Source organism: Tasmannia lanceolata, unplaced genomic scaffold (assembly GCF_043159265.1).
Source record: "Tasmannia lanceolata isolate RefF3 unplaced genomic scaffold, GAP_Taslan_0.1 ptg000023l, whole genome shotgun sequence".
Taxonomy (NCBI): domain Eukaryota; kingdom Viridiplantae; phylum Streptophyta; class Magnoliopsida; order Canellales; family Winteraceae; genus Tasmannia; species Tasmannia lanceolata.
Genome location: NW_027518700.1, coordinates 20,489,494 through 20,561,582, shown reverse-complemented (window position 1 = coordinate 20,561,582; position 72,089 = coordinate 20,489,494). Strand labels below are relative to the sequence as shown.

General features: G+C 37.4%; 1 protein-coding gene across 9 annotated transcripts; it reads right to left on the bottom strand.

Moving 5' to 3' along the window:
* Positions 1–25,468: 25,468 nt before the first annotated feature.
* LOC143856534 (uncharacterized) lies at positions 25,469–46,078 on the bottom strand. 9 transcript variants are annotated; one of them, XR_013238261.1, is made up of 11 exons: positions 45,813–46,078; positions 44,885–44,929; positions 37,448–44,510; positions 33,478–33,563; positions 33,294–33,386; positions 33,109–33,204; positions 32,752–33,015; positions 26,416–31,817; positions 26,237–26,309; positions 25,895–26,133; positions 25,469–25,788 (listed from the first exon to the last, which is right to left on the bottom strand). XR_013238261.1 is itself a non-coding variant. In XM_077366786.1 (10 exons), the coding sequence occupies exons 4-7, from the start codon at positions 33,294–33,296 to the stop codon at positions 31,671–31,673; spliced, it is 510 nt and encodes a 169-aa protein (XP_077222901.1). In that variant the 5' UTR covers positions 33,297–33,386; positions 33,478–33,563; positions 37,448–44,510; positions 45,813–46,071; the 3' UTR covers positions 25,469–25,788; positions 25,895–26,133; positions 26,237–26,309; positions 26,416–31,670. The 9 variants fall into 9 exon arrangements, 3 of the variants coding, with proteins under 3 accessions (XP_077222901.1, XP_077222903.1, XP_077222902.1); XR_013238262.1 differs by lacking the exon at positions 44,885–44,929 and having other exon boundaries at positions 45,794–46,078; XR_013238263.1 differs by lacking the exon at positions 44,885–44,929 and having other exon boundaries at positions 26,416–31,401.
* Between the last annotated feature and the right edge of the window lie 26,011 nt (positions 46,079–72,089).

The window sequence follows — 72,089 nt, the reverse complement described above, 5'->3', positions numbered from 1 at the left end:
GGCCCACTACGCAATTTTAGTCAAAATTTCAAATAAAATTCTCCGATTAAAGATTTTATTGGAGCGAGATTTTGACATTTTATTGGAGCTAGATTTTATACTGCAAGATTTGATTGCAACGAAATTTTATAGCAAGATTTTGAGATTTTAATGGAGCTAGATTTTATACGACAAGATTTGATTGCAACGAGATTTTATAGCGAGATTTTGAGATTTTATTAGAGCTAGATTTTACGAGATTTTATACGGCAAGATTTGATTGCAACAATATTACGGTGCACCCATGCAAAATAACAATACAAAAAATCTTTGTAATCCCTTCCACCCCCACCACTAAAACCATGTTCGTCCTTCCCCTTGTTGTAGCATTCTTTCCCTCTTCAACCATGTTCTTTCTTCACCTTGTTGTAGCCTTCTTTCTCTCTTCATCTTTTAGTTCCTTATCCCATTTTTCTCAATGGCTGAAAAGTCTCTCACAAAGAAAAACAAACAAGGCACTCCCCATTCCCGTGAGAAAAGGGATGGAGAAATCCCTATCCCTCTCCTTAAAAGTGAGACTGAAAAACAACAAGAGGGAAATAGTAGCAATACCTCTCAAGGTAACAGTTCTGCGGGCAAATTAAAACATGCCTAATGCCCCGCAAATCACCTAAAATCTCCAAATGTAGGATCACATGGGTCGCCACATGTAGAATCATAGTTTAGGGAGAGACTGGGAGATTAATTTTTTCTCGAAGCACATGCAGAAATTTCCTAAAATGGCTGAGTGCTTGCAAAATCCCCATCTTTTTTCAACATATGAAGGTTCACCCATGCAAAATAACACTACAAAAAATTCTTATAAACCCCTCCACCCCCCCTAAAACCCGGTTCTTTCTTCCCCTTATTTTAGCATTCTTTCCCGTCCACTACTAGCTATTTGTTATCAGATGATCCTAAGCCCTTGATCTGTCAAGGGTCCGGTTAATTTTGGGTAATTATCGGAAGAAGTCAAGAAGATCATGTGCGTTACCTTGTAGCAGATCCAATGGTCTTGATTGCATACATTTGTCTTATGTGGGACCCAAAACTGGTCTTATCCTTGACCGTTAGTGACTCTGCAATCGTCCAGTAGTCAAAAGGAGAATAAATAAGAACACAAACATAAACGCCATCTATTCTCGTCCTCCAAAAATAAGAGCATCGGCGATTGTGCCGGTGCCAGAGTTGGTGACGACAGTCATGGAGAAAAAAAGGGAGCTGAGAGAGTGTGTGGAGAAGGTGGGTTTGGTGGATGCCCACACTCATAACATCGTGGCCGTTGATTCAACCATCCCCTACCGTAGGAGATTTTTTGTGATCTGCGGGGCATTGGGCATATTTTAATTTGCCCACAGAACTGTTACCTTGAGAGATATTGCTACTATTTCCCTCTTGTTGTTTTTCAGCCTCACTTTTAAGGAGAGACTTAGGGATTTCTGCATCCTTTTTCTCACGAGAATGGGGAGTGGCACGTTTGTTTTTCTTTGTGAGGGACTTTTCAGCCATTGAGAAAAATGGGATAAGGAATTAAAAGATGAAGAGAGAAAGAAGGCTACAACAAGGGGAAGGAAAAACAAAAGGAAGAGGGAAAGAACGCTACAACAAGGGGAAGAAAGAACATGGTTTTAAGGGTGGGGGTGGAGGGGTTTATAAAGATTTTTTGTAGCATTATTTTGCATGGGTAAACTGTATTATGTGGAAAAAAAGATGTGGTTCTTCGCAAGCGCTCAGCCATTTTAGGAAATTTCTGCATGTGCTTCTAGAAAACGAGGGAGGAAAGAAAATAAAATAAAATAAAAAGTTGTGGAAATAGACCAATGGGGGCGCCCTTGAATCTAGTTTTTGCAAGGGCGCCCTTCATTCTATCATTCCTCAAAAAACAAATTTGAAATATTGAAATATTTCGTGTAACTTGTCTAAATATTACAACAACAAGAAAGCACAATTTATTTAAGGGTTTGAGAGAGCACCTTGCTTAGTGTTTCCTCTTGCCTGATAAATATGAAAATCTAGTTTTGTAAATATACTGGTAAATGCAATATAGAAATGGTTTTTTTCTTCTTGGGTTTCTAATGGGCAATGATAAATTCACACCCCCTTAGTATAATTCGCACCTGTTTAAAGGAGGGTAGTTGGTAGTCTTGCGATGAGCATGTTCAGTGTTGGTAACAGCATTACGAATTACATTCTCCTAGAAGATCTTCAAAACCCCTCTAGTCTATTCATAGATGAGACCACTGATCAAGGTTTTAAATTTCGACAGAAATCTGAAATATCGGTCCAGACCGAAACCGAAACCGAAACAACCGAAATCGAAACTGCCTTGACTCGAAATAGGAATTTATTTCGGCGAAATACACTAAACTTTCGCCAGTGTTTCGTGTATTTCACATGAAAATGACCAAATGGAGGTCCACTACCCAATTTTAGTTGAAATTTCAAAAAAAATCTCTACTAAAGATTTTATTGGAGCTAGATTTTATAAGGCAAGATTTGATTACAACAAAATTTAAAAGCAAGGTTTTGAGATTTTATTAGAGCTCGATTTTATATGGCAAGCTTTGATTGCAACGAGATTTTATAGCGAGATTTTGAGATTTTATTGGAGCTAGATTTTATACGGCAAGATTTGATTGCATCGAGATTTTATATGACAAGATTTGATTGCAGCGATATTACGATTCAGCCATGCAAAATAATGATGCCAAAATTCTTTATAAACCCCTCCACCCCCACCCCTAAAAGCATGTTCTTTCTTCCCCTTGTTGTAGCATTCCTTCCCACTTCTTGATGTTCTTCCTTTCCCTTGTTGTACCTTCTTTCTCTCTTCATCTTTTAATTCCTTATCCCATTTTTCTCAATGGCTGAAAAGTATCTCACAAAGAAAAGCCAACAAGCCACTCCTCATTCTCATGAGAAAAAGGATGGAGAAATCCCTAAGTCTCTCCTTGAAAGTTAGAGTTAAAAAAACAAGAGGGAAATAGTAGCAGTACTTCCATGAGCATCGACAACGGTGACGGTGACCGAGTTGGTGACGGTAGTCATGGAGAAATACAGGGACCTGAGAGAGTGTGTGGAGAAGGTGGGTTTGGTGGATGCCCACGCTCATAACATCGTGGCTGTTGATTCAACCGTCCCCTACATTAGAAGATTTTTGGTGATTTGTGAGGCATTGGGCATGTTTTAATATGCCCACAGAACTGTTCCCTTGAGAGGTATTGTAGGACCCGATCCCGCGAGAGGAGAATGGCCCGTGAGCCGCCTCCCTCTCTCTTGGTCTCTCGTACCCAGATGGTTGGCATGTGCCGTTTATTATTATTGATTTAATTCATGTTTTCCGTGAACTTGGGATCACTAAGGCAATCCGAATTCTACGCAAAAGAGAATGACAGAGTCGCCACCTAGATGAGGGATCTAAGACACATAAATAACCAGAAATCTAAACTCGTTACCTGGTTACGAGAATGGAAGGTATGGGGAGTTACCACCACATGCACCATCCTCGCCCGATAATACGGTCTTCGATTCCAAATGTTAACTCTCTTGAATTTCTTTTAAATGGCTCATTTAACTCTATTGAAGTGCGAACTATGTGACATGTGTCATAAAATCTAATTTTAATGTAATTCCTAAATGTGTATCTTGATTTTCTTAATTTGTTTGAATTCAATCTGAGTAAAAGTTCTCCTAAAATTCTAATTTCATGAAAAGTTCTAAGTGATTTAATTACTTTTAATTTAACGATTAACATACAAAATCCCACCACTTTTGTGTGAGCCGACTCGGGCTTGGTATGCCACTCAAGTATCCAAGTAGCCTACGTATCCCAGCCTCACTGGAATCAGAGTTGATTGTAGTTCGGTGCACCTAAACTAAGCTACTTAGCCTAACTCATCTAGGACACCGATCTAGACTGGAAGGACTGTTTCAACAGATTTCAAGTGATTATTTAATTCAAATTGAGTAGATTTTATTATCCTAAGACACCATCTAAGATGTTATATGGTCCTATCTAAGTGCAAGACATCCCTTAGACTAATGCAGGTTAACTTACATCCTAGGTAACTAGGCTTGTCCTATGGGAAAAGGGGTAACTAGTGTTACTAGATCTGTGACTCAATTGTTAATAATAGCAATTGGCCGTGATGAGGCTGGACACCCTAACTCTAGGACATCGTAAAACCTAGGAGGTGACGTAAGTGTTCCTAATTGGTTCTAAAGGTTCCTACGAGATTCCGAATCCAAAGCTCTCAGGCATTTCGAGTTCTTTCTATGTTTATTGAGTCTTTTAGAGTTTTCTTGAAGCTTTTAATTATCTTGAGGCCTTGAGTGTGTGTAGTGTCTTTTAAGTTGCTTGATTAAAAGTTTTCTGTTTCACTTGAGATTTTTAGTAGTCTTTTGGTTAATGGCTTTTAACGGATTTAGATCAATAGTTTTAAGGTGGGTGAATTTTAGATTTGTGACTTTTAGGTTGGGTATATTTTAGATTAGTGTCTTTTGATTTTTATTTGGAAAACGACGTTAACACAACCATGTTTTGACAATTAGGCAAATTCGACAAAACCTTGACTGTTTAAAAATCTAATGAACACAGCCCACTAAAACAGTCTTAACGTTTTAACCGCTAAGCAAAATTTAACGTACGAATATGCGTTGAAAAGATCTTTTAAAAGGGTACAACTTTATAGTTTACCATTTTCTGTGAATCTGTTGTTTGAATGTTCAAAATCTGTTCACACGATGGGCAGCCAGCACTATGGCGGGAATGCTAGTCGCACTACCATGTTTTAATAATTGCATGAACCAAGCTTGTATCTTCTTTTATAATTGACACGTGAGAGCTTTTTAGGAAATGTGATGACCTTTTGAAAGTCCTCAAATACTAAAAGTCAAGTAGCAAGGGTGAAAATGGCAAAACATGGTTATGCTCATATCATTTCCCCTGGAAATAAATATGGTAGTGTAGTCATCAGAACATGGATGTGTCTATGTCATTTCTTTGCTTACCTTTTTGTTACCTTTTTGTTTTCCTAGGAAAAGATGTATCCACCCCCTTTTGTCACCCAAATCACTCCCTCAATATAAAAAGAATAGTCATAGCTATTGTAGGAGAAGTGACCCAAGCCACAAAAGAGGTGGATAATTTTAACTTTTTCTTTTTTATTAGTTTCTTTTATTTAGTCTTTTTGCTCTATTTGAACTCGTTTTGAACTGGAACGAAAGGGCTTTTAAATTTTGGTTCTAAACAAGTCGGGCTTGCAAGGACTTGGGTTTTGGATTTTAGTTGATGTGGATTTCATGAGTGTACTGGTCTTGATGTAGGGCATTATTAAATCATTCGGTGTGAAAATCATTTGGGAAAGGGAGTGTGAATATCAACGGTGGATATTGGGTCTGCAATTATCAATTGAGAGTGGGTCTATGGGTGTCAATTGTAAAAGGGATTGCGAAATTGGGTTTCGGGTTAATTGAACAGGCTGCAAAATTGGGTTTAGAATCATTGAGTGGGTTGAAAAATTGGGATGGTTGCAAAGGTTGAGTGGGTTTTGTGACTGCAAGATTGGATTTTTGGGCTTGAATTCTTGGGTGTATATATATATATATATATATATATATATATATATTAAAAAAAAATAGTTTCGCCCAAAGAGCTTGGAAAATCCTTAGAGCTTTGAATTCAAGAAACCTAACTTTTCTAGTTAATAGTCCTAATTACATTCAAAATATAAACTTATTCAGAATATAAACTACAACTAGAACATGCCTAAAATCTCCATTAGAATATGTAATTATGCAATTAGAACATGAAATATTCTAGAATATAATTTCCATCATGCAAATTAGATCATAATATCACGAAAATTGAACCTACTTGTGGTAAAGCGCTGAACCACACTTGGAAGAGAAGAGAGATCCGATCAGGGGATTTGTCCACAGAAGGAATGAGAAAGCGTGATCAACCCCGCCAATAGAGAGAGGGCGTGAGGGCTGCATTCTAACCCGGATGAAAGAGGAGTTATTGGACGAGAATCCCAGAGAGAAAGAGAACTAGAGAAACTATTCCTTTATGCTATCCTTCTTCACTCAACAAAGAAAAGAAAGACCATATTTGTGTAAGAGAGATTGAGTAATAAAGAAGACGGAAGAGATTTTAATGAGCTGTAGCTTTTGCCCATCTCGAATTAGCACAAATTCAGGGAATCCTCTTTTGAACATCTATCCGAGTGATCCCCCGAGAGAATTGAAGGTTTGTTCAATATATCAACATGGGGTATGGTAGCTGTCGTAAAAAAAGGAAGAGGTCTCGTCCCCTTTTTTAGAAAGTGTAAAAAGGTATTGCCATTACCTCTATTGTATGGGATGGGAAAGACTTTTATATCAAAATTGATGAGATTTCTAGAATAGAACATATAAACTAATCTATCAAGCATATAAGATATAAGATAGAGTTGACATGAGCCAATTAAAATCAATTCAAATGAATTATCCTTTGAAATTTTAATAAACTTAGGTAATCCCTAGCAGAGACGCCAAAATGTGGGACCCGATCCCGCGAGAGGGGAATGGCCCGTGAGCCGCCTCCCTCTCTCTTGGTCTCTCGTACCCACGCGGTTGACGTGTGCCATTTATTATTATTGATTTAATTCATCTTTTTCGTGAACTTGGGATCGCTAAGGCAATCCGAATTCTACGCAAAAAAGAATGACAGAGTCGCCACCTAGATGGGGGATCTAGGACCCATAAATAACCAGAAATCTAGACTCGTTACCTGGTTACGAGAATGGAAGGTATGGGGAGTTACCACCACATGCACCATCCTCGCCCAATAATCCGGTCTTCGATTCCAAATGTTAACTCTCTTGAATTTCTTTAAATGGCTCATTTAACTCTATTGAAGTGCGACTACGTGACATGCATCCTAAAATCTAATTTTAATATAATTCCTAAATGTGTATCTTGATTTTCTTAATTTGTTTGAATTCAATCTGAGTAAAAGTTCTCCTAAAATTCTAATTTCATGCAAAGTTCTAAGTGATTTAATTACTTTTAATTTAAGAATTAATATACAAAACCCCACCACTTATGTGTGGAGCCGACTCGGGCTTGGTATCCCACTCAAGTATCCAAGTTGCCTACGTATCCCAGCCTCACTGGAATCAGTGTCGATCGTAGTTCGGTGCACCTAAACTAAGCTACTTATGCCTAACTCATCTAGGACACTGATCTAGACCGGAATGACTGTTTCAACAGTTTACAAGAGATTATTTAATTCAAATTGAGTAGATTTTATTATCCTAGGACTCCATCTAAGATGCTATATGGTCATATCTAAGTGCAAGACATCCCTTAGACTAATGCAGGTTAACCTACATCCTGCGTAACTAGGCTTGTCCTATGGGAAAAAGAGGTAACTAGTGTAACTAGATCTATGACTCAATTGCTAATAATAGCAATTCGTCGTGATGAGGCTGGACTCCCTAACTCTAGGATACCCTAAAACCTAGGAGGTGACGTAAGTGTACCTAATTGGTTCTAAAGGTTCCTACGAGGTTCCGAATCCAAAGCTCTCAGGAATTTCAAGTTCTTTCTGGGTTTATTGAGTCTTTAGAGTTTTCTTGAAGCTTTTAATTATCTTGAGGCCTTGAGTGTGTGCAGTGTCTTTTAAGTTGCTTGATTAAAAGTTTTCTGTTTCACTTGAGATTTTTAGTAGTTTTTTGGTTAATGGCTTTTAACGGATTTAGATCAATAGTTTTAAAGTGGGTGAATTTTAGATTTGGGACTTTTAGGTTGGGTATAGTTTAGATTAGTGTCTTTTGATTTTTATTTGGAAAACGACGTTAACACAACCATGTTTTGACAATTAGGAAAATTCGACAAAACCTTGACCGTTTAAAAATCTAATGAACACAGCCCACTAAAACAGTCATAACTTTTTAGCCGCATAGCAAAATTTAACGTACGAATATGGGTTGAAAAGATATTTTAAAAGGCTACAACATTCTAGTTTACCATTTTCTGTGAATCTGTTGTTTGAATGTTCAAAATCTGTTCACAAGATGGGCAGCCAGCCCTATAGCGGGACTGTTATTCGCACTACCATGTTTTAGTAATTGCATGAACCAAGCTTGTATCTTCTTTTATAATTGATACGTGAGAGCTTTTTAGGAAATGTGATGACCTTTTGAAACTCTTCACATACTAAAAGTGAAGTAGCAAGGGTGAAAATGGCAAAACATGATTATGCTTATATCATTTCTCCTGGAAATAAATATGGTAGTGCAGTCATCAGAACATGGATGTGTCTATGTCATTTCTTTGCTTACCTTTTTGTTTTCCTAGGAAAAGATGTATCCACCCCGTTTCGTCACCCAAATCACTCCCTCAATATAAAAAGAGTAGTCATAGCTATTGTAGGAGAAGTGACCCAAGCTACAAAAGAGGTGGATAATTTTAACTTTTCTTTTTTATTAGTTTCTTTTATTTAGTCTTTTTGCTCTATTTGAACTCGTTTTGAACTGGAACGAAAAGGGCTTTTAAATTTTGGTTCTAAACAAGTCGGGCTTGCAAGGACTTGGGTTTTGGATTTTAGTTGATGTGGATTTCATGAGTGTACTGGTCTTGATGTAGGGCATTATGAAATCATTGGGTGTGAAAATCATTTGGGAAAGGGAGTGTGAATATCAACGGTAGATATTGGGTCTGCAAATATCAATTGAGAGTGGGTCTATGGGTGTCAATTGTAAAAGGGATGGCGAAATTGGGTTTCGGGTTAATTGAACACGCTACAAAATTGGGTTTAGAATAATTTGAGTGGGCTGAAAAATTGGGATGGTTGCAAAGGTTGAGTGGGTTTTGTGACTGCATAATTGGATTTTTGAGCTTGAGTTCTTGGGTATATATATATATATATATATATATATATATATATATATATATATATATATATATATATATTTAAAAATATTAGTTTCGCCCAAAGAGCTTGGAAAATTCTTAGAGCTTTGAATTCAAGAAACCTAACTTTTCTAGTTAATTGTCCTAATTACATTCAAAATATAAAATTATTCAGAATAAAAACTACAACTAGAACATGCCTAAAATCTCCATTAGAATATGTAATTATGCAATTAGAACATGAAAGCTTATTCTAGAATATAATTTCCATCATGCAAATTAGATCATAATATCAGGAAAATTGAACCTACTTGTGGTAAAGCGCTGAACCACACTTGGAAGAGAAGAGAGATCTGATCAGGGGATTTGTCCACCGAAGGAATGAGAAAGCGTGTTCAACCCCGCCAATAGAGAGAGGGCGTGAGGGCTGCATTCTAACCCGGATGAAAGAGGAGCTATTGGACGAGAATCCCAGAGAGAAAGAGAACTAGAGAAACTATTCCTTTATGCTATCCTTCTTCACTCAACAAAGAAAAGAAAGACCATATTTGTGTAAGAGAGATTGAGTAATAAAGAAGACGAAAGAGATTTTAATCAGCTGCAGCTTTTGCCCATCTCGAATTAGCACAAATTCCGGGATTCCTCTTTTGCACATCTATCAGAGTGACCCCCCGAGAGAATTGAAGGTTTGTTCAATATATCAACATGGGGTATGGTAGCTGTTGTAAAAAAAGGAAGAGGCCTCGTCCCCTTTTTTAGAAAGTGTAAAAAGGTATTGCCATTACCCCCATTGTATGGGCTGGGAAAGACTTTTATTCCAAAATTGACGAGATTTCTAGAATAGAAAGTGTTGCCGAGATCTAGAAAGATGAGGAATGAGTTGCCCAATGTGATAACTTTACCAAAAATATGAGATTGCTGACTTGGAAAGTATCTGAGAAAGATTCTTGGAGTTGAATAATTCCTTCTTTCAAAAGTTAAAGAATCCAAAATTTTTAGAAGTCCATCCCCAATGTAACCGATGAGAGAGAGAGAGTGGTAATCTTTTTTTCCTTGTGGAAACGTCCACATATATAGAATAGAAGATGAATTGCTAATTTTTCCTTATCCTCAAGATGGACATGCTTGCCTCTTTAAATCACCCCAAGATCCAATGTAATCTGCCTTCTTTTAATGCATATCCAACATGACCTAATAACCTAATATAGGAGGAAACATCATTAACTTAGCAAGTCAGAATTGGAATAGGATTTTCCCACGTGCAGCCATACCCTCCAAATGGCAACTTTGCCTAAAACTCCTTTGACATGCAGAATAGTAACTCTTCCTTATAAACATTACCTTGATTATATGATATTTTTTATTTGGACAGCAATTGCTCTATTAAATAACCCCAAATATTAGAATGTCAAATAAATAGTAGCTTCCTTTTGGCTGGCCACAATCACAAGAAGGATGTCCATAGGTTGGTTAAGGTTTAAGACTCTAATAAGAAAATCCGAATGGACTTTGAGAATGGCCAATTACCAATTTGCCGAATTAAACCACAAGTGAGTCCCATTCCATATTAAATGAACATTATGTTTTGTGGGCTCTTTATAATTCCTCCAAAAAAAAAAAAATTCCTCTCACACTCCAATCTTTTTAACATAAAAGATGAATCCTTTAATAACCCTTGATCTCTATTCCACTGATTAGAACATTGATTGGAATATGACCATCTACCATTCATCCTACATAGCAAATATTTCCATACACTTTGTATCTCTTCATAAATGGCCCAGATCATCCTAATATGATAAACTCTAAAGGGCTAGTGGGCCCCATTACATGACTGAACACTCATGAAATAAAATTCGATCTTCAAAATGCGGGTGAGCCCACTCATTTTGGTCGAGAACCCTACATTGAAATTTGATTTAAAAATGGGCTGGCTCACATCTGTCCCCATTTTGAAATTCAAATATAAAAATGATATGTGTACTCTCCGACCAAATTCGGACCGTTCAATTTCCCATGGAAAAGTACAGCTGGAACAAAAATGGAAGGAAATGGGATGGATGAGAGATGGGAATTGATGGAAAGCGGTGAAAAATGATCCTAAAATGGAAATTTTCATTTGCTAAAGCGGAGCAAAATGGGGGTATCTATAGGTATTGCTACTATTTCCCTCTTGTTGTTTTTCTCTGTCACTTTTAAGGCGAGACTTAGGGCTTTCTCCATCCTTTTTCTTACGAGAATGAGGGGTGGATTGTTTGCTTTTCTTTGTGAGAGACTTTTCAGCTATTGAGAAAAATGAGAGAAGGAATTTAAAGATGAAGAGAGAAAGAAGGCTACAACAAGGAGAAGGAAGAACAACAAGAAGAGGGAAAGAATGCTACAACAAGGGGAAGAAAGAACATTGTTTTAAGGGTGGGGTGGAGGGGTTTATAAAGATTTTTTGTAGCGTTATTTTGCATGGGTGAACCGTATTATGTGGAAAAAAAGATGCGGTTCTTTGCAAGCGCTCAGCCATTTTAATAAATTTCTGCATGTGCTTCTAGAAAAAATTAATCTCGCAGTCTCTTGGATAGAAACGGGGGAAAGAAAAAAATAAAATAAAAACTTGTGGAAACAGACCAATGGGGGCGCTCTTGAAGCTGATTATTGCAAGGGCGCCCTTCTTTCTATCATTCCTCAAAAAAAAAATTGAAATATTGAAATATTTCATATTACTTGTCTAAATATTACAATAACAAGTAAGCACAATTTATTTAAGGGTTTGAGAGAGCACCTTGCTTAGTGTTTTCTCTTGCCTGATAAATATGAAAATCTAGTTTTGTAAATATACTGGTAAATGCAATATAGGAATGGTTTTTTTTTCTGGGGTTTCTAATGGGCAACGATAAATTCACACCCCCTCTGTATAATTCTCACCTGTTTAAAGGAGGGTATGTGGTAGTCTTGCGACGAGCATGTTCAGTGTAGGTAACAGCACTACGAATTACATTCTCCAGGACGATCTTCAAAACCCCTCTAGTCTCTTCATAGATGGGACCATTGATCAAGGTTTGAAATTTCTACTGAAATCGGAAATTTTGGTCTGAAATTTCGGATTTCTGTCCGGACCGAAACCGAAACAACCGAAATTGAAACTGCCTTGACTCGAAATAGGAATTTATTTCGGCGAAATACACTAAAATTTCGCCCGTGCTTCATGTATTTCGCACGAAATTGACCAAATGGAGGCCCTCTCTCCAATTTTAGTTGAAATTTTAAAAAAATTCTCAGATTAAAGATTTTATTGGCGCGAGATTTTGAGATATTATTGGAGCTAGGTTTTATACGGCAAGATTTGGTTGCAACGAAATTTTATAGCAAGATTTTGAGATTCTATTGGAGCTAGATTTTTGTGGGACCCGATCCCGCGAGAGGGGACGCGACCTGCCTCCCTCTCTTGGTCTCTCGTACCCATGCGATTGGCGTGTGCTTTTTATTATTGATTTAATTCATCTTTTTCGTGAACTTGAGATCACTAAAGTAATCCGAATTTCACGCAAAAGAGAATGACAGAATCGCCACCTAGATGAGAGATCTAGGACCCCATAAGTGACCAGAAATCTAGATTCGTTATCTGATTACGAGAATGGAAGGTATGGGGAGTTACCACCACATGCATCATTCTTGCCCATTAATCTGGTCTTTAATTCCAAAAAGTTAACTCTATTGAATTTCTTTTAAATGGCTCATTTATCTATATATTAATGTGCGAACTATGTGACATGCATCCTAAAATCTAATTTGAATGTAATTTCTAATGTGTATCTTGATTTTCTTAATTTGTTTGGATTCAATCTAAGTGAATGTTCTCCTAAAATTCTAATTTGTGAAAATTCCTATATTTTTTATTTAATTCAATTAAAAAACTAACCTACAAAATCCCACCATTTGTGGTGGACCGACTCGTGCTCGGTATGCCATCCAAGCATCCAAAGCTACCTACGTATCCAAGCCTCACTGGAATCAAAGTCAATCGTAGTTCGGTGCCTGAACTAAGGTACATGCCTAAGACATCTAGGACACCAATCTAGACTAGATTGACTGCTTCAACAGTTTTCAAGAGATTATTTAATTCAAGTTAAGTAGATTTTATCATCCTATGACTCCATCTAAGATGCTATATGGTCATATCTAAGTGCAAGACATCCCTCAGACTAATGCAGGTGAACCTACAGCCTAAGTAACTAGGCTTGTCCTATGAAAAAAAAAGGGTAACTAGTGTAACTAGATCTATGACTCAATTGCCAATAATAGCAATCGGTCGTGATGAGGCTGAACTTCCTAACTCTAGGACACCCTAAACCTAGAACGTGACGTAAGTGTTCCTAATTGGTTTCAAATGTTCCTACGAGGTGATACCGTTATCCAACGATTCTAAAAGTATAGATCAAATGAACTTAATTTGTTTAATTGTTGATTTTTAATTCTTTAAGGGTTCCTAATGTCTAAAATTTAGGGGAAACCTAAGGCTCTAAGGGCTGACATATTCTTATGCTTAGGTTGCCTTCATGGAAATGAATTGTACTTTCTACTCTTATACAATTTAGCACATAAATTATAACACCTGGTTGCCTGGCATGTTCTCAGGATTCCCATGGACAAAAACCTCGGAACCAACAACATGCTATGGTTTAGATGCTTAGACTGTATAAGATGGATGCAATTAATAAACGATTATGAATGCAACCTTTGCACCTAAAATAGCCTAGCACTTTAAATTACAAAGAAAACTACTAACATCTATGGTTTTTGTTTAAATAATTTAAGAATTACATTCTTACTGAAAATTTAAGATTTTCTGAAAGTTTTCATGGTTTTTGGAATTAAAATTGGTTTTTAAAGGATTTTATCAATTTAAGGCCAGATTGGTGATTTCCAAAGTAACACATAGAAAACCTATTCCAATTATGTTCAAATTTTTACAAACACTTCCTCATAACCATAGAAGGTTAGTGTAAAAGTTTCATGAATTTATGATGTGATTTACTATCTGAATCCGATTTAACAAAATTCAGTTCAGATTATAAGAATTACATAACAACCCATAGCAAATGAATTCCAAAATTTTCCAAAATTCTACAATAATATTAGGATCATGAATGAAAAATACTGTAAAACTTTCATAGATTTTCATCATGATTGGATATCAATTAATGATCTCACAAAATTAGGCTATTTTGAAAGAAAAACCAAAAACACATAATTACTGAAGTCCTCAAATTATGAAAAACTCACATATTATCTAATATGAAATATAACATTTTTTGTCAAAATTTCAAAACTTGAAAATTATTATTCCTCCAAAAACTCAATTTTTAAGAAAAAACTTAATTGTTTTCTTGAAATCCAAACTCGTTTTAACATAAAAAATTACAAACCCATATTAAATATTTATATAAACTCCTGAAACTTTCTCTCTACAATACCAATAACATATTTTACTGGTTTGTAGAGAAATATTTAGAAAATTATCAAGTTTAGTATAGAAAAGAATTATGGCACGCAAAACGAGGGCTTGTGTTGAAAACAATAAAGAAAACATATTTTTGAAAATGTTATTTCATAAGAAATTCTACTTATGTCTAAACCTGAGATCGGAAAATGTTTGTTAGTTTTTAAATCAGTTTGATATTTATTAAATATATGACAATATTTAAATAATTTCAAATAAGACCAAAATAATTCGAAACATTCTGAAATTTCTTGGGTAATCTATAAATATTAAAAAACCAATGGATACCAAATATCGGCCAGTTTTGACTTGATTTAATACAGTTTTTATTTTATTCATCGAGAAATTACCCTTTTCGGGGTTACCATTCGAAAAATAAAACCAAAAATCAAATAAGCCAACCATAGCTGAAAATTATGTTTTCCAGTAGTTTTTTAATCTATTTTAATCTCAAAAAATACTTATTTAAAAAAAAATTCAAAGATTTACATGACTTGCTTTGAAAACCTAATTTGAATCCAGATATAAGAAAATTCAAAGGAAAATCCAATTTTAATGGTGAAAAATTAATTTTCATGCAAAAATCTGGATTTAAAAAAATTATGATTCATATTATAACATACTGAAATTTCAATAACAAACTCATTCGGTTAGACCATATACGAAAATAAAAACCCTAAACATGCTTTTCTAAATCTAATATTTCAAAGATGAAGAAAACCTACCGTTGATCGCGCTCTTTGTCTCTAGGGTGCGTAGATCCGAGGTATACGCTTTGACGCACCCTTATAATCGCTAGAAAATCCCGTTGATTGATCCAAAGATCTCCAACATCACAAATATAGAAGAATGGAAGAGATTTAATGAATTTTTGGAGAACACAATATGAGAAGAAGATGAACAAGAGCTCTCCAAAAGGGGATGAATTTTTTAGAGTAGGAGACCAAGCTGGATGTTTTTTCAGCCCTTTTTCAAGGTTGAATTGATTTGCTTTATAAAAAAAGCTAGGGTTCACAAATAATAGGTAATTTCCTTTGGGGGGAGTCTCACATTAACTAGTTTCTTATTTCTCTTCCTTATCTTTTCTTCCTTTTAGTTTTAAAATCAACTTGAATTATAATTGTGATTACTTGCAAACCAAGGCATACAATTTTACATAAGGTAGATCTTTCAAGACTCTTCTAGAAGCTCTCACACAATGAAAACAACATATATATGAAAGATTCCCGTCCAAAAGGGACTACCCAACGTTAGAGCTCATTTTTTTTCCTATTTAGGGGCAGAATCAAGAAAAGTCGTAAACTAGAAAGTTGTAGATCTCTTCGAGCCGTTTAAAATAAGTATCATCAAAAAAAATTTAGAGGAGTAGGTAAAACCTTATAGTCATTTTACTAACCTGACCATACTAGCCCTTTCTAATTATAACTCTTCCTTCTTTTCATTCTTTTCCTGTTTTTTTTCAAAACACATCAAATATGACATCACCATCCCACCTCATCCATGTTGGGCGGCCACTTATGTGGCCGACCCACATGGGTGGGTCCACTTGGGCCCTTCCTATGTGGGCTTTGCCCAATGGGCCTTCTCACATGGGTTTTAGGTTTTTTTCATAAAAATTTAATAAAATTCATTTAAATTTAATGTTTTATGGATGGACCTAACCCATGTGACCTTTATGGTGCACCCCTAACATATGGTTGAGCCATCTCTCTTGGTAAAAACAAATTTTTGGACCAAAACGCTCTCATTTGACCAATACGCACCCGAAAAGGGACCAAAGTGCATTCAAATCAAGCTGCCCTTAAAGGAGGAGTTAAAAATAGAAAGTCTTCGTAGTCAAACTTCAAAAATAGAAACTTTTTAAGATGGCTCCATTTGATGGGTGATATCAAACATGATTACTTGGGATTCCCTGAAAATGCCCAAATGCCCTCGTTTCCCAATTCAAGTCAAACTCCTAAGAGTTTCTAAATTTAGCAGGTTTTCAAAAACCCATTAAATCATCTAAGACTCCTTAGACACACTCTAAAGGTCAAGTGAAACACATTGAAAATGACCAAATTACCCCCGAGGTACAAAAAGGGAAAACCCTGAGAAATTCCAAAAATGGGAGGTTTCTTCACTTGATTGGAAACTTAAATTCTCATCTTCCAGAAACCATTGGAACACCTTACAAACCTTTAGGATTACGACTCAACTTCAAAACACCTAAAATGAGATGAAATCTACCTTAAAAATGTATGGATGTCTAATCTAATATGGAATACGGACTTAAGACTTGACAATCCAACTAAATCCTTTGCTTTTTAAAGCGTAGCAAAATGGGGGTGTCTACAATTTTATACGGCAAGATTTGATGGCAATGAGATTTTATAGTGAAATTTTGAGATTTTATTGGAGCTAGATTTTATACTGCAAGGTTTGATTGCAACGATATTCCGGTTCACCCATGCAAAATAACGCTACAAAAAATCTTTATAGACCCCTCCACCCACACCCCTAAAACCATGTTCTTTCTTCCCCTTGTTGTAGCATTCTTTCCCTCTTCTTGTTGTTCTTCCACCCCTTTGTTGTAGCCTTCTTTCTCTCTTCATCTTTTAATCCCTTATCCCATTTTTCTCAATGGCTGAAAATTCTCTCACAAAGAAAAGCAAACAAGCCACTCCCCATTCTCATGAGAAAAAGGATGGAGAAATCCCTAAGTCTCTCCTTGGAAGTGAGAGTGAAAACAACACGAGGGAAATAGTAGTAGTAACTCTCAAGAGCATCGGCGACGGAGACGGTGACCGAGTTGGTGCCGACAGTCATGGAGAAATATAGGGAGCTGAGAGAGTATGTGGAGAAGGTGGGTTTGGTGGATGCCCACGCTCATAACATCGTGGCCGTTGATTCAACCGTCTCATACATTAGGAGATTTTTGGTGATCTGTGGGGCATTGGGCATGTTTTAATTTACCCACAGAACAGTTACATTGGGAGGTATTGCTACTATTTCCCTCTTGGTGTTTTTCACTCTCACTTTTAAGGAGAGACTTAGGGATTTCTCCATCCTTTTTCTGACGGGAATGGGGAGTGGCTTGTTTGCTTTTCTTTGTGAGAGACTTTTCAGCCATTGAGAAAAATGGGGGAAGGAATTAAAAGATGAAGAGAGAAAGAAGTCTACAACAAGGGGAAGGAAGAACAACAAGAAGACGGAAAGAATGGTACAACAACGGGAAGAAAGAAGATGGTTTTAGACGTGGGGTGGAGGGGTTTATAAAGATTTATTGTACCGTTGGTGAACCGTATTATGTGGAAAAAAAGGTGTAGTTTTTTGCAAGCGCTCAGCCATTTTAGGAAATTTCTTCTTGTGCTTCTAGAAAAAATTAATCTCGCAGTCTCTTAGATAGAAACGAGGGGGGAAAGAAAATACTAAAATAAAAACTTATGGAAACTGACCAATATGGGCGTCCTTGAAACTTGTTCTTGCAAGGGCGCCCTTCATTCTATCATTCCTCCATTTTTTTTTTTTGAAATATTGAAATAATTCATATAACTTGTCTAAATATTATAACAACATGTAAGTCCAATTTATTTAAAGGGTTTGAGAGAGCACCATTCTTAGTGTTTTCTCTTGCCTGATAAATATAAAAATCTAGTGTTGTAAATATACTAGTAAATGCAACGTAGAAATTGTTTTTCTTTTCTGGTCTAACGAGCGATTGTAGATTCACACCCCCTTAGGATAATTCGCACGAGTTTAAAGGAGGGTATGTGGTAGTGTTGCGGCAAGCATGTTCAGTGTAGTTAACAGCATCACGAATTACATTCTGTAAGAAGATCTTCAAAACCCCTCTAGTCTCTTCATAGATGAGACCATTGGTCAAGGTTTTAAATTTCGACTGAAATCTGAAATTTCAGTCCGAAATTTCGGTCAAGACCGAAACCGAAACTGCCTTTACTCGAAATAGAAATTTATTTCGCCGAAAACAGTGAAATTTGCCCGTGTTTCTTGTATTTCGCCCGAAATTGACGAAATGGAGGCCCACTACCCAATTTTAGTAGAAATTTCAAAAAAATTCAACGATTAAAGATTTTATTGTAGCGAGATTCTGATTTTATCGGAGCTAGATTTTATACGGCAAGATTTGATTGCGAAGAAATTTTATAGCAAGAGTTTGAGATTTTATTGGAGCTAGATTTTATACGGCAAGATTTGATTGCAACGAGATTTTATAGCCAGATTTTGAGATTTTATTGGAGCTAGATTTTATACGGCAAGATTTGATTGCATCTAGATTTTATACTGCAAGATTTGATTGCAACGATTTTACGGTTCACCCAGGAAAAATAACGCTACAAAAAATCTTTATAAACCCCTCCACACCCACGCCTAAAATCATGTCCTTTCTTCCCCTTGTTGTAGCATTCTTTCACTCTTCTTACTGTTCTTTCTTCCCCTTGTTGTTGCCTTCTTTCTCTCTTCATCTTTTAATTCCTTGTCCCATTTTTCTCAATGGCTGAAAAGTCTCTCACCAAGAAAAGCAAACAAGCCACTCCCCATTCTCATGAGAAAAAGGATGGAGAAATCCCTAAGTCTCTCCTTGAAAGTGAGAGTGAAAACAACACGAGGGAAATAGTACCTCTCAAGAGTTGTGACGACAGTCATGGAGAAATACAGCGAGCCGAGAGAGTGTGTGGAGAAGGTGGGTTTGGTGGATGCCCACGCTCATAACATCGTGGCCGTTGATTCAACCGTTCCATACATTAGGCGATTTTTGGTGATCTGTGGGGCATTGGGCATGTTTTAATTTGCCCACAGAACTATTACCATGAGAGGTATTGCTACTATTTTCCTCTTGGTGTTTTTCACTCTCACTTTTAAGGAGAGACTTAGGGATTTCTCCATCCTTTTTCTCACGAGAATGGGGAGTGCCTTGTTTGCTTTTCTTTGTGAGAGATTTTTCAGCCATTGAGAAAAATGGGAGATGGAATTAAAAGGTGAAGAGGGAAAGAAGGCTACAACAAGGGGAAGGAAGAACAACAAGAAGAGGGAAACAATGCTACAACATGGGGAAGAAAGAACATTGTTTTAGAGGTCGGGGTGGAGGGGTTTATAAAGATTTTTTGTAGCATTATTTTGCACGGGTGAACCGTATTATGTGGAAAAATGATGCTGTTTTTTACAAGCGCTCAACCATTTTAGGAAATTTCTACATGTGCTTCTAGAAAAAAATAATCTCGCAGTCTCTCGGATAGAAATGAGGGGGGAAAGAAAAAATTAAATAAAAACTCGTGGAAACTTACCAATGGGGGCACCCTTGAAACTAGTTTTTGCAAGGGTGCCCTTCACTCTATCATTCCTCAAAAAAAAAATTGAAAAATTGAAAAATTTCATATAACTTGTCTAAATATTAGAACAACAGGTAAGGAAAATTTATTTAAGGGTTTGAGAGAGCACCTTGCTTATTGTTTTCTCTTGCCTGATAAATATGAAAATTTAGTTTTTTAAATATACTAGTAAATGCAATATAGAAATGGTTTTTTTTCTAATGGGCAATGATAAATTCACACCCCCTTAGTATACTTCGCACCTGTTTAAAGGAGGGCATGTGGTGGTCTTGCGACGAGCATGTTTAGTGTAGGTAACAGCATTACGAATTACATTCTCCAAGAAGATCTTCAAAACCCCTCTATTCTCTTCATAGATGAGACCACTTATCATGGTTTTAAATTTCGACTGAAATATGAAATTTCGGATTTCAGCCTAGACCGAAACTGAAACGACCGAATTCAAAATTGCCTTCACTTGAAATAGAAATTTATTTCGGTGAAATACACTGAAATTTCGCCCGTGTTTCATGTATTTCGCATGAAATTGACCAAATGGAGGCCCATGACCTGTAGACACCCCATTTTGACTGAACCCTAAATCTATCTCTTTGAATAAAAACCCTGTCAAATTAGTGATTTAGAGCCCCAAATTCCGCCCTATCGTAGTAGGGTCCCGGCTAGATCCCTGTAAAATTTCATCGAAATCGGACGAAATTTGTCTAATAAGACGAGCAATGTAAGTATTCTGAAATGAAAAGGGGCGTGAATTTATCCTGGGAAGGGCCAGGAAAAGACACGATTCGGTCGTGCGCCCATCATTTTTTTGCGCAATAGTGCGCTCATCAAAATTGGTAGTGTAAATATCTACTCTCTTCTATTCTTATAAAATAGAGAAACTCGTCTGTTTTTGTGGGGGTGATTTCATTTTTCGTTTGGAAAATCTCAGAGCAGAGAGAGAGAGAGAGAGAGAGAGAGGCGATTTTGGAAACCCTAACACCTTCCTTCTTCTCGGCCAATCTGGCCAGATTCCGGCCATCTGGTGTGATCTTTATCAAGTAACTTTACTTCTCTTTCATTTTTTTACCTATTTGAAACTCTAGATCTATGCCTAAACCCTAGATTTACCCTATGTCTTTCATCTTTATCCTCCAAACTCTAGATCTTCGCCCTCTCTAACTTCTAAACCTTAGCTCGAGCTCTCTTAAAATCCAGACTCACTAACAAGAATCGAGGATCGACCATTTTACACAAGATCTGAGCTTGTCTATTGAATTTTTTTTGTGAGATTTTTAAGGCTGGAGTATCTTCGTGTACATGAAAGGTTTTGATAGCTCAAGTGTTTGTTTTTATCAGGTATGTTTTGAATTATCAATGATTTTCTAGATTCCATAACTTTTATTCTTTGTTAAGTCAAAATATGTGGTGAATCATGTGAAATTTCGTTAATTAGAGGTTTGATTTTGGCCTCCGTTGTCAATTAGTTAAGGAACAAGATGAAAAAAAAAGGAATTTATATGGTGCTGCGATGATGTGCTTTCTAAGTTGTGTAGGAATTCCTAAGTCCAAATGTAAAACAAATGATCGAATAGATCATGCTCAAGATAATGCTTGAATAGATATCATATGAGTCATAGTTTCCATGGAAATATTAAGGTTTATCCATGGCTTCTATCCTACCTGGTATTAGCACATTAGTATGTTGTTGCTGATTCTGATTCAGGTTGCAAGATGTGTGTTTTCTGCGTCCTTTATTTTAGTTTAATACTAAAACCGTACGCATCTTATAGGTAATGTGTGTACAACAATTTCTTTTATGATAACTTTATGATTGTACAATTTGAAAAGTTGTAAGTAAAAATCTCTAAAATATAAATAAGAGGCATAGATAGAGGGTTTGGAATTGACTTATATTATAATAGATAGCTGGGACTCTTCTTTGATCACATGTTTAAAGGGCTTGTGAGATGTTGACATAGAATTATTGTGTTTATATATTGTCCCAAGGAAGTTATTGAAAGGACTCAGTTTCGCATCAGAACATAGCTTATGTCTGGGGATGGGATTTAATTGCCAAATTTAGAAAATTTTGGGGATGGGTAATTATGTAGAATTACTTGTTCATAGTTGGACTTTATTTAGGGACCTGTTATAGTTCATGTGTTTTCCAAAATTTTAGGTTATAGAAGTTTATTTTAATTAGGACAATTTTATTGTGAATCTAATTTTATTGTGAATCTGTAGTTTCTTTGTTATTTGGTTCATAAATTGCTAACTAAATGTTTTGAATAATATGAATTATTGCCTATGTTTCAATGGACCTGTAGGTTTAATTAGTGTATCTAACAAGTTCATTAACTACGTGATAGTAACAATATTAGTTATTTTCACTTTTCAGTGTTACCATGTTAAACGTGATTTTTAGTTATCATTCGGTTTGGTCTTTGATTGTAATATGGCCTGAGAGTTAAAAGAATATGGATGTCAGTACTATTGTTCTTATCATTTCAGACCTTTTGGTTATCGGTATAATCTGATTACATTTTTCCCTTTGAATTTATCTAAGGGCATTAATAAAAAAAAAGATCATATTGATATCAGTTTGGTTTTTTGAATGCTAAGAGAATGAAATAGATTTGGGAAGTTAAAAATGAGAACATACATGTATAAATTTTCAAAGTGGAATATAGGGGCTAATGTTGATACCCTCTTATTTTTCATCAGGATATTTCCAGTATGGCTGCTTTGTATATCTTGACGTGATTGAAAGAAGTTTTGCTCATTCAAAAATGGCAAGGGGAATTTACATGTAACTTAGGGTATTAGCTTGTAATTTTCCTTCATGTTTAAGTGTTTAATTTTTGGAATGTCCAACTGAAATATTATTTTTTTATCTTTGATATTATAATTATATGATAATATAGTTGTTTAATTTTGATTTTGTCACCCATTCTTTATATTATTTTTTAAGAGAAATGAAAGAACAAATTCCAACTCATCTGTTTGATTTTAACTCTAAAGTTTCTCTTTTTATTATTTAAAGGTAAGTGGTGATTTAAGTGCACAAAATGGTTTATAGTGTGCTATTATATCAGTTGATTCAAATGTTGATTATTTCATCAGTTGAATAATTTTGAAATAGTTTTGCTTTGTATATCTTTTAGTTTTCCTTCAAAGTTACAGTTATGATAATGGGTCACAGAGTTTTTCATTGGCAAGTGTGTTTTACAAAGAGTGCCAAACACTATTTTAGCAAATTCATTGGTGATAATTTTTGGGTAAACAGTTACACTTGGTGGCTGTAGGAATTAGACAATAATAGCTTCATCATGTCCTATCATTTTATCCTAAATGGTGGGAGTTGTTTGATACACTCTTTGTTTTATGATTGTATGAGTGAGTTAAAGTTTAAAGTAGGATAATGTCTTTAGAGGTCTGTGGTTATTTTGATGGATAGTGAATAAACGAGTCATGTTTGTGTGTATACTACAAGTCAAAATGTTGTATCAGTCATAGTTTCAAGTTTTTATCTTGGGTTAATATGATAATGGTACAGTGTTCATTTTACTCTTATAGAATTGAATTATTCATAATTCTTCTTGAGATGTTGAAATAATAAACTGGAGATACTATAGTTGAATGAAAGGTCAAAGGATTTTGAAAGTTATTCTTAAGGATAAGCTTACTATTTGTTCCTAAAAGCACCGATTCATATATCTAAATTTTCTCAATGAGATCAGTTATAACCTGGTTAATTTTTCTCACTTCATGAAATCTTCTTCTATATGGTTGAGTAGCACTGATGCTTGGGTTGTATTTACCTTAATGGGATAGGCTTGGGTTATAGTTGAGTTGTGCATATGATGACTTTAGCCTCTTTAAGAACTTGGGATTTGGGTTGATGGAACATATAAAGGTTATTTTATATGAGTAGAAAATCAAGAACATGATCAGGCCCTGATGATTACAGGAGGTTATTTTGTACTTTATGAATTTTTAAAAATGATTTTTGAATGATTATTTATTTTGTCCTTTTCTTTGACATGGAAAATTTTAGTGAGGTTAAGGAAGAACATTATCCGATGATTCGACTGCTTTAATTGCTTTAAAGATTTTTCTTGTGTGAACCTAAATGAAATTATGAGCTGGTCATACGAATTGGAATGTGTTTAATATAAGAACAGGGTAACTATTACATTCACATTTTGAACTTTTAGAGTCGAATATTATATTACTGACGTTGTTGTTCAAATTGTTTACACCTATACTCGCCCTCAACCTGTTTGTGAAGATTTTAATATTTTAAAAGTGGTGTCGATGAACTGAAATTTATATTGATTTATTAGGATGATGATATGGTTCCATTGTTGTTTGTCTTATATTAATTGAGTTTATAGATTGATATGAATATTGTCCTAGAGTGGCGTTGATAAACTGATAGTCATATTATTCCGTTTTATTGATAATACTATTTCATGTACTCTTGTTTTATTTTCCTCAAATTTAGAGATAGATGTGCCTGTTGTATCAAAATGTTTATTGATGAACCGATGTTTGTACTGTTCTATTATGGTAATGGCATAGTTCCATTATTTGTTGATGCACTTATTAATTAAGCTATTCATGAAAATTTAGGAATATCATTCAAATGTTGTAAGACAGGTAAAACTAGTGGATGATAATGTGGTTATGATATGTTCGAACATAAGTCTCTTCAATAAAGGAATTCATGAAGTAAATACACCATTTTAGTAACAAGCTTATTCTTAGGATCATACATTGATGTTTTCCTTCAAGTCTGATGAGTTGAAAAGTATATTTTTCTCTTGGTCTATGTTAATAATTTGTACTTTACGATCCCTCATTCTATTAGTTTCAAAATCTCTATTTAATCTAGGGGCGATGAAGGAGTTATCCCAACCCATCCTTTAGGGGGACCTCCTTAGTCCCGGTAATACCCCCTTTCTTTCCTTCTTTCTATAGAGACTTTATTAGTCTTTTAGACACCCTTAGACATTAGAAGCCTTCTCATTGCAAGGGCAATGCACTACAACAAAACTAGGCTTTCCTTACGGAAAAATTCGTAGGAAAAGTGTCAAAATCCGTAGGGACAGACCTTTCACTACGAATTTTGCCGTTCCCTCCTTCCATAGGGTAGGTGGGGGTAGGGAAAGCCTTTTCCCTACGGATTTAATGTTCCGTAGGGAGACACTACTTTTACCTACGGAATAATCCATAGGGGAAGTGTTGAACATTCCCAATGTAAATTCATAATTCCGTAAGTAAAGGTGTGGTTATGCCTACTAAATATCCAGAAAATCGGTAGGGATAATGTGCTTTTTCCTATGGTGTTTCATAAAATCCGTAGTTAAAATGGTGTTTCTCCATACGGAATGTCTAAAAACCGTAGGTAAAAAGTTTTTTCCAATTAGCTTTCCTTACTAAAAGTTAAAAACCGTAGGGAAAATAGGCATTTCTCTACGGATTGGTCGAAAACAAGTAGGCGAAAGGTGTTTTTCCCTACATATTTTCAGAAAAAAAGTAGGAAAAAGGCAATTTTCCCTACGGACAAGTTAAACTCAGTTGTAGATGAAAGGTTGTTTCCCTGTAGAAATGCAAAATAAAATCCTTAGGGCTAGACTTTTCATTTATTTTTTTAATCCATTATAAATAACCATTTCATGTGACCTATGATACCTGTACTTTCCACAAAATTTCTATTACAACACCCATTTCTCACAACATATACAAATAAAAAAAGTAATCTAAATTTAGAATATTTATGAATTCACGATTCGTCCATAGCTAACATCTTGGAATTGTTCCATCAACAAAATACTACAATGTTCTGAACCACATACCGAAACAAAATACTATATTGTTCTCATCCACATCAAAACAAAGTACGCAACCACATCAAAACAAAACAGTAGCTACATTGTTCCCAGCCATATTAAAACAAAATACTACATTGGTCAACATTCTTTATCGTCTCCTCTCTTCATCATCTTCTTCATCTCCTCTTCATCATCTCCTCAATCCCCATTATCATTTGCGATTTAACAATTTAACCTACAAACATGTACCATGTATAAATTAATGATAAATGAACAAATGCATATAAAGTATACCCATTTTAAGAATTTAAATTGCCTTTTAAAACAAATTGTATACTTACAAATGCACGAGGCCAAGCAACATTACTTCCTAAGACATCGCTGACGACTTGAAGTTTTTCATTCGGTCTTGGCAAATTTGCTTTCCGGGATATACCTCCATTGATCCTTACTTGACCCCATGCCTCACCCAATTTCCCCCCTGCCCTACAATTTGGTTAGGGTCTTCACTTTTGAGGAACCCTTTTGCAGCAGCATCGCCTTCAAAATTTATCAACTTACAGGGAATACATACATGAATCTGAAAATAATTAAGTCATAAATATGGTACCCATAAGAACTTCATTCGTTCACTAATAAGAACTACCATATACTTAAACTTGCACAACAAAAAATATAAATACCTGGTCATTACGATCCTTAGTCTGAGGTGAAGCACAAGGAGTCTTAGCAGGTAACAGGAGCGGTATGCTGAATCTGAAAATAATTAAATCATAAATATGGTGCCCCATAATAACTTCATTCATTCACTAATAAGAACTATATCATGTACTTAAACTTGCACCAAAAAAAATATAAATACCTAATTATTACAAGCCTTAGTCTGAGGTGAAGACCGAGGAGTCTTAGCAGCAACAGGAGTGGTATGCTGCATCTGAAAATAATTAAATTATAAATATGGTGCCCATAAGAACTTCATTCATTCACTAATAAGAACTATCATGTACTTAAACTTGCAGAACAAAAAAATATAAATACCTGGTTATTACGCAAGGAAGCACGGGTACTCTCCCGGGGGTCCCGTACCCGTACCCCACACGTATGGGGTGCGGGTACGATCGGGTACGCCCCGGGTACGTCCCGGGTGCGCACCCCTCATTTAAAAAAAAACAATTTTTTTGTTTTGGGTGCGTGTCGGGTGCATCGTGGGTGCGCACCCACGAGTGCCCGACACGTTTGGGTGGGTTTTAATTAAGAAGGGGGGTGTTTCAGCAACTTAAGGGGTGGCTTTATAACATATTGGGGGGTTGTTTAGAAGACAAATAAAAGGAAAAAAAACTCTCGATTCTCTCTTACCCAAATTGATTCTCTCTCCCTCTCTCAAAACCCTACTTTCCTAAACCTAAACCCATCTTCTCCGGTGAGATCCCTCCACTCCGACGAGGTCTCTCCACTCCGGCGACATCCCTCCCCTCCGACGGCTAGGGGTGTAAATGGATATTCGAAAATTCGATTACCGTCCGCATCCGAATCCGTTTAAAGCGAATATTATCTGAATCCGTTTCAAGCGGATATTATCCGGATCCGTTTATGAGATATCCAGCTCTTAGCGGATGCGAATCTGGTAAATGGTATATCCGATCCATTTAACATCCGAATCCGAAAAGTAAATCCTTTTTATTTATTATTAATAATATCATTAATATTTATTTTTAGTAATGACACACTATCTTTTGTTTCTATAAGAAAAGTGAATATTCTTTTTAGAAAAAATAAAATAAAAACAAAAATAGCCCAAACTCATTCCATCAAAATAACCTAAACCCATTCCATCGTATACAAAAAAAAAAAGGAAAAACCCAAAGACCACTACCAACACTATCATCCATCCCCACCGCCTCCCTCTCTCTCTCTCTCTGCCTTTGTTTTAAAAGGAAGAAGAGGATCTCATATATTTTAGGGTTAGAGAGTTAATTTTGTGAAGAGAATGTAGAGGTCTAGTTTTAGGGTTTGGAAAATTCATTCGAGTAAGTAGGAGAAAAAAGATAAAGTGCTGCAGTAAAATATTCGAATTTACCGGATAAACGGATACGGATAATATCCGAATTCGAACAATATCCGACGGATACGAATTCGGTAATAGATATTAAATATCCGTCGAATTCGAATCCGAATTCGGATAGTGTATAATGTAATCGAATTCGGATATAGCCATATCCACTCCGAATTCGATCCGTTTACACCCCTACCGACGGCCATTAAAGGTAACCCTCTTTTTCTCTCTGTTTCCCTCTCTCTCTCTCTCTCTCTCTCTCTCTCTCTCTCAGCCTCTCTCTCTGTATTTCTCTCTCTCTGGATCTCTCTCTGGTTTTTTTTTTTTTGGATTTTGTCAATCAATTTTGAGTTCAAAACATATTATTAGGCCTTGTTTGTTTTGGATTTTGAGAACATTTTTTGGATTTTGTCAATCGATTTTGAGTCCAAAACATATTATTGGGCCCTGTTTGTATTAGATTTTGAGAACAGATTCTGAATCCAAAGCAGATTTTTGGACTCATAATCTGTTGAATCTAATTTTGAGTCCAAGAATCAGCTTCGGACTCACAATCTGTTCTCAAAATGCAAATCTGATTTTTGGGTGCAATACATGTTGGCTGTTGAGAGTCCAAAACTGAGTTTTGGGTGCAATACCTGTTGGCTGTTGAGAGTCCAAAACTGATTTTTGGGTGCAATACCTATTGGCTGTTGGCTGTTGAGAGTCCAAAACTGATTTTTGGGTGCAATACCTGTCGGCTATTGAGAGTCCAAAACTGATTTTTGGGTGCAATACCTGTTGGCTGTTGAGAGTTCAAAACATATTTTTGGGTCCAATACCTGTTGGGCTGTTGAGAGTCCAAAACTGATTTTTGGGTGCAATACCTGTTGTCTGTTACTCTGTTGAGAGTCCAAAACTGATTTTTGGGTGCAATACGCCAATACCTGTTGAGACTTGAGAGTCTAAAATTGCTTCATTATAAATTTATAATTGCATTGCATTGGATTGCCATTTGCCATTTGTCGTTTGCCACTTGCCTTTTGAATTTACATGGGTATGTTCGGTTGTGTAAACAATTGTTTAATTTACATGGGTATGTTTGGTTGTGTATACAAATTTACAATTGGTGTTGCCTTGTAACCTTGTTTGTTTTGTTGGGTTGCAACGTTGCGTACTAAAATTGTTTTTGTTGTTTAATAGATTTTAGAATGTCTTCATCCGGTGCTAGTGCCGCCCAAGCCGCAGATACGTCTTCTACTGATGAAGATTTGTTGAAGCCCTTATGGAAGCATGTCTCTAGATTTGATAAAGATCCTAAGGGTGGAGGGAATGTGAGGTGGGAATGTAATTTTTGTAGTAAGAGTTTCAGTAGCTCGTACACAAGGGTTAGGGCGTACTTGTTGAAGATAGCGGGACAAGGAATCGGACCATGTGCTAAAGTGAAAGCAAGTGATCTACTTGCAATGCAAAGGTTTCAGGAAGAATGCAAAGAGCGTATGAAGCAAAATGCTCCCAAGAGAGTGCCATTGCCGCCATCATCAAGTAGTGGATCATTGAGTTGCCCAAGTAATATGTCTGTCCCTCCAAGTTTTGATCTAAAGAGGAGGAGACAAGTGGTCCAAGTGGAAGTGTGAGTGCTATTGAAAAGGCATTCAACATGGCGGCCCGTGATCACCTACATGGCGAGATTGCTCGGATGTTTTACTCCGGTGGCTTGCCATTTCACCTAGCAAGGAACCCACACTATGCGAGTTCATACTCTTATGCGGCCAACAATCCAATTTCCGGTTATTTGCCTCCGGGGTACAACTTGCTAAGGACGACTCTACTACAAAAAGAGAGGGCAAATGTTGATATGTTGTTGCAACCCCTTAGAAACATGGAAGGATAAAGGGTTGAGCATTGTTAGTGATGGATGGAGTGACTCACAAAGGAGGCCTCTCATTAACTTCATGGCGGTAACCGAGAGTAGCCCTATGTTTCTCAAGGCGGTAGATTGTTCGGGGGAGACAAAGGACAAATATTTCATTGCCAACTTGTTGAAGGAGGTAATTATGGAAGTTGGGCATGAAAATGTTGTCCAAGTAATTACCGACAATGCCGCAAATTGTAAGGCGGTCGGGTAACTTATTGAGGCACAATTTCCTTCCATCTTTTGGACCCCATGTGTGGTGCACACCCTCAACCTTGCTTTGAAGAACATATGTGCTGCGAAGAATGTAGAAGCAAATCAAGTTACATATGACGAATGTAGTTAGATAACAGATGTTTCGGGAGATGCTAGCATCATTAAGAATTTCATAATGAATCATTCCATGATACTAGCCATATTCAACGAGTTCAACACTTTGAAGTTGCTTTCCGTGGCAGAGACTCGATTCGCGAGTGTTATTGTTATGCTTAAGAGATTGAAACTCTTAAAGAAAGGTCTTCAAGCAATGGTTATTAGCGACAAATGGACTTGTTATAGAGAGGATGATGTAGGGAAAGCAAGGTTTGTAAAAGAGAAAGTGTTAGATGACGTATGGTGGGATTCTATTGACTACATACTCGCATTTACATCCCCCATCTATGACATGCTTAGAGAGTGTGACACGGATACGCCTTGCCTTCACTTGGTTTATGATTGGTGGGATACCATGATAGAGAAAGTAAGGGCGGCGATATATAGGAAGGAAGGAAAGAGGAAAGAAGAGGAATCCAAATTTTTTGACGTGGTGCACGAGATTCTTGTTGCTCGTTGGAACAAGAGCAACACTCCACTTCATTGCTTGGCTCATTCATTGAATCCAAGGTTAGGTGAATTTAAATTTATTTAGATTATTAGCTATTTATATTTATTTCTAAGTTCTAACTTTTGACTTGAAATTTGAAGCTAAATTAGTTTTTTCTTTCTTAAAGGTATTATAGTGAGCAATTGCTCAGTGAAGATTCGAGTCGGGTGCCTCCACATAAGGATGCGAAAATTTATACCGAGAGGATAAAGTGCTTCAAGAGGTACTTCACCAATTCCGAGGACCGCACGAGAGCTAATGTGGAGTTCGTCAAATTCTCCATGAAGTCCGGATTATTCAATGATGTTGATTCCATCAATGAACGGTTCACTACCAAGCCTCATGAGTGGTGGGCCATCCATGGTACATGTGCCCCTATGCTTCAAAGCATAGCTTTGAAGATTCTTATGCAACCTTCATCGTCATCTTGTGCCGAGAGGAATTGGAGCACTTACTCTTTTGTGCATTCTCTCAAGAGGAACAAGATAACTCCACAATGAGCTCAAGATTTAGTTTTCGGTCATAGCAATCTTCGGCTTCTCTCAAGACAAACTCCACAATATAAGCAAGGAGAGAAAAAGATGTGGGACATAGGTGGCGATACATTTGATTCCTTCGAGGATGTAGGGTTACTTGAAGTTGCTAGTCTTTCTTTGGATGAGCCGGAGTTGGAGTCCATTGTTTTTACCGACGACATAGAGGACGATGTTGTCGATATTGGAGATGAGGCGACGGACTTCTAGGAATAAGGATTGATGATGCATTGATGCTTTATGTTATTTTGGTGCTTTAATGATGAACTTAATCACGTATGAAATAAAGAGTAATATTAGAATTTTCCATTTTGGTGATGTTATTGTTATTTGATTGCTCTCATTTTTTCTTTTTCTTTTATAAATATATAATAAAATAATAAAAATATTATTATATTCAACGCACCCGCACCCCGCACCCGCACCTGTGCTTCATAGTTCTTACGAGCCTTAGTCCGAGGTGAAGAACGAGAAGTCTTAGCAGAAACAGGAGTGGTATGCTGAATCTGAAAATAATTAAATCATAAATATAGTGCTTATAAGAACTTCATTCATTCACTAATAAGAACTATCATGTACTTAAACTTGTACAACAAAAAAATATAAATATCTAGTTATTATGAGCCTTAGTCTGAGGTGAAGCACGAGGAGTCTTAGCAGCAACAAGAGCGGTATCTGAGCAGTAGGAATATGAGGATTTGTAGGAAGAGCAATTGGAGAATTAGTAGTAGCAGCAACCAAAAGGGGCCTTTGAAGAACAGAGGGAATAGTAGAATCAATAGGAGCGGAAAGGGGTCACATAAGTAGGAGGAACAATATGAGGAGTAATAGGAGGACTGCCCATAGTATTAGGCTGATCAACGCGACTTGCAACATACGAGTGCACTTGATTCGGTGAATTATGTTCCCCTCCAGTAATACCCTACCATTAATTAATAAAAAAATCATGCATTTGTATGTCATATACATAAAACAAATATATATATATATATATATATATATATATATATATATGAGGAAAGTTTTTCTAGTCGGCCGACTAGAGAACCTTCTCTAGTCCGCCGACCAAAAAACACAGTGGTTCCACATTATTTGGATAATCCAAAACATTCATTTGATAGGCCCTAGCATAGATAGGGTGTGCCCAAAAAATCAGCTGCATAGGATCATCCTAACCCTTTGATTTGTGGAGGTTAAAAATGGACAGATTTGTGGAGTTTATAAGCGTCCATTTTAACCTCCATAAATCAAAGGGTTAGGATGATCCTATGGAGATGATTTTTTAGGCACATCCTATCTATGTCAGGGCCCATCAAATGAATGCTTTGGATCATCAAAACAACGTGGGCTCACCGTGTTTTAACTCCACCGTCCATTTTTAACCTCCACAAATCGAAGGGCTAGGATGATCCTATGGAGTTGATTTTTTAGGCACACCCTATCTATGCCAGGGCCCATCAAATGAATGCTTTGGATCATCCAAACAACATGGGCCCACTGTGTTTTGGTCGGCGGACTAGAGAAGGTTCTCTAGTCGGCCGACTAGAAAAACTTTCCTCATATATATATATATATATATATATGTGTGTGTGTGTGTGTGTGTGTGTGTGTGTGTGTGTGTGTGCACGCTTCATATATAAACAAATAGGTAAGTGATATATCCGCCCCCTTTGATTACTTGGACACCAGGGATAGTGTACGTGGCAATCAACCCCATTGAATCCGTGTGACGAAGTACATCAGCCCCTCTGCAATCATTAATACACTACTATATACTGGGTGTCCCAAGTAATCAAAAGGGGCGGATATATCACTTCCCAACAAATATTAACCATAATATAACTATGAATACTTACATTTTGCATGAATATGTCTTTCATCTTCCTCATCTCCTCTTTCATCGCGGCTAATTCCTTTTCTAATACCTCACATCTAGACTTACTTGTCTCACGAAGGGGGTTTTTCCCCCATAGAAAAGATGGGGTTGGGCCCGGCCCCAAACAACGAACACGGTCATGTTTATCCAGACCCAAAGCTTTGTTGAGGATGTCGTCTTTGGAAACCAGGCTACACTGCCAGCTCTCCATTGGTTGTGTTTCCTGAAGCTCATGTATTTTTGCCTACAATAAGAATGCAAATAAATTGTTAAAGACTATCTTATCAGCAAGTGAGGAATGAAAGTGACCCGTTTGGTATGCACATTATAAACATACAATAGCATCTCTTGAATTTTCAACAAAGGTCCCATCACTGTGAGTACAGGTCATGATCCATAATTCATTCTGCCCAAATGGTTTCTTCATCTTTTGCTATCATCAACATAGAAGAAAAATTAAGGTTTATTAATTTAGATCAATTGCAAATTTAAGAAAGAAAAAATATTCAAATTAAAAGTTACCATTTCCTCGATAATAACAGCGAATGCCTTAGATCCCCTGGTATGTCGTGTCCAAGACTGATTGCGATTTGTAGTATTTTTTGTGCTTTGAGCCTGCAATATCGAGTTCATAGTATAATTAGTTGGGAAGATCAGCAAAGATGCCTGTGGGAAAAGAACTCAAAGAGACAACGGAATCACTTACAGAAACCAAAGATGAGGATAGAAAATGCCTGCTTTCTCCTTAAGTATTATCGTTAATTTAATTGGTCAGGATTTAGTAGTGGAAATCTGCACTCAAAACTCTTCAAAGTTCAGCAAAGATGGTTCAAAGGGAGAGGAAATTGCAAACAATTGACAGCTTTCCATTAAAAAAATGACAGAGATTCTTTCAAATCAAATTACAATGCTCAAGTATTCCAATCCATTACAACAATCAAAACAAGGGAAAAGTCATAACATGGAGCTTTTCATTGTCAATAAAACATTACATGGAGCAAATATCGAAAAATCACATCCAAACACCATATTATAGGACAAACACCCAGGTCACCTTGTCCATACACCTTAGTAAAGGGAAACTCCTATCTCATGTCCTAAAATACATGGAATTGTTGAGTCCAAATGCAGGGGTCAACCTGGACTAACAGAAAATTAAAAAGTAGAACAATAATATCCTCTTCAAAATCCTCACCAACTCAATGTATGGTGCCTCCAATCATTACGGTCTGTAGCAATTTTTTTCTCCCTCAAGTTTGTAGGTTGTAATTTAAAAGGCCAATTTTTGTCAGTGTACATTTCCCTTGAACACTTTCCCAAAAGACCATTTTTTCTAAGAGAGCAACCTATGCTAAGCATATAGCTAGCTTAGTTTTAGCACTGGTTTATTGAGTTTTAGCACTGGTTTATCTTCTTCTTCCTTAGCTAGCTTAGTTTCCGCTCTGTTTCAGAGGATGTTTTCCCTGGTTTATTGAGTTTTCAGTTTTAGTTCAGGTTCTGCTTTTAGCACAGTTCATTTCAGTTCTGTTCTCCTGGTTAAGCTTAGTTCAGTCCTCTGGTTTCTAGCTCAGTACTGTTCAATTCTCCCCAAATTTTTGGCCATGGATTCTGTTGTATGCTCAGATGAGGATTCTTCACCTCCACCCTTTGGAAAGCTGAATAACTGGTCTCCAAGTATTCGTCTAAGAGATCAATCTTTAGATTCAACAGAATCAGTGGATGCCAGAATAGTTGTATCCCCTTGACACCCTGGTTCTGATAATCCTCCATCTGTTGCATCTGATTCTCAGCTGGAAGCAATGCAAGCTCACGAAGGAAGCCCCTTTTATCAGCAAACCTTGGATGATCCTAATCTGTAGATCATTTAAACCTCCTTTTCTCAGCTTCTTGCTCATAAGTTGAAGGATGCTATGTTTTTGTCTGACAGATTGACAAAGTTAAAAGCACTGATATCTGAAAAGAATATTGATGATCTTCCAGTCCACACTAAAATGTACATTTTAAAGGAAGTAAAAGAAGAGCTCTCTAATGCTACTGATTCTCAAAAAAAGGAGAAAACTCTGTGAATGGCTCAACTAGCAAGAAGAAACGGAGAAAAGCGAAGCAACTCTGAAGGGAAACCTTCCATTCATTCAATGGTGAAGATGAATTAGAAATTGAAGTGTCTTCCCCGATTTCCAAGATTTCTATTGGTGTTGATCCTCTACAACAAAGGAATTCCTACCAGCCTGAAATCCTCCCCTCGCCAAAACCAGTAACAAACGTTGTTTCTAAAACCACTCTGGTTTCTAGGAAAACCTCCCTGGATGTTAGCAAAAAGGACCCTGTTTGGTTTGTAGCCTTGGCAGGCAATGACTCCCTTTTACCCGTTGCTTGGAAGCTAAAGTTTTTGTCTGGCAACCTTCATTAAATGCTGAGGGGAGACCTTTTGAAAAGGAGAGTTCTACTCTCCAAACTGACGAGTTATGCCCTGCTGAGTTGGACAGAAATCTCCTCGCCACCCATGAAGAGTCTTCCCGCCCAAAAAAATTTCAAATAAAAGCCCTCTCTGGTCCCAATGATAGTTCCTTGGTAGATGCAAAAGTCAGTTCTACTGTGCTGGAGAGCACTAATGAAGAAAACTCTTCCTACAAGCCTCATGGTCAAATCAAGTCTGAGAATAAGGAAAAGCCTCTTTCCTTTATACCCCCTCCTCATAGTATTGCATTGGTTTCTCCAAATAGCTCTTCTTCCTCGCTCTCTCGTCCAACCAGTGGGTCTCCCCCCCAGCAAGAAATTGGTCAATGCTCCACAGTGAGCCCCCTGGCTCTTTGGACCTCCCATTCCTCTATCCTGGAGAAGAAGACCCTCTTGGAATCAAAGCTACTTCAGCAAGTATTGCTCATTCATCATATCTTCTTTTCGCAATTTCAAACTAAAATGACAAGATAATAGATCTCTACATACAAAAAAAAATCCATTATTTTTAAATTCCCAACCCTAAAAAGTACCATGAACATATGAATATTAATCGATTCACCAAGAAAGATTATTCAACAAGTCAACAAAAAAAAGGGGAAAAGAAAGAAAACCAAAATGTTGATTTTCATGCTGGAAATTTTTTGAGAGAAATCGGATCGGGAGAGAGGGAGTGAGAGAGAGACCAAGAGAACCAGAGATGGGTAGAGAGAGAGAGAGACATACCTGATATGCATTGGAAACACTCAACAATGAAATTACAGTTTTTAGTCATGGGAGTCCTCATATAGAAACACTCAATACAGGTAAATGATATGCATTGGAAACTCTCAATAGAGATAATATATTCTATGGTTTTGCTAACCAGCGCCCTAAGGGCACTTGTTAAGGTGCATAGGAAATGATATTGTACACATCTTTTGATTATAAATTCACAAAAATGAGTATTTTTATCAAACAGTGTGTAAAATGATTATAAAATATCATTCCCAATGCACCTTAACGGGTGCCCTAAGGACACTCATTAGCAAAACCCTATATTCTAAGGTGAAAAGCCAAATCCTACTTGACTTTCGAAGTCACCTATGAAGCCCTTAATGATTTGTTCTCATGAATGACCGAGAATTCATGTAAAGACACTCCGGTACAACACAACCAATGAAGGTACCTAAATATGCTTTCAAGAAAAGCTTGATTAAGAAAGAAGAATACGGAAATAGATCACTCCTCCCCAGTCACCTTGAGGGAATGATGTCATTGTAACATGATGTATATGACTCAGATATTAACCGAAATGGTAAGAGTGAACTTCAGTAATCTATAAATGAAGCATTAGAATGAACTACTAAATGTACTAGTAATTTCCCTAAGTCCATTTCAGTTTACATAGCTATACAATTCTCAAGATGATTATTCTTTAACTCTAATGCATGAAAGAAATGCCACTTACAAAAAACCAACTGCCACAAATTATCTTGAGACTAAAAATAATAACAATATCACCCACAAGCTGACAAGAACATCATTTGAATTAAGCAATTTAATTTTCAAACAAATCTATGATATAAACCCAATCTATAGCTAAAGATATTGAAGCTGTTATTCCAACTTATAAAAGTACAAATTACCAAACTATAGACAGGATCAAGACTGATGTCTAAAGCAAATCATTTTCCATGCTTATATTTAGTAACTAAAATTCTATCATGGACAATAAAGAGTGTGTTCAACTATTCCCTTTATCCCTGATCATCTAACCAAAGAAAATAACTGTGTCTACTTGCAAAACCTTACAAATGAATAACACCCATAGATTCATCTAATTAACAAGAAGAAGGATAGATTGGACTACAAAACCATTATGATTTAGGTCTAAATCAGCATCCAGCTAATCTACAGATGACCTGTCTAAGTATGAGAAAGACAAGCACGAATCAGTCAAACCCCAATCACACTACCAAAACAACCCATCCTAAACGCCACCTCTCCATTTTACAGGATCTATTTGCTAAGCAACATCTATATAGATTTCCCTGTAAACCCATTTACAAAATCAAGCTACACAAACATCAACACATACACACAGAGAACCCAGTTCCATATTCTAATAAATATAAATCACAGAAGAGCACGAGAAAAAATCCACAATTTTATTGAAATAACACACTTAAAGGAAAGAACAAAAAAAACCCTAGTCATCGATACTTTTATCAACTTACAATGGGAATATATTCTTCTCCAAAACCCTGCGAAATAAAGATCCGTGGGTTTGATGATCGGAGGCGGAGACAACGAGCAACGTGCAATGGAGGCTAGCTAGGGCTGAGATGAGGATGCTAGATTTAATGGAGGGAGTGATTGAGAGGGGTCAAAATGGAGGCGGGTTTAATGGATGTTATGCTCGGGTCTTTGGAAAGTAGCTGAAGAGGATAAAGGGGAGACACGGGTAGGGATAAGGGTTTAGTCCAGATTTCAATGACAATGGGTTAGATATGGTATAGGAAAGGGGTTGCCGGAGATGAGCCCCTGGGATTTGCAGGAATTGCAGGAACTCTTGATTTTCTCTGGAGAATGGGTCTATGGATGGGTTTTTTCAAAATCAAGGATAAAGTAATGATGATTGAAGAGGTGTTGATTGGAAAAGAAAGGAAGCAATTACTGGATTCGTGCAAGGCCGCCGAAAAAAATGGAGAGGGTTCGGCTGTAACGGAGAAGAAGAGAGGAGTGGTTGGATTGGGGCTAGGACCACCGAAGAAGATGAACTTGCAGGTGGCAATCTCTCTCTCTCTCTCTCTCTCTCCCTCTCTCTCTCTCTATTTTTGCATTTTACCCTAAATGAGAAACCCTAATCGAATCCTTCTCCTCTATTCTCCAGAACACTTGACGATATAATAAGTTTTCTAAAATGAAAACCCTAGCATGATGACCTTACCCCCTCGTGGGTTTTTTGTCATTTGTTAAATAGGCTAGGGCAAAATTGGAAAAAACCCGTCATTTCATTTAAAAAACTCGCGCGCCCTATCAATTTTTAATGCTAAACGAGTATGGAAAAAAAGGAATGTATCCCTATGACAATTCTAATGTACCAGTAGAGAAAAATTAGTGTTTCTTTATGGAAAAATAGTGATTTCCGTATGGAAAAGTATTCCGTAGGGATATATACTAAGCTTTCCCTACGAATTAATACAAACTTCATAGGTAAAAATTATATACCTACGGACAAATTAATACCAGTAGGGATATTAATTTATTTCCTTACAAATTCTAAATCCGTAGGGAAAAAGGGAACTTTTACCTATGGAAGCAACTAAAGTTGGTAGGGAAAGCCCAGTTTTGTTGTAGTGATGGAGGAGTCATCTAGAGCCCCTTTTAGGAGACAAGCTATGTGTCAGTAAAAAGTCATACCCTTTAGAGACAGGCTTTGTCTCATTAGTGAGTCACATACAGGAGACTATCCAAGTCTCAAGTAGAACACCCCCTACTAATCAGGGACTAACTCAGTTTGTCAGTTATCTTATCCTATTTATCATTGCAAGGGCAATGATAGGGATACTTGGAGCCCACCTCTGTGTCTAGGAGACTTGCCCAGTCTTGCTAGCACCCTTCTCTGTCTCATCTTCTTCTAGGAGATTCTTTTTAGGCTAGTTAGCATCCTTCTTAGAGCTTATGGGTTAGGAGTCAGTCTATAGATAAGAGTCTACCCTCTAGTTAGGAGTCCGTTTTATAGCATATGAATCTGTCCTCTAGTTAGGAGTCAGCCTTTCAGGAGTCTGTCCTACCGTCACAAGGAGTTAGGATCTAGTCTTACCTTTCATAAAGTCATGGGATTCTATCCAACCGCTGCAAAGTTTCTGAGTCTGTCCTACTTTTGCAGAATTCAAGAGTCTGTCTTACCTTTGCAGAATTCAGAAGTCTGTCCTACCCCTGCAAAGTTCTGGAGTCTGTCCTACCCTTATAGATATAGGAGTCGGTCCTACCCTTATAGATGTTAGGAGTCTGTCCTGCCCTTATAAAGTATAGGAGTCTGTACTTTCCTTTTGTGAGCCTGTCTTTATATATGAGTTCCCCTTTAGGCTCTAGGGATTCTGCCCTTAGCGTTGACACTCCGCCAGGCTATGGATCACGGAGTGTGGTCTTATAGGTTCCCTTTAGCCGAAAGGGTGAAACACTTGAAAATTCAAAAATATTGAAAACTAAAAACAAATATCAAAAACAGTTTTAAATGTCATGAGCCATTAGGAGAGTAGTTAGGAAAATTTGTTCCGAACTACGTTGGCTTGAACCCCTCCCACGGGGTACGTAGGTAGCTTGGGATCCTTATCCCAGGTCCAGTCAAACCTTTCAAAATAAACATGTTCAAATCATTAAAAAATACCGAAAGCTTCCAAGTAAAACTTCACAAACTGTTTTCGAAAAGATCTTCCCTTAGAGTTAGGAGTCTGTCCTAGATGTTTGGGGTGTCTTAGAGTTAGGAGTATGTCCTAAATGTTTTGATTGTTTTGTATGTGTTTGCTTGAGTGTATAAGAGTCTGTCCTAGCTAGGGGTCTGTTCTCGCCTCTGTCTGGTCAGTTGGTGATTGACATCGCCGGCTGATAACTAGAATAGGATGCGTTAGATAGCCCATATCTTCTCTAGGGACACAGCCTAGTTACACATAGGATGTAGGAACCACCTGCATTAGTTTAGGGTTAACTTGCATTTAGTTAGGGCATATAGGGAGTCCTAAAAGTTACAACCCACTTGAACCTAAATAATCTCAAAAGAAGCTTTAACAACTAGTCGAGTCTAGTTGATCGAGTTTATGATAGCAGTGCTAGATGTGTTAGGCATCATAGTTTAGAATAAGCGCGCGAGAACTATGTGGCCTTGATTCCTGTAGAGGCGGGGATCCGTAGGCGGCTTCGGATGAACATCAGACCATCCAAGATTCGGGCTGAAACAATTAGAGTCTTAGGCTTTGTTGTTAAGTGCTTTAGGGTTTGTGTTTGTGGTTATCACTGTTTCTTGCATAGGACCTTGATAGTGTGTTTTTTTAAGACTGAGATTATTTCCTTATTTGATTACTTACATTCTTAGATGTAGCTCTCACATGTTTAGTTGTAGCTCTTTACTATTGCTGATTATTACTTTTGCTATCATCTACTGACATTTGCTCATTGTGCAGGTTTGTCTTTTTAGCTATAGCCATGCATGTGTTTGTTTGCCGTTTTCTTAGATGTGATGAGTTAGGACTAGATGGATATATAGAGATTGGTAACAAGGTTATCTGTTATCGGATCGACACTAGTCTTCTATGCTTCCTTAGGAGACGACGGATTCTAGTTGTTCATTCTAATGACAGATGATACTGGTACTAACTCTCTTTAGGTATGGATGTTAAATATGATGTATGGAGATAGGTAGCAGGATTGTCTGATATTGGATTAGCTCTAGTTTTCTACTCCTCCCAGAGAGACGGTGGATTCTAGTGTTCATTCCAATGTCAGATAATTCTGATATCTTCTCAGGGATATTTTGTTCCCATTTCACATGATTTACCCAAAATTCTTCGAAGTTAATAATAAATGGCATAAGAGACCGAGTGCGCTCAGGCGAGTTGGATGGCTAACACCTTCCCGACTCGTAATCAGGCACGGACCCAAATTATCTCTGGATTTATTCATTGCACAGAGCATTTGTTTTTTGTTCCATGGCCTTTCCATGGGTAGCGACTCTTTCATTTAGGTACGTCTTGGTTCCGGGCTCGTCCCCGAATCAAGAGGTATCATATATATCGCTACTCATGCTGTGAGGGGCACCATTTTAAGAGAGTCTCGGCAGGAGCTCTCCATCGTGTGGAGATCGAGAGGCCCCCCTTCGGGTTCAGCCTCGAGATCACAGGTCCACAGGCTGGTGACTCTGCTGGGGAGTTCTTGAAATATTGCCTAACTCTCTTAAAATGCCATTTTTTTATTAACTTAGAAGAAATTTGGGCCAAAATCATTTCAAATGGGAACTTTATCGTTAGAAGCCAGGGGCACCAAATAGGTGCGTAATAAAATAAGGGCCCACACACCACTCTCATCCCTGCATATATTATCTTGTTTTGTGGTTACTTTCCTGCTGTGGTTTGTTGTGGATGTGCTATCAAATGACCTATTCGGGATACTATGAGTAAGAGCCATAAGGGCTATACCCGCCTTTTAGCGCCACCGCAGAAGTAGTATTATCAACACTTGGACACCTCTTGTGTAAAACGGACATAGTTCGCATGCTGGGCGATAGTCACGGCATACAAGTAACTATACAACCGGCCAAGTGGACCTCAGCCTTACCCCCTCTATATATTGCATTGTCCTTTTGTTTGCATTTAGGGACGAACTTGTGTTGCTTACACATGTGAAGCCTAAAGTTAGGAGCCTTGTCCTATCTATAGACTAGGGTAGTTCACCTTGTGTGGCTACAAATACGGTCCTAGTACACTAATCAGTTTGTTATAAGTCAAGACCTTCTTGACTTCGCTAGAATAGACTAGGATTGGTGCCCCTGGTTAGGGTATATATATGTGTGTATATATATATATATATATATCTATATTTATTGATTACTAGATTAGAGCCTTCTTATTTAGTGAAGTTTCCCTATCTAATTAATCAATTTTGTTAATTCATCTCTCAGATCTAGATCTAGTCAGTGGATTTTATCCGCCAAGCTCATGACTGTGGTCTATCTCTTGATCCATTGATGATAAATTCAATCTCGATGTCCACTGATAAATCAGTCATCTTTCAGATTTAGATCTGGCCACTGGTTTCCACTTACCACCTTTTTGGTCATGGTCTATCTTTGATTTGTAGTTGATAAATTCAAATCTTATGCCCTTGGTTATTATATTGAGGCCTACTCATTTCGTAAGGCATCCTTATCTAAATAATTATACCAATTGATCTTCCAGATTTAGACCTGGTCAGTGACTCCTTCTTGTCACACCCATGGCCATGGTTTATCTCTTGATCCGCTGATGATAAATTCCACCTTCATATTCTTTGATTATACGATTAAGACCTACCTTTTTGTAGAGATTCTTTATCCAAGTTAGTCAGTTGCATCGTTCCATCATTTAGGATTAGATCTGGTCGATGGCCCTACTTTGCTATATTTATGGCCATGATCTATCCTTCGACCCATTGATTGTCAGCTTGATCCGTGTTCATCTACTATGAGATTTGTGTACCCTTGGATCATTTTGAAATCATCAATAGAAAATTTTGACCTTACATGTATCCTTTGAGTCCTTGATTTATTGCCGATACCATTCCTTTTGTAATTACATATTTAAGATTAACTTTATTCTCACCTATTTATCTTTCTTCATTATCAGCTGAACCATCATGTCTAATGATAAATTGAAGAAGTGGATGGATGATGAAAGAGGGAATCCCCTTGTAGAGAACCATACTGGCCATAACCTTAATGCACTCCAAAGCCTATCCTACATCAAAGTAGATAGGAATTTCCTCAATGCAGCCATCGAATTTTGGCAACCCGTTCTTCACTTCTTTTGCTTTGGCATGCAAGAAATGTGTCCAGTCATTGAAGACTGGTGTCATTTGTTGGGCTACGATTGCGAGGGTTCCCTTGTTAGACCTGAATCTAAATTGGGTTACAATACTAGTTTCGAAAAACTTTTTCCCACATCACCTAAGCCCGTCAGTTTCTTTTTAAATGATAAGGGTTTGTCAGTTTCCCAGTTGGTCAAAGTCTTTTTTGATTTGGGAAAGTACACTCAAGAGCATCAAACCAGTCGCATTCATGCCCTGGTTCTTTGTGTTTATGCTAGGTGGCTCTTTTTTCACCAAGGTGATAATACTTCCACTGCGCTCTTACATTTTGTTGACCAAATCTCTCGAGGAAGTAATCCAGTGCCAACTATCCTTGCCGAAACCCTTAATGGATTGGACGATATTGCCAATAAAGTCTCTACCTCTTTCAAAGGTTCTCCAGTCCTTTTATATGTCTGGTTCTGTTTGAAACTTCAAATTTTCATACCACCAACACATCAGGAACTCGTTCTATCCAAGCGTAGGTCATGGGAACGTAAGACCTTCAATTTTACCAAATCAGAATGGACTGATTGGTAAAGTTCCCGTCAAGACGACCAGATTACTTGGAGGTTCTTTATTGGTCATTGGGGAATATTCAAAACCCGAGCCAGTAGGGGTGTTCAATTTCTTGGTTGGGAGAAAACTTCTTTCTATATCCCAGACCGTATCTTCTGTCAATACGGAGGACTCCAGATTGAATATCCATGTGTGGTTTTCGAAACAGAATATTACCGTCCAACACTAGTCCATCCCCTTGAAAAATTCAATCGTCATCTTGCCAAAGGCATCTGTGAAGATTGGGACCATAAAGCGGAGGAGTCCTTGATGCGTCTGCGAGATAAAACTCCTAGGGGATCAATCGGAGGAGGAGTACCTGGAGGGGGAATACATGCAAAAGTATCCCCAGGATATTATCAATGGCTAACAGAGGACATCGAAAATAGCAGACCTAAGAGGGCTAGATTGGAAGAAAAGGAAGATTGAGAAGTTTTCATTTGTCAAAATCATCTTTGTTATCTAGTGTTTTGTCCTCCAGTAGTCAAAAGGAGAATAAATCAAAACATAAACATAAACACCTTCTGTTCTTGTCCTCCAAAAACAAGAGCACCGGCGACAGTGACGGTGACAAAGTTAGTGACGACAGTCATGGAGAAATACAGGGAGCTGAGAGAGTGTGTGGAGAAGGTGGGTTTGGTAGATGGCCACGCTCATAACATCGTGGCCGTTGATTCAACCGTCCCCTACATTAGGAGATTTTTGGTGATCTGCGGCGCATTGGGGATGTTTTAATTTGCCCACAGAACTGTTACCTTGAGAGGTATTGCTATTTCCCTCTTGTTGTTTTCACTCTCACTTTTAAGGAGAGACTTAGGGATTTCTCCATCATTTTTCTCTCGAGAATGGGGAGTGGCTTGTTTGCTTTTCTTTGTGAGAGACTTTTCAGCCATTGAGAAAACTGGGAGAAGGAATTAAAAGATGAAGAGAGAAAGAAAGCAACAACAAGGGGAAGGAAGAAAAACAAGAAGAAGGAAAGGATGCTACAACAAGGGGAAGAAAGTACATGGTTTTAAGGTAGGGGTGGAGGGGTTTATAAAGATTTTTTGTAGTGGTAATTTGCATGGGTGAACCGTAATATGTGAAAAAAAGATGGGATTTTTGCAAGCGCTCTGCCATTTTAAGGAATTTCTGCATTTGCTTCTAGAAAAAAATTAATCTGTCAGTCTCTCTGATAGAAACGAGAGGGGAAAGAAAAAAATAAAATAAGAACTTGTGGAAATTGACCAATGGGGGCGCCCTTGAAACTGGTTTTTGCAAGGGCGCCCTTTGTTCTATCATTCGTAAAAAAAAATTGAAATATTAAAATAATTCATATAACTTGTTTAAATATGCAGCAGGTAAGAACAATTTCTTTAAGGGTTTGAGAGAGCACCTGCTTAGTGTTTTGTCTTGCCTGATAAATATGAAAATCTAGTGTTGTAAATATACTGGTAAATGCAATATGGAAATGGTTTCTTTTTCTGGGGTTTCTAATGGGCGATGATAAATTCATACCCCCTTATGAGAATTCGCACCTGTTTAAAATAGCATATGTGGTAGTCTTGTGACGAGCATGTTCACTGTAAGTAACAACATCACAAATTACATTCTCTAAGAAGATCTTCAAAACCCCCTAGTCTCTTCATAGATGAGACCACTGATCAAGGTTTTAAATTTCAACCGAAATCTGAAATTTCAGTCCAAAATTTAAGATTTCGGTCCAAACCGAAACCGAAATTGCCTTTACTCGAAATAGTATTTTATTTTGGCGAAATACATTGAAATTTCAGTGTTTCATGTATTTCCCCCAAAATTAACGAAATGGAGGCCTAGTACCCAATTTTAGTCGAAATTTCAGAAAATTTCTCCGAGTAAAGATTTTATTGGAGCGAGATTTTGAGATTTTATTGGACCTAGATTTTATATGGCAAGATTTGATTGCAATGAAATTTTATATCAATATTTTGACATTTTATTGGAGCTAGATTTTATACGTCAAGATTTGATTGCAACGAGATTTTATAGCTAGATTTTGAGATTTTATTGGAGCTAGGTTTTATATGGCAAGATTTGATTGCAACGAGATTTTATACGGTGCAATCCCATAAAATCTGGTATTTTTAAAAGTGTACTATATGGCTTCCATCATAGGATGATCCAAACCTTCCATTTGATGGGCAAGAAACATAAATAGGTTTTTCCCCAATAGGAATTGTAGCATCCAAATGAGAGAAATTTTGCCCGAAACTACCTGGATTTGGTATTAGAAAAGTATTGTCTTTTAATGGTGTGCCGAATCTAGCCCGAAATTAATGAAATTTTTGCCGAAATTTTGGCAATCTCACCCTAAATTTGGTATTAAAAAAATATTGTTTTTTTAATTGTGTACTCGATTTCGTCCGAAATTTTGAAATTTCTGTTTTGCTTAGGGGCGAAACACATACTGAAACCGACATTTCAAACCTTGCCACTGATACGCTTTACACCACCACGACGAGCGAGACGCCGAATTGCAGGCTTGGTGATGCCCTGAATGTTATCTCGAAGCACCTTCTTTTGGTGCTTTACTCCTCCCTTTCCCAAACCTTTGCCTTTCCACGCCCCGACATCTTTGAATCTTTTCTCTGCTCGACCTACCCTGTGTTTTTGCAGAGACAAATTTACCAACTTTGATGGTGGGTTTCTCATGTCTATGGCTTTTTATAGTTGCTTGTGTGGAGCGGTAGGCGTTGGATTAGGTCGCGATCCGTGTTAGGGGTGTTGAATTTAAGAACCAAACTACTTAACACAAGAAGATAATAAAAGAACTTTTATTGAATAATGATAACAGACAAGATAGTGGACACGATTGTTTTTTTAACTTTTCCTCACACACAAAACAACCAATACGTACACCCTTTTAAATAATTGTTGCTCAGGCATTCAGTAACCCTTACGCTTCCTACTCCTTTAATCCTACATACACATGGACTATGTAGATAAGCCAAACCTCCTATACAATATTAATTAAAGTCTATCCAGATAACTACTTGGAAAGATAATAGCAAAACATATCCTATTCTAACTCTGCAACGTGAAAAGGAAAACTGACTTGGGTAGGCTTGTGTGGGCCCCACATGGTTGAATTATAATTCCAACACGCCCCCTTAATTCAAACTATGTGGGGTGTTTGTACTCCCATCATATGACTAATATTTTGAACTTTTCTTCTAGCAAAGCTTTGGAAAAAATATCTGCTACTTATTGCAATGCTTTAGTTCCCCTTCTTCTTTGGCTGTGAGTTCTCTAATAAAATAGTGACGAATCTCAATGTGCTTCGTCCTCCCTTGATGAACTGGATTCTTTGTCAAGGCAATTGTAGATTTGTTGTCACAAAACATCCATGTACTCGGCTTCCGTAAGTGTGCACATTGAAATACATTGTCACTATGGAGTGTGTTTCATATGTGAACATCTACAATATCCATATGACATTGATTATTTCACAAGATAATTAATCTTGAAACATTATAGAAATGTGAACTTCAAACTTAAGTGGAATCTTTAAATGTTATGATTATAAAAATTCACTTAATGAGAGGCATGTAATCTAAAGTAAAGATATTCGCTCACCATGTCGTTGTATGTGATCTATGGATATCAACATTTGAGTTTTCTTATGATAGATCACTGTAGAATTTGAGTGAGGTTACGGTATGAGAAATCTAAAGTCACTCTAGCTTGTATCTCATGAACTTCACTGATTGCGAACATCTTCAAAATCATGTGATTACAACTAAAAAGCCATAAGTGAGCTAAAAATGAGAATTGTATAAAATTAGTTTTAAAAGAGAGAAATTGAGATGAAATGTGTTTTGACAATCATGCTCAATCATTCAATTAATTTTAAATCCATCTGTAGACACCCCATTTTGACCGGACCCTAAAAATCCCAAAATCGAATAAATTACCGAAAAAGAAACCCAAATATTCAAGTAACCCGAGTTTTTATAAGCTTACCTTGCTCATTGGCGCGTACAAGGATCCTGAAAAATCGTTATCGTTCCAGGGAATGTACTCACAAAATTTTGCACAAATCAGACAAAATTTTGCGAAAAAGACAAGTTGAATTAGTGTCTTTATCAAAGCATAGTGTGTAAATGTCAGTTCCCTAGTCAAGGTAAGAGGGGAGTGAATTGTCCATTTAGGGAGGTTGCCCAAATAAGAAAAAGGGTTGATATATATCATTGCCCTTTTGCTTTTAGACCTCTCTTCACTTACCCGAGCCCCCTCCTTTTTGCAAAAAGAATAGTCATAGAATACACTACAAGAGGACTGTCTGTAGAAGAAATAGGGGTAGCAAATATATTATTCTCTTGTAATAACCATCGAAATAGGGTTTGGGAGAGGAGGATCTCATGTTTTTTGCAACAACAAAAAAAGAACAGAGAGGGGCGAGAGAGGGGAGCAACGGGAGAGAAGGTGTGAGGAGATTTAGATCTCCTTCTCCAATCCACACCCCAATACTACCATCTCTACATCTTATCCAAACCCTATTAACCCCACCATCATCATTTTTCTCTTCTTCCACCCGCCATCACCATCTTCTCCTGCCGGATTGCCGGAATCCGGCCAAGCAACCATCTCCACCACCACGGACTCCGACCACCACCTCCACTCCCACCATTTTCGCCCCAACCACCACCATCAGCCGTTGAAACCATTTTTTTTACTCTCGTTTCCCCAACCCACTTCAAAAACCCATCTCAAAACCCCAATCTTACCTCCGGCAAACCACATCTCCGTCCGGCCGTTGTTCACCATTGCCCTCTTCACCATCTTCATCTTCTTCTTCCCATAGATCTCAATCACCACCACCACCATTTTCCCCATTTCGCCAAGCCGCGAATTCCGACAGCGCTATTTGCAGCAATTCCAGATCTAGACCGAAATCCAATTTTTTCGACGGTCCTCACGGGAATCCGATTGTCGTCCCCAAACAGATCCGAAATTTTTTTTTCTTCTTCTTGCGATTGGGGTTTTGGTCAGAGCTAAATACACAATAGAGTAGAGAGAGAGAGAGGGAGAGAGGGAGAGAGAGACCGAGCTCCCTCTCCGGTAATCTCGCCAGAGCTTCGTCATCTTCGGCATCATCTTTTACCCCTCGCTATTTCAAGATCCAAATCAGGCCCGTTTATGCAATTTCACTCTATACAGGCAATATTCTATCATTCTCTGATGTTAATGTTAATATGCCCTTCAAAACTACATGAAATTAGTTGTTTCATGTTAATTGACCTCTTAGAACAAGATCTGTTTGTATTGCTTTATCCAAATGTGCATTTGGGTTCAGGTAGTTTGGCCTTATGCGTAATGGAATTATCAGAATAAGGTGTTAGTAGGTGTCGATGCTAGCTTTATCATTCACTTTTGTCTTTGCTATTTAAGCTGATTTTTCTGGTCTCTGTTGAGAAAATTCATGATTTGTTAAAGGAGATCAGATGGGTCAAATATAATTGTTCGAACATGATGGTGCTGTTACTGACATTATGACATAAACAGTACCATGTTTGTCACGCCTTTACCTAGCTTATCCCTTCTGATGCCATTAGATTCTCTTGTGTAAATTCATTTTGGGACCTGTAACAATCATTGGTTAACGGAGGTATTGTGATTGGAAGAGGTGAATTGATGTCTGGTTGGAGCCTTGATAAATGGGAGGGCAAATCTTAACATGCTTTGAAGGATTGATATCAATGTGAGAAAGTACCTAGGCTTACATAGCCTCTCTTGTTCCCATTTCTAAATTGCAAAGCGAATCATTGTGTACTTGGATATTTGATCTGAAACCAGTCATTTTTTTGTTTTTCTTGGTCTTTAATCAAATAATGTATAAGAATGAAGCTTGTATTAGCATTCAGTTGTCTTGTTGGTAGCAGTGATATTTTTTTCCGCCCCTTTCGTGATTGGTATCAAAGGCATTGTTGTTTTATTAGGCATGATCAGAAGACTTTTTAATGCATTGAAACCTCTCATTTTCTCTTCCTACAACAGCATTCTTATTAGCAATACTGCCATTACCTTGCTATGATGAGTGAGTGAGCATAATCCCTTGTTCTTTAATTAAAATGCCAAAAGCCTTTTGGGTTGATTCACGGATTATCCCTGTCCTTTGATGTTTGTGTTTAGAATTACACCGTCCTTGGTTTTGAGAAATATACTAGAATTTAATAGTTGCATCTAATAAGTTTGCCCATTTGATGAGATTCATAGATTCAGAGCATCACAATAATATGTCTAAATATGAGGGTAGATGTTTCTATTAATTCTTGAGCAAGGTAACATCAATTTTGACAGTTGATTTCATGATGAGGTTACTCGGAGCCCCTCGTCTCTTCTTCTCTCTGTCTTCTCCAGATTTTGGGCCGATGTTTGGGTTTTGTCTTTAATTTCTAGAGCTTCCTCCTATTTTCAGGTTTTACATTAATGATTGGGATCATCACTGGTGCTTGATCTTTCCAGCGGTTTTCGGGAACTTCTTCTCGGGTTGAGGCTGTGACGGAATGCTTCTTGAGCCAACCTTTTCCCTTTTTGCCTTAGAGTTTTCATAGGTTAAGGGATTTCTTCCTCTTTAGAGTCTGTCGCAGAGAGTTTAGGAGTCTGTCCAACCTTCATAGAGCTATAGGATTCCATCCTACCCCTATAGAGTTTAGGAGTCTGTCCTATCCCTAAAGAGTTTAGGAATCTATTCCTATCGCCATAGAGTTTAGGAATCTGTCCTACCCCTATACAGTTTAGGAGTCTGTCCAACCTTCATAGAGCTATAGGATTCCGTCCTACCCCTATAGAATTTAGGAGTCTGTCCTATCCCCTATAGAGTTTAGGAATCTATTCCTACCGCCATAGAGTTTAGGAATCTGTCCTACCCCTATACAATTTAGGAGTCTGTCCCCCCGCCCCCCGTATAGAGTTTAGTAGTCTGTCCTATCCCTCTATATTATTTAGGATTCCATCCTTCCATCTTTCAGAGTCAGTCTTTGCATGTTCCTAGGTTTCGTAGCTCAGAAAACGTCCAAACGACGGATGGCTTGATCCCTAGCTGAGGGGTACGTAGGCAGCTCAGGCTTGCAGCTGGCATCCTGAGTTCAGTTACAACTTCAAAAACTTCTATAAGCTTCAAAACCTTTCAAACCTTCCAAAACTACAAAAATTCTTCAAAATAACCTTACCAACAATTTTCAAAAGATCTTCCCATAGAGTTAGGAGTCTGTCCTAGGCGTTTGGGGTGTCTTACAGTTAGGAGTCTGTCCTGTTTGTGTTGATATGCTGAGTCTTTTCGTGTGAGTGTCCTCTTAGGAGGCCTCGAGTCGTGGTCGGTTAGACACTTAGTCGAGCCGATGGCAAGACTAGAATGCGCTTAGATAGCCCATGGTTTTCCTTAAGACACACAGCCTAGACACCAATTAGATCTAGCCATCGGCTCTATGGTTTCCTGCAGAGTCGTGTGTGGAGTCGTATTGTGTTGTGTGTTTTGCTGTGTTTTCTTACTTTCATGTACAAACCCTATACCTTTAGCTTTAGCATGCATGTATTTGCCCATCAGAACTTAGACACCAATTGGGCATGACACTCATAACCTAGCTATTCTTAGGTGCCATGTCTTTCATTTCTTTTGTGTGTGCTTCTTATTCATCTCCGAGACATGCATGATTAGCTAAACGTTATCTCGGGGATATTCGTTCCCATTTCGCATGGTTTTCGCCCAAAACTCTTCAAAGTTAATAATAAATGGCATAAGAGACCAGGTGCTTGCACTTGGGCAAATTGGGGGCGCCTAACCCCTTCCCCATTCGTCATCAGGCACGGACCTTTTGTATCTCTGGTTATTTGTTGCGACAAAGCATAGCATGGGATCCAGGGCCTACTTCCTTGGATGGCGACTCTTTCTTTGTTTAAGGCACGCCTCGAATCTGGGCTAGTTCCCGAATCGAGAGGTATCTCACTTTACATCGCCACTCATGCTGTGAGGGGCACTCTTTCAAGAGTTCCTTGGTGGAGCTCTCCTTCACGTGGATGATCTAGAGATTTTCTGGGGGGCCCGTCCCCCTGCCTCTCTCGGATCGGGGCCCACACCATCAAAACAATCTAACAAGTTAATAGGGAACATGAAAGTGAAAATAAAAATGACCACTCCTTAAAAGATATCAACTAGCTTGCTTCTATAGGAAAATTAAAAAGACTTAGTTGTCCTCACAGTTATAGAGTTGCTTGTCCTAGGATAGTGTGCCTCATCAAATTTATTTGACTTTGCTATCCTTGGTGTGCTGTTGTTTGTTTATTTATAGCACTATATATATATGTGTGATATTCCCCTAGTGTGGTATTAGTTGCATGGTAAAGATGTGAAACCTTAAAGTTAAAAGCTATTCAATTGGTGCTCATGCCTTCTTTTGAAGGCACGGTACCTTCACATTAATTAAAACATCTGATTACTTTGGCTTCTAGCCAACATCTTAACCATGATAAGTGATATGTGTTTTAAATTGTTATATATATATATATGCACATAGTTAGGGGGAGCATGTGTTGCTAGGATGTCTCATCATCTCACTTGATATCAAGCAAACATGTAATTGTAGCCCAAGGGTTATTTTTCAATTATTCACCTCACAAACCCTTGGTGACTCTGTATTGGACAACCCTTTGGATTCATACTCTGTATGAGTCTCTAACAAAGGGGAGCTGTATATGTAACATCTTTCCTCTTTCTATCTTATCATATGTTGTTTGATATGTATATTACATTACATATGATAAGTATACTCATTTGGAGCCCCATTGCTCCATTTGTGTTGTAGTTGGGACTTGCCTTATGCTTTCATTCTGAAATCATCTCTCATTTATGTCAAGTAACCTTAGCTTGAGCTTCCGTGTTACATCTTTGTAAGCCCAAGGGTCTACTCTCCTATCTTGTTTTGATGATTCTAAACATAATTGATTATGTTATTGAATACTAATCAATTTGCCTTGAAGTGTTGTGTTTAAGATAGGATTGATCATTGAAGAAATCAACACACTACATGGTCATGCTTGAAGATGTACCACACAAGAGTCAAAGAAGCTAAGTGGAGCTCACATCATCTCTCAAGCAAGCATACACAAGATGGTAGACCAATTGAAGACCAATGCTAAAGAGAAGTTGAGGTTTAGCTAGAATTCAATGTACATCTTTTTTCTTTAGATTTCTAAGTCAAGGCAATATTTTCAAAATAGTTTCTAAAAACACTTAAGAACTAAAATGGTTAAGTGAATGGTTATGTGGTGGACCAACATGTTGGGACCCTCATAAACATTCCAAAATTATCATAAGAGTTGAGTTCCAAAAGCCCAAAATCAAATAAGCAATAAAATCTAAAAAATCTGCATATTTTAGGCTTCTCGGAACTCCGAGATTTTTCTCGGAGCTCCAAGCTCGGAACTCCGAGAAATGGTCCAGTAGCTTCTGGCCATTTTCTCGGAACTCCGAGAAATGGTCCAATAGAATTTTTCCTCTTCTGGCCGTTCTCTCGGAACTCCGAGAATTTGTCTCGGAACTACGAGAATTTCTCGGAGCTCCGAGAATGGTTCTCGGAACTCCGAGAACCTCGCGACAGCACAGAAAAGAGCCGTTGGGATTTAAATTAAATTTTGGTTTTTGATATTAACACCCCCAAACGGTCATATTTTGTCAAGTGCTATAAAAACACATTCAAGGGGATTATTTTTTCTCTCTTAAACATTTGAAACACCTTCTTAAGCATTCAAGCAAACTTGTAACCCATTTGTGCTTCAGATTTTGTTTTCTCCCCAAACTTGCCTTGCACTTGCAAATCTATTGAGTTGGGATTTAGAGCTTTCACTTGCAACCACTATTGAAAAGCAATCAAGGGACTACAAAGTGCATCAAGCTTTCAAGAGAAGCCAAGCTATTCATCTTCTATTTCTTGTAAAGGTGGCTATGGCAGCCTATCTTAATACCCTAGAGAGCAATCGCTTAGAACTCGGCGAAGAAGGAGAGTCGGTGTAAAGGTGTAAGGGCATCCTCATTTAATATCCCTTGGAAGTGTAATTGCCTCAGAGCTGGGCATCGTGGAGGTCTCACATAGTGGAAAACCTTAAGGACGATCTTAAGAAGAGTGGAGTAGAGCTTTGCCCGAACCACTATATATCGGTGTGTTCTTTCTTTTTCTTGCACTTTCATTCTTAATTTTGGTTTGGAATTTCTATTTGTGTTGATCTCATTTGAACTAACCAAAATCTAATCAAGAGAATAAAATTCAAATTAGGCTCAATACTTAAATTTTCAAAAGGCATAATTTAGTGTTAAAATCAATTCACCCCCCTCTTGTTAATTTCAATTGGTATCAGAGCCTCGTCTCTAATTTATTTAAAAACCTTAACCGGTCTAGAGAAAAGATTCTAAAAATGGCAAAAAATCCTCAACACCATGAAGGTTACTCAAACACTAGGCCACCCTATTTTGATGGAACAAATTATGGATTTTGGAAAACCAAATTGAAAATCTTTTTAACCCAAGATTACCAAATGTGGAGAGCCATTAATAATGAATATACATTACCCACTAGAAATCTAAATGATTGGACCGAAGCCGAACAACAAGCCTCAAATTACAATGCCAAAGCCATGAATTCCCTAATTTGTGTTTTGTCACCCAGTGAATTCAATAGAGTGTCAAATTTGAATTCGGCTAAGGAAATTTGGGACACCTTAGAAGTCACCCATGAGGGAACCAACCAAGTTAAAGAATCTAAAATGAATCATCTATTTAGGCAATATGAACTCTTTCAAATGACACCCGATGAAACTAGTGCCGACATGTACACTAGATTCACTAACCTTGTAAATGGATTAAGGGGACTTGGAAAACAATTTTCAAATATAGACTTAGTGACCAAAATCCTTAGATCCCTACCTTTGTCATGGGAATCCAAAACTTCCGCAATTACCGAAGCCAAGGACATGAACACTTTAAACCTAGATGAACTTGTAGGGTCCTTGATAACCCATGAGATGATTTTCAAAACAAAAGCACCCGAAATTAAAAATAAAAGTGAAAAGGGAAAAGGTGTTGCTTTTTCTTGCAATGTAGGTGATGATGAAGAGGCAAAGGAAGACATGGAAGATGAAGTAGCCCTCCTAACAAGAAGGATCAAGTTCTTGCAAAGGAACATGGGAGGCATGAGAAATAGAATGACCAATCCTCCATTCAAGAAGAAAGAAGAGCTCGGTGACGGATTGTCTCAACCCCGATGCTATGGATGCAAGAAACTTGGACATATTCGCCTGGATTGTCCACTCAACAATGAGCCTACCTCAAATAATCGTTTCAAGAGAAGAGAATGCAAGAAAGGAATGACCGCCACATGGGATGAGGAAAATGAAAGTGAAGGCGAACACAATGATGGAGAAGATTGCTTGATAGCAAAAAACGTTTGCTTCATGGCCTCAACAAACGACAATTAAGAGGTAAATACTTTAAATGATGTCATTGTTTTAAAAGAAGTTCTAGATTCCTTGCAAAATGCACATGATGAACTTGAGATTGAATTTGATAAAAATGCATCACTTGAAAATTCTCTCTCTAACATGACAAAAGAATTTGGTTGGTTAAAGAAAGACCATGAATTTTTAGATGATGAAAATAAAAAATATAAAGTTGAAATTCATGATTTAAATGCTACCGTCAAAATCTTAAATGAAAATCTACAAGAACTATATATTGAAAACAACAAGCTGAAGCATGAAAATAGTAAACTGTCTTATGAATATGATGAACTAAAGAAACTTTTTAAAAAATTTGAACATAGTTCATCGAAATTGGATAGGCTTGTTAATATTCAAAGAATGTCACATGATAAAAGTGGAGTTGGACATAAATGGAATGCTACGATATCAAACTATAAAAATAAATTTGTAAAGGCTTCTTCTAGTGGTACCAAAACTTGTTTTTATTGTGGTTTAGAAGGACATTATAAAGTTGCTTGCATGTATGCTAAACAAGATAAAATCAAATTGAACTCCAAAGTGAAAACAAATGAACTTAGTAAGATTAGAAAGATTTGGGTACCTAAAGGATCTCACTTGCCTATTCATATGTAGGTATGCCTTAAAAGCCATAACAAGAAGAACACATGGTACCTTGATAGTGGATGCTCTAGACACATGACAGGAGACCTCACTCAATTCGCATCCCTATCACTCAAGGATGGTGGAGACGTTACATTTGGAGATGATAAGAAAGGAAAGGTCAAAGGAGAAGGCACCATAGGTAACTCTACCTCTCCCATACATGATGTACTTTATGTTGATGGCTTGTCCCATAATCTTATTAGCATTAGTCAATTGTGTGACAATGGTTTTGAAGTAGTCTTCAACCCTGACAAATGCATTGTTAAAAATAAGATAGATGGAAAAGTGAAATTCTTAGGTTCTAGAGACAATAACATTTACACTATTGGACTAGATGATCTTAGATTCTAAAATGTGACTTGTCTTAATGCCATTAGTGAAGATTCTTGGTTGTGGCATATGAGATTGGGTCATGCCGGAATGGATCTCATTTCAACCATCTTCTCAAAAGACATTGTTAGAGGATTGCCTAAATTCAAATATATCAAAGATCACATTTGTAGAACTTGTCAATTAGGCAAACAATTAAAGAGCTCATTTGCCCCTAAAAATATGATTTCAACCACCTACCCCTTGCAACTACTTCATATGGATATTTTTGGACCAATGAAGACAAGTAGCCTTGGTGGAAAGAGGTACGTCTTTGTCATTGTGGATGACTACTCACGTATACATGGGTCATATTTTTAGCACATAAAGATGAAACCTATGAAAATTTTCTTAAATTGTGTAATCAAGTCCAAAATGAAAAAGGTATTTTCATATCTTACATTAGGAGTGATCATGGAACGGAATTTGAAAATGTACAATTTGACACCTACTGTAATGAGCATGGCGTCAAACACAATTTTTCTGCACCTAGGACACCTCAACAAAATGGGGTTGTAGAAAGAAAGAACCGAACCCTCCAAGAAATGGCTAGAACTATGTTGCATGAGAATGATCTCCCTAGATATTTTTGGGCAGAGGCGGTTAGCACCGCTTGCTATATCATAAATAGGGTATATATGAGGCCAATTTCTAAGAAAACACCTTATGAGCTTTGGAAAAACTTGAAACCAAATATAAGCTATTTTAGAGTGTTTGGTTGTAAATGCTATATCTTGAACATTAAAGATAATCTACACAAATTTGATAAGAAGTCGGATGATGGCATATTCTTAGGATATTCTACACATAGCAAGGCATATAGAGTGTTTAATAGAAGAACCTTACTTGTAGAAGAATCCATGCATGTTACATTTGATGAGAGAGAGCCAACACCTCAAGAAATGCCACATGATGAGGATGAACCTATTGAACATCTCTTACCTAAGACAAATGCTCCTCCCCATGCATCTACAAGTAATACATTACCTAGTGAGGAAGTTGAGAATGTTGATGATGACTCATTGCCTAGGGATAGGAGAATATTAGTAGATCATCCTGAATCCCAAATCTTAGGTGATGCCACATCGCCAGTAAGAACTAGATCATACTATTGTAGTGTGAGTAACAACTTGGCGTTCATATTCGAATTAGAACCTAAGTCCATCAAGGAAGCTGAAAAGGATGAATATTGGTTGATGGCCATGCAAGATGAGTTAAGTCAATTCGAAAGGAACAAGGTGTGGAGGCTAGTGCCTAGGCCTAGTGATCATCCAGTTATTGGCACGAGATGGGTGTATAGAAACAAATTTGATGAAAATAGAATTATCACTAGAAATAAAGTTAGGCTTGTAGCCCAAGGGTACAATCAGGAGGAAGGAATAGACTATGATAAGACATTTGCTCATGTTGTCCGTATGGAAGCTATTAGGATACTCTTGACATATGCATCTCACAAAGGATTTAAACTATATCAAATGGATGTCAAAAGTGCCTTCCTAAATGGCTATATCCAAGAGGAAGTGTATGTTGAGCAACCTCCAGGTTTTGAGGACTACAAATATCCAAATCATGTCTTCAGGCTTGATAAAGCTTTATATGGATTAAAGCAAGCTCCTAGAGCTTGGTATGAGAGGCTTTGCACTTTCCTATTGGAAAAAGGATTTGAGATGGGAAAGGTGGATAAAATATTATTTATAAAAAGAGAAAATCAAGATATCTTCCTTGTCCAGATTTATGTGGATGACACCATCTGTGGTTCAACTAATCAAAAAATGTGTGATGAATTTGCAACTCTAATGAAAAATGAATTTGAAATGAGCATGATGGGTGAGTTAACCTACTTCTTAGGACTCCAAATTAAACAATACCAAAATGGGATATTTTTAAATCAAGAAAAATATACGAAGGAGTTATTAAAGAAGTATGGCATGGATAGCACTAAGACATCTAGAATTTGGCATGGATAGCACTAAGACTCACTTCCCATGAGTACAACTGCTAAGCTAGAAAAGGATGAATTTGGCAAATCTATAGATCAAAAGATGTATAGGGGTATAATAGGTAGCTTACTCTATTTGACAACTAGCAGACCAGACATTATGTTTACTGTCTGTCTCTGTGCTCAATTTCAATCGGATCCAAAGGAGTCTCACCTATCGGCAGTCAAGAAGATCTTCAAGTACTTAAGAGGAACCCAAAGTCTGGGACTATGGTATGAAAGATCTACTGCCTTCACTCTCATTGGATATTCAGATGCAGACTTCGCTGGATATAGAGTTGATAGGAAAAGCACTAGTGGGACTTGTCAATTCTTGGGAAAATCACTTGTCTCATGGTTTAGCAAGAAACAAAATTTAGTAGCTCTATCCACAACAGAAGCAGAATATGTGGCAGCTGGAGCTTGCTGTGCATAAGTCCTATGGATGAAAAGCACATTGATGGACTATGGAATTAAAATGAAAAATATTCTCATCTAATGTGACAATACTAGTGCTATAAGCTTAACAAAGAACCCCATACAACACTCAAGAACAAAACATATTGAGATTAGGCACCACTTCATTAGAGATCACTCACAAAAGGGGGATATTTGCTTAAAATATATCAATACTGAGCATCAATTGGCGGATATCTTTACAAAACCCCTTAGTGATGATAGAATATGTTATATCCGAAGTGCCTTGAACATTTGGAGTGCGGATCAAGTCAAAGAAATTGCCAAATAAATACTTTATGCCTTTCACCTGCTTATCTATATAATATATATATATATATATATATATATATATATATATCATCCTTGTTTGGTAGTATCTGCATGAATGAGATGTCAAATATTAATTTTAAAATTCACTCAATTGGTACTCTTAGCCTTCTTAGTTCTCTAAGATGGAGAGGTACCTTCACCTTAATTAAAATACCTAACATTTTGACAATGTGTCAACATCTCGATCATGAACAGGTATATGTGCATTACTTGGCTACATATTTTTATACCATAAGCATTGATTTAGGGGGAGTACCTAACTCAATCTTCATACTCCTAAATTGCTTTACATTTTAGTTCACCCTTTCTGTCGATGACAAAAGGGGGAGAAGTTTGAAATTGATTATCTATTCAAATTGCCCATATACACCATATGCTTTTAATTGTTATCATTTATCATTGTGCATATATTGAGGGGGAGTTCCTGCATTCACTTGCCTACTATGTCACTCCACACACTCCTCATAATCAATTTTGTTTGTCATCATCAAAAAGGGGGAGATTGTAAGCCCAAGAGTCTACTCTCCTATCTTGTTTTGATGATTTTAAACATAATTGATTATGTTATTGAATACTAATCAATTTGCCTTGAAGTGTTGTGTTTAAGATAGGATTGATCATTGAAGAAACCAACACACTACATGGTCATGCTTGAAGATGTACCACACAAGAGTCAAAGGAGCTAAGTGGAGCTCACATCATCTCTCAAGCAAGCATACACAAGATGGAAGACCAAATGAAGACCAATGCTAAAAAGAAGTTGAGGTTTACCTAGAATTCAATGTACATCATTTTTCTTTAGATTTCTAAGTCAAGGCAATGTTTTCAAAATAGTTTCTAAAAACACTTAAGAACTAAAATGGTTAGTGAATGGTTATGTGGTGGACCAACAAGTTGGGACCCTCATAAACATTCCAAAATTATCATAGGAGTTGAGTTCCAAAAACCCAAAATCAAATAAGCAATAAAATCTAAAAAATCTGCTTATTTTAGGCTTCTTGGAACTCCGAGATTTTTCTCGGAGCTCCCCGAGCTCGGAACTCCGAGAAATGGTCCAGTAGAATTTTTCCTCTTCTGGCCGTTCTCTCGGAACTCCGAGAATTTGTCTCGGAACTCCGATAATTTGTCGGAGCTCTGAGAATGGTTCTCGGAACTCCAAGAACCTCGCAAGAGCACTGTAGACACCCCCATTTTGCTCCGCTTTAATCAACAAAGAAGTTAGTGTTTTGCTATCGGTTTTTCAGTGTTTTCCATTCCCGTGTCAGCCTCTTATGTTTTATCGATCTTTTCGATCATTTCTGCCGTGTTTCACATTTTTCCGCTAAGTGTTGAGAAGGGTTATTCACGAGAATCCGAGCAAGGGAGAATTTGGACCCGTTTGGTGGGCCCGCATTGAACATTTGTTTAGATTTGGATCAAACAGGGGGGCCGCACATTGTTTTAATGAAAAATGAGTTTTGAACCTACTTCGATCAAATGCGTAAAGATGCCCATCAAGGGAACAGTCAAGATCTCAGGAAGGTCATTTTAATAACCAATTTTTGTTGTGACCATCAAGTTGAACTATTCGGATAACCCCTGGAAATGAATTTTGAGGCACAATTTTATAAATTAATGGTTTGGATCAGCCCATGGGGGTGATATTTGGAGGATACAAGTTGTCCATGCCATGGCCTGTCAAAGTGAACGGTTCAAATCAGTCTTTGGGAATAGTTCAAGGGGGCGCAACCTAATTTACATTGCAGCCCAGTTCAGAATCATTTAATGGAGAGGATCTAAGGGGTTGTGATTCACTAAATGGATGGCTTGGGTCAACCTACGAAGATGGTTTTGGTGTGAGCCTATGAGGATGCAAATTTAACATCGTGGTGCCCATATCAATTCCCCTATTATATCTTTCATAGAGAATTCAATTTCCATGGAAATTTCAAGATTGGAATTCGCCCGTTGTGAGTAGGGGCCACTGTTTTGTGATAATTTGGGTTTTACAAAGGCAGGGGCCTGTTGTATCAATTTCCGAATCCATTATCCCAAAGATTTTTGTGCAGCTTGAGTTGAGGCCTGCTAATATTAACATTCGAATTTTATCGCGGGGAAACTCGACTAAATTTAAAGTAGGTCCCACTATTTTAATCTCTATGAATATTTTATTAGTGGTGCCCACTGCTTGATTTAAAAAAAAAAAAGAAACGTCTAAATTTGCGAAAATTATAAGAATGTTGCACCAGTAGAATTCGACTATGGAGGATCCACCAATATTTATAAAATCTGAATTAGTGGGGTCCTATACAAAAGGTAAACTCTAGTTTAACCATAAGAATTTCAGCCAAAGGGACGAACCCACCGAATTTTGAAAACCAAATTATTACCAAAATGGGTTTCAACCACCTTAAGGAAGCCATTAGATTTTCAACTGAGCATGTTTTATTGAGGAAAAGAGAATTCGGTCATTTAATTGCCTAAGATGTTAGTGGGCCCAAGGTTTTGGAGGAATTGAGCTGCATGGGGAAAGGATCTACGATTCTTCCTTTTGTGGAGGAAATTAGCAACCACATGCATGCATGTTGTTGTTGATTGACGTTATTTGTAGAAGCCTATCTCCCCAATAGCCTATGAAATGGAAAGGCTAGGATCTTGGTCTTTGTTGACCATATTTTGAACGTGTTATCAATAGGCTATTAATTGGTTGCCAAAATTATCATTGTGGCTGAGTTGGTTGCCAAAATTATCACTGTGGCTGAGTTACAAGCTGTAAAAGAGAATTGGAATGAAGTCTAAATTAGGAGCTACAAGGTGAAGAGCAGCTGCCATTTCTGTTTAAAGATTGTCTTAAAAAAAATAGAAAGCGTTGTATATAAAAGTAAGTATTTTATTTAGGCTAGTTTTTCTTTTCTTAGATTATTTTTGGGATTCTTCCCAGAAGAAGGAGCCGAGTAGCCTTCTATTTTTTTTACAAAAAAGGCAAGCCATACGGTCTGGCTGAGGAAATTAAAAGGAAAGCAGCTTGTGGGGGAATAAAAAAAAGGCTTTCTATTCATTAGCCGGGGGATCCCTTCCTCTTGGTGGTGGTTAAATCATGTTGGGCGTTCCAGTCATCAAGGATTTGAAGGAATTACGAATGATTCCAAGGATCCATCTGTCGATACATTTCAAACAACCGCATTGCATATGCTGAAGCATTTTGATGTTCCTTTAGAAGGCTTGGAATTGAAAATTGAAATTCGAGAAGGAGGTTGGGAGTTTTCTGGGGTTTTGTTTAGAACGCAGAATTGGTGTGCGACTCTCTCTGATCTGACGTTTTTCTTGAAACTCACTCTTACCTCTCCCCTCTCTCAACAGCCCACTCACCTCTCTCCATACGTCCAACAACCCACTCTCATATATCTTTCTCAACAGCCCACTCACCTCTGTCCATACATCCCACCGACCACTCTCATCTCTCCCCTCTCTCAATAGCCCACTCTCATATATCTCTCTCAACAACCCTCTCTCTCTCTCTCTCTCTCTCTCTCTCTCTCTCTCTCTCTCTCTTTCCACTGAAGCTTGATCATCCTTTGATTCACATTTGGGAAAGGAAAGGTTATTTTTCATAAACATTGGGAGAAGCTTTCGGATTCAATCTCGGAATTTTGGCATCAAATTATCATCCGCGGACTCTCGTGCTTTCGGATTAGGCTCGGACCGATACCAAAGGTAGGTGCACTCTTCTCAGATTTTTCTAGAATTATTCCGTATTTTTTTTACGTATTTTTGCATGGTTTTAGTATTTACGCTCATTTAATTCAATAATATATGGGTTGGCTCAAAATTGGGTTTACCTGAGTGTTTCAAAGTCTGATTCGTCTCAAAATTTAATGCAATGATCTATTTAATGGGATTAAAAGAACTATCGGATTGGATCAGACGTTGGATCTAAGGATTTCCAGAATTTGAATGAAGATTGAAATTCAATTTGAATTAATGACCGGGATATTAAGAAATTGGAAAAAATAGCTATCTTAGGATGATCTATTTCTTGGAATATTATAATTTTCTTGTGTTCATCATATCAGAGCAATGTTAAAGGACATCTTTCAAAGTCATAATTTTCTCAAAAATCATGTTTAAAAAATAGAAAACTCTTAAAAGACATCTTTTTTAAGAAGAAAAATGGAAAATATACCAAATAAGTTCTAAAATTAATGAAATTTTGTAGTAAAATAATATGATGCTGATATATTCTGCCATGAATATTTAATGATTTTAGGATTCTATTTGGTATATCGTTTGATATTTTCTTTTGAAACAACCAGATTTTGTGAGGTTTTTTATTAATAACAAATCATAATTAAAATTTTCAAAAATTTTAAAGTAGTCTTATATTATAAATATCATGTTACTGTAAAATTTTCAATTGATTTGGAATTTTATTCCTAGGGGATGCTGTGTAAATTTATAATCTGATCTGAATTTTTAAAAATCTGAAATTGATAGTAAATCGTATCTAAAATTCATGAAATTTTCACAGTAGACTATATTCATTCATATCTTGTAATGTAGAAATTTGAATTTATTTCGAGTTTGTTTGCAATGAGTTCATTTGTAAAACCATCCATGTGATCTGAAATTGATAAAATCTATTAAAAATTGAAATTAACCAAAATCATTATAAAAACTTCCAAGGAACTTTAATTTTCTGTCACGCATTCATTCTTTAAGCCGCTGAAACAAAAATCTTAGGAAGTCTTAGATTTCCTTTGTAAAATGGCCCTACTAGGATAGTTTAGATGCCGAAGATCGCAACCGTAATCATATACTAATTGCAATTAATCCTACATAATTGGAGTGCGTAAATTATAGTATGATATTGCCTCCGAGGTCCACTGTCTACGGAAATCCTGAGAAATATGTCAGGCAATAAGATATTATAATTTACGTGCTAAATTATACAAGTGTTGAGAGCACGATTCCCTTCCATGGTTGCGATTCGAGGCCGAAACTTGTGAACCATAGAGCCTTTGGTATTCCTTAGATGTTTAAGAATAAAAAATCCTCAAAAATTAAAAATCATTAAGTTCAACAAATCGAATTAACTCGATCCATGTCTTAGGAGCTGTTGGATTACGGTCTCCTATCGTAAGAACCTTTAGGGCCCCTTAGGAACACTTACGTCACGTTGTGTCCTAAGTTTTAGGGAGTCCTAGAGTTAGGAGTCCAGCCTCATCATGGGCGTTTGCTATGGATAGCAACCGTGCCATAGATCTAGTTACACTAGTCACCTCACTTTTCCCTTAGGACAAACCTAGTTACCTAGGATGTAAGTTAACCTGCATTAGTCTAAGGGACGTCTTGCACTTAGATAGGACCATATAACATCTTAGATAGAACCATATAACATCTTAGATGAAGTCATAGGATAATAAAATCTTCAACTTGAATTAAATAATTTCTCTTAAAACTGTTGAAACAGTCAATCCAGTCTAGATCAGTGTCTTAGATGAGTTAGGCATAAGTAGCTTAGTTCAGGTGCACCGAACTACGTCGACTCTGATCCCAGTGAGGCTTGGGTACGTAGGCAGCTTGGATGCTTGATGGCATACCAATCACGAGTCGGCTCCACACATAAGTGGTGGGGTTTTGTACATTAATCCTTAAATTAAAAGTAATTAAATCACTTAGGACTTTCAATGAAATTAGAATTTTAGAAGAATTTTCACTTAGATTGAATTCAAACAAATTAAGAAAATCAAGATACACATTTAGGAATTACATTGAAATTAGATCTTAGGATGCATGTCACATAATTCGCACATTAATATAGAGTTAAATGAGCCATTTAAAAGAAATTCAAAAGAGTTAACTTTTGGAATTGAAGACCGATTATCGGGCAGGAATGGTGCATGTGGTGGTAACTCCCCATACCTTCCATTCTCGTAACCAAGTAACGAGTCTAGATTTCTGGTCAATTATGGGTCCTAGATCCCTCATCTAGGTGGCGACTCTGTCACTCTCTTTTGCGTGAAATTCGGATTGCCTTAGTGATCCTAAGTTCACGGAAAAGATGAATTAAATCACACATCGCTTGGCTCGACGGCTTACCCCTGCCCTTATGGGTACTGGGTTGCACGTTTGTTTGCACCCTATGGCTTGGTTGCTGCCTGCTTGGCTGGGTAATTAAAATTGATAATAAAAAGCACACGCCATTCGCGTGGGTACGAGAGACCAAGAGAGAGCGTGGCGGCTCGCGCCGTACCCCTCTCGCGGGATCGGGTCCCACAAGCACAGAAAAGAGCCGTTGGGATTTAAATTAAATTTTGGTTTTTGATATTAACACCCCCAAACGGTCATATTTTGTCAAGTGCTATAAAAACACATTCAAGGGGATTATTATTTTTCTCTTAAACATTTGAAAAACCTTCTTAAGCATTCAAGCAAACTTGCAACCCATTTGTGCTTAAGATTTTGTTTTCTCCCCAAACTTGCCTTGCACTTGCAAATCTATTGAGTTGGGATTTAGAGCTTTCACTTGCAACCACTATTGAAGAGCAATCAAGGGACTACAAAGTGCATCAAGCTTTCAAGAGAAGCCAAGCTATTCATCTTCTATTTCTTGTAAAGGTGGCTAGGGCATCCTATCTTAATACCCTAGAGAGCAATCGCTTAGAACTCGGCGAAGAAGGAGAGTCGGTGTAAAGGTGTAAGGGCATCCTCATTTAATATCCCTTGGAAGTGTAATCGCCTCGGAGCCGGGCATTGTAGAGGTCTCACATAGTAGAAAACCTTAAGGACGATCTTAAGAAGAGTGGAGTAGGGCTTTGCCCGAACCACTATATATCGGTGTGTTCTTTCTTTTTCTTGCACTTTCATTCTTAATTTTGGTTTGGTATTTCTATTTGTGTTGATCTCATTTGTACTAACCAAAATCTAATCAAGAGAATAAAATTCAAATTAGGCTCAATACTTAAATTTTCAAAAGGGCTATGCTCTCAAATTTTGAAGCCAAGTATATCACTCATCATGATAAGATCCATTGGCTATGCTCTCACTGTCACATCTATAGCCAGTTTGTATTGTCATGCCTTGCCTTATAGGTTTTATCTAAGGCCAATGACAAATGCTTAGGGGGAGAGCCTAATTATCTTACTCTCATCTTTATATGGACTATAGTGATATACTCACATGCCCATTGCCCCATTAGTTGCACTAAAATGTAAATCTTTTAGATTCAAATTAAAAAAATGCTTATCATTCACTATGCTTGATTTTCCTTTTTCAATCTTTATGATAAGCTTTAGAAGAGCTTAAATGTCATATCATCTTTAGTTTCATTGGTCATAAAAGTACTTTATAGTATCTTGGCATACCCTTCACCTATGCCCATCTACAAACATAGAAGTGTTTCACACATGTCTATGTTTGAGTGTTCTTATCATGTATGTTTCACTTTAAAAATATCATATCCATGATAAGTAGATAGGGGGAGTCATTATGGTACTATAATTTGAACTTTAACTGCTAAATCCTTCCTTTTTGCTGTTGTCAAAATGGGGAGAATTTTAAAATTGATTAGGTAGTCCATATTCTATATGCATTTCTAGCTTTATATTTGTGTAATACACTTGTGCATATAGTGAGGGGGAGCAATGCTCTATTGGTTATATCATATGATGCTTATTTGTCTATTATGTTGATATCTCTTACCTCCTAATCAATTTAGTTTGCCATCATAAAAAAGGGGGAGAATGTAAGCCCAAAGGTTCCCATGGGTTCAATCATTCACCTTTACCTTCTTATTTTGATGCTAGCAAACCCAAATTGATAAGTCTATGGACTAATGTGTTGTTTTGTAGTGTTGTGCCTTAGACAGGAATTTTTGCATGTCATACTGCCATTACACAACACAACTAAAAACATGGCTTGCGGATCAACATGCACAAAGAAAACAAGGAGCTTGCACATACATTGGAGACATCAACCCTGAAAGATGTTCAAGTCAAGAGCTCAAGTCAAAGATCCCACAAGCATGCCTTGCAAGTGCCAGAAGAAGCTTGGAGATGAACTAGCATTGGTGACCACCTCATGTACCATTGAAGATGTCTAAAGAATGGAGGAAGTCACAAGACCCGAACCAAGTCGAATAGTGCTCTCTCAAGTCAAGGATGTCCAAGAAAGTTCAAAGGAGAGAAGAGATTCCAAGAAGACTCAAGGTTACATATTTTTAAATTGTACCGGAGTCCTCTTGCTTAAATGTATTTGCACTTTCAAAGGTTTTCAAAATGGTTTTCGTAAAACAAATTTGATATCTTTAGAAACCATCCACACTCCCCAAAATGTGTTTGAAAACCTTGGACAAAAGCGCAAAGACCATAGCCCAAGTCCCTGAAATTTTATATTTAAAACTGAGATTTCAAAGCAGGGCCGGTCGCCGGTCGACCGCGGTAAGGTGGCTGGAAATCCAGCACCTACCGAAACTTAGCGAGCCGGTCGACCGGGGCCTCCCGTGCGACCGCGGATGTATTTCTGGAAATCTAGAAACAATCCACATTGGTCGGGCCGGTCGACCGCCATATTGCTGGGCGACCGCGGATAGGGTTCTGGACCAAAAATAAAATGTCCAGAAAGCTCTCGGCGGGCGACCACGATAGGCTCGGTCGACCGCGGCAGTAAGAAATTTCAAAATAAAAAGAGAGCGCCCGATAGGGCGGGCGACCGCGACACCTCGGTCGACCGCGACGGTCTGGAAATGTAGTCGTTAGGGCTCAAACGGCTAGTTCTTTTTTAGCCAGTTATTTACTATTTTGTCCCCAAACGGTCTTATTACTACTTGGGCTATATATACCCTATCCAGGACCAACTAAATAACCTTTTCACAAATAATTTTATATCTATTTGAATCCAAACTTTCAAATCCAAGGTTCCTTCTCTTCTGTGCTTTGGTTTTGCAAATCAACATTCAACAAGAGGATGTCTATAGGGCTTTTACTTTGTTATTCTTTGGAGGATGTTTAAGAGAGTTTTTCATTTTTGTTTTTCATTTTTATTGAGGGTCTCTGATTCAGCCCAATAAGAAAGGCGAATCAAGAGTGTGAAGAGGGGTTTTGCTCTTCGGCCCTTTAGAAAGGAGACGCTGATTGTATTGAGGGTCTTCGATTCGTCCCGGTAAGAAAGGGGAATCCGGAGCAAAGAGGGTGTGTCCCCTCAGAAGCATAGTGCAAAGAGGGTTTGTTCCCTCGGAGGCGGAGAAGTGTTTGTACGGCTCAGAGATTCGAGGTGCGGAATATCAACATTAGTGGAGTACCCAATGAGATAAACTTGGAAGAGTGGAGTAGGTCTTGTTGATAGACCGAACCACTATAAATCTTGTGTTCCTTGTGATGTGCTTCTTCTTCTCCTTTCCTTGCAGTTTGTGATTGGTAAATTCTAACCTTTCTTTATGCTTACGCTTAATTGAACAAGGCTTAGATTTAAATCTGTAATATTTCCAAAATCCTAAATAAACTTAAAATTGGTTAAATTTGTAAATTGATTTTAACAATCACATTTAACTAAGACAAAAATTTTAAATTGACCAATTCAACCCCCCCCTCTCTTGGGTATCCCTACCTGTATTTCAATATATATATTATATTACCCTAGGCTAGCCTTATAGGCCATGCCTTGGGGGCCTCACTCACATGAGGGCCTGTGTAAAAAACAAGAGGATGGAAGACTTATTTATAGCCTCTCCCACCCCATCCATTTTCTCTCCCTACCGATGTGGGATAAGAACAAATAGAGGATTGCTTTGTTTTCTTTTAGTTTTTTTATAGTTTTTGTCTTCACATGATTTTGTTTTATTCAAAAAACCACTTTTTAACCTTTCCTCCTTACTTTTAATTAAAAAATACACCAACAATCCCACACTATTTTTTAAGAAAAATAAAAAATAAAACAATATATATCGAGTAGAACTGAATCTACCACTCCAAATGATAAGAGGATGATTACCTTAATCTTCTCAATTGGAGTGAAATAGGTCAGTTCACATGGCGGTCGCGTGTTCTATTTACTTAGGTCATGCGCTCACCTCGTTTTGCAAGTGCTTTAGAACTATAGCAGTCTAGTTCATACGAAGTGACCCAGACTTCCACACTTGAATAGGCGGACTTATCAAGAGCGCTTTTGCATCAACTTATTCGGCCCCACCTTATCTATAGTTTGTTAAGAACTTTAAAAGTTCAGCCTCGCTGTCCGTTGCAAAAGTAATCAGTGCATTTACCTCAAAAATGAAATTTTAATAAGAGTCATCTCAAGTACTCTTATGATGTTTAATGCACTGGAAGTATATCCTCTCGCTTAACTTCTAAGAAGACACCACTTAGTGATATCCTTTGAACTTCTAATGTGAGATTGATCGCGTACCATTCTTTATTTGAAAACTATCACCATTACAGAGTAAGATCTCACTCGGATGCCTTACTTACTGGTAATAATCCCATCTCCCTCGAGGTTTCACATATTCGAATTCTTTGTAAAGCTTTAGTTAGAGGGTCTGCAAGCATTTGATTTGTTGGAATATATTCCAACAACATCTTTTCCTTCTTAACTAAATTTTGAATATGATGACATCTCATTGAGATATGTCTCGATTCGCTTGTAAAGCGTTTATTTGTCACAAAATGTATTGTCGACCTGTTTTCACAATATAATGTTACAAGTTGCATAGGTTTTTCAAGGAATGGTATATTCCTCAATAATCGCCTCATCCATATGATATCTTTACCTGCTAGAGACATAGAGATGTACTCTGATTCCATGGATTACATAGCGATACAACTTTGTTTCGTAGATGACCAAGAAACAACTCCACCACCTAAAGTAAACAACCATCCACTTGTAGATTCGTAATCCTTACCAGATATCCAATTTGCATCCCAATAACATTCAAGAATAGAAGGAGTACCAGAATATTGTAAACTGTAAGCCCATGGGTTCCCATGGGTTCAATCGTTCACCTTTACCTTCTTGTTTTGATGCTAGCAAATTGAAATTGATTAGTCTTTATGGACTACTGTGTTGTGCCTTAGACAGGAATTTGACATGTCATATCGCCATTACACAACACAACACAACATATGGCTTGCGGATCAACATGCACAAATGACCAAGAGCTTGCACATATATTGGAGACATCAACCTTGGAAGATGTTCAAGTCAAGAGCTCAAGATAAAGATCACACAAGTTGCCCAGCAAGGTGCCAAAGAGAAGCTTGTAGATGAACTAGAATTGGTGGCCTTCTCATGCAACAATGAAGATGTCCAAGAGAAGGAGGAAGCTACATGATCTGAAGAAAGTTGAAGAGTTCACTCGCAAGTCGAAGATGTCCAAGAAAGCGCGAAGGAGCTTAGAAATTCAAAGAAGACTCAAGGTTATACATTTTTAGATTGTATTTGGAGTCCTCTTGTTTTAAATGTATTTGCACTTTCAAAGGCTTTCAAATGGTTTTCATAACTAAATTAACATCTTTGAAAACCATCAACACTCCCCAAAATATGTTAGAAAACCTTGGACAAAAGCCCAAACACCATGGCCCAAGTCCCTAAATTTTCATATTTAAAATCAAGTTTTCAAGGCAGGGCCGGTCGATCGGGGTTCCCCGGGCGACCGTGGTAAGGTGGCTGGAATCCAGCACCAATCGATACAAAGCGGACCGGTCGACCGGGGCTTTCCGGACGACCGCAGATGTATTTCTGGAAACCCAGAAACAATCCAGCTTGGTCGAGCCGGTCGACTGCCATAGGGCCGGGCGACCGCATATAGGGACCTGGACAAAAATAAAAAATCCAGGTTACTCACCACGTGCGACCGCGTCATCTCGGTCGACCGCTACGGTAAGAAAATTCAAAATAAAAAAGGTGAGCGACCGATAGGGCGGGCGACTGCTCCGGTATCGAAAAGTAGCCATTGGGGCTCAAACGGTTTGATTTTTCTACGCCTGTTTATTACAGTTTTACCCCCAAACGGTCATATCTTTCAATGGGCTATTTATACCCTATCCGAGACCAACTAATCAACCTTTTGGCAAATAATTTCACATCTATTTGTGACAAAAACTTTCAAATCTAAAGGTTTTTAATTTTTCTCTTCATGCTTTGATTTGTGAATCTACATTGAACAAGAGGACCTCCATAGGCTTTATCTTTGTTATCTTTTGGAGAGTTTGTGAGAGCTATCATTTTTGTAATCCACCTATCAAGAGGCTTTTAGTGTTTTTCATTTTAGTTCTTCATTTGTATTGAGGGTCTCCGATTCGGCCGGTAAGAAAGGTGAATCTAGAAGAGGGTTTTTGCTTCTGCCTTAATGAGAAGCTTTATTGTAAGAGGGTCTTCGAGTCGGCCCATTAAGAATGGAGAATCCAGAGCTAGAGGGTTTGTCCCCTCGGAGATGGAGAAGGCGTGTGTAAAGCTTTCATCATTAGTGGGGTACCCAAGGAGCTAAACTTGAAAGAGTGGAGTAGGTCTTGTTGATAGACCGAACCACTATAAATCTTGGTGTGCTTATACTTCTCTTGCTTGCCTTCTTACATTTGGTGAATCGTAACATCTAAACCTATTTTTGTTATCTTACTTAATTGAACAAGGGTTAGATATAAATAGCTTAAACTTGTAAATTGATTTTAATTCCATCTAATTAAGACAAAAAAATTTAATTGAACAATTCACCCCCCCCTTGGGTTGCCCTACTTGTATTTCATTTGGTATCAGAGCTTAGGCTCTTAAAGAGATTTTAAATTTTAAAAATCTACAAGAGAAAAGATCTTTAGGCAACCTAATGGCATCTAGGCTTCCATGCTTTGATGGAACGGGATTATGGATCTTGGTCGATCCGTATGAAGTCCTATCTTAAAAGTCAAGATGGGGATCTCTTGGGGACAATTGAAAATGGCTTTACATTGTCTAAGAGAACAAATGAAAATGATAAAAGACTATTTTGTTTAAATTCTAAAGCTATGATTATTATATGTTGTGCATTATCTTCAAACATGCTTGATAGAGTTTCCACATGTAAAAATGCTAGAGAATTATGGAGCTCTCTTGAACAAAATTATAATGTTAAATGTTTGATGGCTTTAGAAAATAATGACAACTGTAATGTTGATTGCAACACTCAAACTATTAATGAACTTCTAGAATTATGTGATAAATTGAAAAATAATCTTAATCTTGAAGTTTCTAAAAATGAAAAACTTAAACAGAATCCGAAAAAGATTATCAAGATCTATTAGATGAAGAAGAAGAGTTAATTGAAAATAATAAGAAATTGGAAAAAGAAATAGAGGAATTAAAATTAAAAGAAGAAGAACTGAAGATAAATCTCATGAACTAAATATTTTAAAAGAAGAAATTAATGAGATGAAAAGTAAAAATGAAGAACTAGCCCAAGATAACCACAAGCTATAATAAGAAAAAGGTAACCA

What these genes read in the sequence shown, in the direction of transcription:
- LOC143856534 (XM_077366786.1), bottom strand. An exon ending in AAAATTCAAGAGATGCTATT is followed by an intron (nt 33,016 to 33,108) that starts GTATGTTTATAA and finishes TTCTTATTGTAG; the next exon opens with GCAAAAATACATGAGCTTCA. An exon ending in AAGACATATTCATGCAAAAT is followed by an intron (nt 31,818 to 32,751) that starts GTAAGTATTCAT and finishes AATTAATGGTAG; the next exon opens with GGTATTACTGGAGGGGAACA.